This window comes from Aristolochia californica, unplaced genomic scaffold (assembly GCF_029961685.1).
Source record: "Aristolochia californica isolate CCGP_79_NKW_82.1479 unplaced genomic scaffold, dmAriCali1.0.hap1 SCAF_2, whole genome shotgun sequence".
NCBI lineage: Eukaryota > Viridiplantae > Streptophyta > Magnoliopsida > Piperales > Aristolochiaceae > Aristolochia > Aristolochia californica.
In genome coordinates, this window is record NW_027181881.1 from 39602393 (window position 1) to 39674481 (window position 72089).

Here is a 72089-nt window from a genome sequence, read left to right on the forward strand (position 1 = left end):
AGGTTGTGTTTAGTTCGCTATTGTAAATCTATGAGAGAGTAAGCTTATATAAGTTAACTGATATAGACAATTGAGTGGTGTAAGTTCCTATGTAGGCAACATTTTAATTGGCTTTACATACAATTTAATGTAAGTGTTGCTTGGCAACCCAAATATAGTAACTCCAAGGTGCAAAACATTTTAGGAATAGATTAATCATCCAATATTTTATCGGGTCTACTATAAAAAATTTGTGTGTGCCTTGTGGATTTGAATGTTGTGTATGAACCTCTAACTATGAATTTATTTAGTGTAGCCAATTGAAATTAAAATTGTGAACACACATAAGATTAAAAGTAAAAAGGAGTTGAATTTAGCAGTAAAAATAAATAAAGTTATTCACCCCCCCTCTAGGTTTGTTCCTCACACGAACTAACATTGATCTCGAGATTATTTTGTATTCTTCTCTGTTATTGTATACACCTCAAGTTGTTATTGAAATGCAAAGTTTTTTATTGCTCATCTTGTTATGTACTTGTTAGTTTAATTTTGAAATTGTAAGTAAGGTTGACGATTTTGACAGAGGGAGAATTTTCTCCCCATAGTTGAAGAAAAGATTGTAAGAAGGAGAAAATATAACCTAGAAAAAGTCCACACATCCTAGACAAGGGATGATGTTGAGAGCACCTTAAGAAGAATGAAAAATAACCTCTAAAGAAGCACCTAGCTACCCTAGCTAGAATGAATCCATTGCCAGCTCAAATAGAGTTAAACCCCAATCTTAAAAAAATTGTTTGAATGAATGAAAATGTATGATGCCTTGATTGAATGGAAAATTGAAACTGTGTATTGTCTCAAAATCCCTCAGAGGAAGGGTGTACACTGATTGCCAGTGGCACTTGTACATTGTTTGTGAATGCCTACATGAACAAAAATATGGAGGATATAAAGAAAGGGGGTGAGAAATCAATAGTCAAAATAAGAACATTAAAAGGGAAGCATATCTATGTTGACGTAGGTAAACCCTTGTCCCATATTTTGATGATAAAAAACTTAACCTATTTGAACTGATGATTGTAATTCAAGAATTTCATATTCATTTCCTTCAATAGACACACAATCAAGGTCTATGAGAAAGAATCAACAAAATAATTACAAGACCTTGTGCCAAATGAAATGACAAGTCATCTTGAAGAAGAACTTACAAATAAGTTTGAATATTTGCAAAACTAGAGTTAAAACAAATAGGAAAACCTCAAGAACTCTAGCTTTATAAGAGAATAGTCAACCGAATTTCAATCCTAAGGAATATGAGAGCATTGGAGCTTTAGGACATGCAATTTCTTCTAAAACCATGAATTATAAATACATGCAAATATTTTAAAAACTTTAATTCCATTAAGGAAGGCCTAAATTGATAGGAATTAAATGTCCTAATTCCAAACCAACGAGAACAATAATAATAATCACGGAAGAAAGGAAAAACAAGCATGAAAACAAACAACAAGATTTATATAGGTTTGCCTCAAGGTGAGACTACGTCCTATCTTCCGCCACTGCAGTAATCTAATATAAAGATGAAATAGTTTAGAAGAGAAATAGCACACTCATAGGCATTTCTCCTAACCTTTCGGGCTGCAACTCTAGATGCTCCTCAGATTAAGATGATGAAACCCTAATAGCGGCGCCCCTCAATTACAAAGAGAAAATTAGGGCAATCGCGATACAAGAGTGAAATTCCAAAACTAGCCTTAATGAAACAACAGTCAATATATCGTGGATCGGACAGGGGCTCTGCCCTTACACCCCTGGGAGGGGGGCTTCTTGCCCCCCTTCCAACCCCCACAACAACCTTACCGCGAAGATCAATCCGTGACCAACTTAGTGTAAGGCGTTAATTAGGCTCCACAACTTAACATAAATCATACTTTGAAATAATGTTTCTACACTAGCAGTAGGCTTGATCAATCATCCAAAATGCAACCTTAAAGATTTTATAAAGCTTGGTAGATCATCTTGCATAAGCCTAACCTATCATCTTGCATAGGCATGATCAATCATACAAAATATTGCAAGGAATGACTTATAAATCATGATCGATCATCCCAAAGGCATGATCAATCATACAAAATACTACAAGGAATGACTTATAAAACATGATCAATCATCCCAAAGGCATGATCAATCATACAGAACACTGCCTAGCAGTTTTATAAAAGGATAATCGATCAATCGATGAGGTATGATTGATCAATGTGTTTTTTAAAAGGTTACAAACTCATTGATTAGTACCTTGATTGATCATTTGACTTGGGGAACTCAAAAAATATAGTTGTTATACATGGTTGATCAATCATATCTTTTTGTTAATCAAATATTTTTTGAATTTTTTATGTAAATAGTCAGAAATGGTTGTTTTGGCTAGGAATCTTATAAATAGGCTCCCAAACTCTTTGGAGAGCAATTATTGAGCCTTTATTGGCATCCCAAAGCTTTCATATGTTGAAGGTCAAATATGGAAGAGTCTTACATGAATCTCACAATAAGAAGTCTTGCAGAGCCACAATTATTATGGAAAGAGGTCTCACATAAGAGTTCAATTTAAAGGTGTTTTAGTTATGTTAGTCTTCTACTTATGTTGAGTTATTTAATTATCCTAGGATTTGTCTTTAAGTGTTTGTGTTTGGGTGTAATTGGGACAATGGTAGTTTAATTGTAATTGGACTATACTACTTTCCTCAATTATAACTAAAAGTTCATGTACTCCGATTACAACAAGTCAATGAAGTTTTTCTCTTTTTCATAAATTCAACATGGTATCAGAGCAGGTTTTGTGAGTTGACTTGATCAACCCATAGAGATAATGTGATCCTTTTTTAATCTATTATCACTAGTAGTTTAGGTTCGTATTTATCTTTTTTCTCTCCTTTCAGTCCCTAAACCCATTATTTTATTTACATTTTAACCTCTATAATGAGTTTTTCATATTGCATATTATATATTTACGAAAAAATATTTGAGTCTAATTTCAAACAAAAAATGAATTTTGGAAATCAGAGGTTTCTACAAAGAGAAATCAATATTTGAAGTAGCAAATGTTAGATTACAAAAGAGGTTCGAGCAGCAACAGAAAGCTTCAACTTTCGAGCTATTTTATGCTATCAAGAACGAGACTTAATATGGAGAATTATATATAAAAAAAATATTTGTAAGTATATTTTATTACATATTCAACGATTTGAGTTTCTTATATAGAGATATTGATCTTGGAAGAGTCAATGGTTATGCAGGCAAAAGGAGAAAGAATACGTAGTTTGGCCACATTACAGAGACCAAAATCTGTCAGATTATTCATCTCAAAAGAAATATATTTTATAAAGAGAAGCTATATTTGGATAAAATGTATTTAAGTCTAGTTTCAGAAGGAGAAAATTTCATATCAATATGATCTATATTTAAGGATATATTCGCATTGAATGAATCAAAAGTCATGCTGGTATCCTGTTGCATTGAAAAAACCGAATTTAAGCCGAATTTTTTGCATCAATTTTTGAGTTATTGTTATTGATAAAAATATCAAGAAAATATCTCACTTATTTTTTGCCTCGGTTATACATGTTCTAAACATATTTCTTCTACGACTCAGCTAGCTTGGTATGATATCTGACTCAGTTCGACTCTATTCTCTATCTCCGACAGAATTATTATCTTGGATTATTACTCGATTCCAACATACTATTTGGTGCAACTTCCTTACATACTGATGGACTCGCTACAAACTATTTCATGTGTCTTTATTACTCTTAAGGACTTTCATTACTTACCGATTATCTACTGTTATACTACTGCAAATTTGGTACATGTTATTTGGGCATTGGCCCATTTCCACTATTGCTAATGCGTCTCTTTGATTGAGAAATTATTTCTGAAGAAGAATTCCTTAGTTGCTTGCCTTAGGTTCATTATTTGATGATTGTTATCAGTATTGTTCGTCTGATGCGGAATTTCAATTTCTTAGAAAAATAAAGCACATGGTGGCTTAAACATTTTATCTTCCTCTTTACCCATTATCCATTGGTTATTTGGCAATCTTTCTCTTACCATCCTTTATTTGGCTCTCATATACCACTTTTGGGCCAACCTCTTATGTATTGTTTCCGTTGGTTGACCTTTATATATATATATATATATATATATATGGGTTTTTTAAGTCCATTGAGACTTTTTATTTGTATTTGTGGGTCTTTTATCACCGTCTTGTGAATGATATGCATTACCCACTTTTCACCCATTTCTACCTTTGAGAGTCGGTGTCCTGGTTGGGACATCGTGATGGAGGAGCTTATTACTACATATATGTTATTTGGTTCAATCTGAGCTCACTGTCATTACCTCCCAGCTTGAGGGGAAGAAGTAGAAGAAGAAATACAAGAAATAGGTATTTTATTCTATATGTTGTGGTAAGTTTTATGTGGCCAAAATATTCAAGAAAGGGGGAGCATAAAAGATGAAGTTTTTGCATATATGAAGAAAATTTTGTAGCAAAGAAAATTGAAGACCAAGAATCATTTTCATTGCAAGTTGAAGTTATAAACTCCAACTTGAGGGGGAGTGTTGAAGAGCAAATATGGAACAGTCTTACATGACTCTCACAATAAGAAGTCTTATAGAGTCACAATTATTATGGAAGGAGGTCTTACATAAGAGTTTCAGTTTAAAGGTGTTTTAGTTATGTGAGTCTTCTATTTATGTTGAGTTATTTAATTATGCTAGAACTTATCTTTAAGTGTTTGAGTTTGGGTGTAATTGGGACAATGGTAGTTTAATTGTAATTGGACTCTACTACTTTCCTCTATTATAAATAGAGGTTCATGTGCTCTGATTACAACAAGTCAATAAAGTATTTCTCTTTTCTATAAATTCAACATCATAAAAGATTCTCGATTTTGAAATTCCAATTTTACCTTTTTTTAGAGAAAAAGGGTGAATCTACACAAATTCTTCAATTTCTCTTAATTCTCTTAGCATTCTTAGTCGAACCAAAGCTCCACATACTCCATTCACATGCTCTAAGGATTGGAAATTTGGACCTGTCTAGGAGAAGGTTGTCTCTCCAAAAAGAAAGTGTAAGTTTTTTATTTTCCTTTTGTATTTTCACTTTCTTTTGAAAGAGGTTTTCTAGAACCTTAAATCTAGAAAGGGAGTGACCACTAGAGCCAGAATCTAGTAGGAAGAAGATCTTCTTTGGGAGATATTTTGGGTTGTGTAATAGGGTATTAAACTTGTCTTAAAGAGAGTTGGAATCTCTTTATTTGGTGTGTGCCTTGTACTTAAGTCATTTAATTTACTTTGTGCACTCAACATTCAAATTTCTCTGAATTTCTATGTAGGGGTGTCATCGAGACGAGCCGAGCTTGAACTTGCCTATGTTCGAGCTGGACTTGATTTAAATATTTTGAACTCAAACTCAAGTAGAGCCCAGCCTCGAGCCTAAAATTGTAATCGAGCTCGAGCCCAATAATTTTAACCGAGTTCGAGCTCCAACTTACATTTAAAACTTTGTATAAAATACATGTCAAATAAACTATATATAAAATTATACATAAAATTGGGCATGATCTCTATACATAAGCCCTGCATAAAATTGTATATAGACTATATAAAATTGTTCATAAATACTGTATAATATTATGAATAAACTTTATTCAATAATCAACACACAAAAATTTAAATAAAATATCAATATAAATTTACAATCACCCAAGTAAAACTATAAATACTGTATAGATTTAAAATTATCAAGATGAGAAAAAAATAAAAAAGGTAGCATCGTCTCCACAGTCTGCTTCTCAGGCTATGATTAAACATTGAAAAGTTAGGATTATATGCTAATAAATGAAGATATGTTGCATTTGGTTGAACAGAAAAGAAAATAAATGAAGTAGTTCATTCATCTTGCTTGGCAAAGAGGATAAAATATCTGCTTTGGATGCACATAAAAACGGAAAAATCATCCTCTCTCTCTCTCTCTCTCTCTCTCTCTCTCTCTCTCTCTCACACACACACACACACACACGTTGCTATTTTGAATTGTTACCCTCAGCTTTTGCAATGTCTTAGGCATAATGATGGGTTCAAAAAAAAAAAACCATCATATATGTCCCGCATTTCTTTTGGAATTAGTGCCAGTTCATTGAGGTTTCAAAAACACCAAAATAAAGTCCAACAAAAACAAAATTGAAACTTCACAAAATCGAACCTTCAAGAGTTAAAAAAAATGTAAAAATCTACTACTTTTGTCATTTTCAAAATTGAAGAAGTAGACCTTGTTGTAGACTGAACCGCTAGTAACGAAGCAGCCTGCTTCAGCATCCTCCACCTGCTTCCATATCCCCGGATCTTCAATGGAAGAGCCAAGGGGTTTGCACCAAAAAATATTCCGCTGGCAGCCATGATTCCCAACGCAATCACGGGATACTTGATGACATTTTGTAGGACCATAATCACGACTCCACCTTTCTTCAGTCACGTAGTACTTCTCAACACAATGGCGAACCTGGTGGTGTCTTGTACAGCTTCCCGGTAGGTGAAAGCCTTGTCGGCATACCAATCGGCATCTTGGAGGACGAATTCCAACAAGGAAGGTTCGGCAATAGGAAGATTGGGTAATGTTTGCAAAAAATATGATCTTCTTGCACCATTGGTAATTGTGGAGATTTGAGGAGCCAAGGCGTGGTTTTTTAATGGGGAGGGGAGAGTTACGATCAAAAGAGATTTTTCGAGACTTTTCTTTTAGATTTCGAAAAACTTCAAAATCGAAATGAAAAGTTAAAACAAAGCCCTCCCATGATTGTCGAGTCCCGAAACTTGTAAGCTAAAAGAGGTTTATTAAGTAATTGAGTCGGCTCGCGAGCTCACGAACCAAACCGTGGCTCACTTAAGTTCGGATTGGTTACTTAAACAAGCACAAACCTTGCTTGAACTTGATTCGAAATGCTTTCGAATCGAGCCGGATCTGAGCCGAGTTCAAGCTATTCGCGAACCGGCTCAGTGCGAAGTCACCCCTACTTCTAAGGCTTTCACGACTACTCCAAATCCGCATTTACTTTGAAATTAAATTTGGAAACTGATTTGAATCTTCAAGAACACCCTAAGGAACTAAGTACTTTAGAGCTCATATTTTCAAATTAATATTTATTTGGCATCTTTTATACTAATTTTTTTGCTCTCATATCATATCATATATTCTACTATAGTGATTTATTTCAGCATTTGAAGGGGTTATTGCATAATATTAGAATTTGAGGGTTGTATTACAAAAATCCAAGTCTCAACATACTTTTATTTTGAAATATTTTAATTATACTTAGTGGAGTACACGCTTTTTCATTTTGAAATCATAAATTAAGTTCAGATTACTCCTCCTCATGGCTCGATACTTTGCAATCATTATTTTATATTAAGCTTCTTTAAGTGAGGGAGACTAATTTATTAACGGCGGAGTTTCATAACTCTTACAAAATGCATATAATATATGGTCGGCATTTTGTATTAAAAATATTAAATGTAAAAGTTGCTAAGGCATTAGCATTTTGAACGTGGGTAAGAGATACTTTCGAAGGCTCCGAAGCAGCCGTAGATTTTAGATAGGCGGAGAGCCAATAAGAATCTCGGCTTGAGCCACGTGGCCGAGGGTGCTGCTTGCGCTTGGAGAAGAGAGAAGGGAGGCGATAATGTTGGGCGATGCGCAGCGATTAGTGGTCGGTTGAGTGGCAGAGTGAAGAGGCGCCGTTGAGACAAGGGAAACAAAGACACAGGGGGCGTCAGCGTTTCCGTCTTCAGGCCATGGCAACGGCGTATGCAGGCGCTTCAGTGGCGGCCGTTTTGGGGGCACGCCTTCCCTCTTCCTCTCCCTCTCGCTTGCCTTATCTTCCTCCACGCCATTTGCTCTGTGTCTCTGCTTCGCCTCTTTCTAGCTCGCAACTCTCAGGTATAGTTCTTTTCCTTTTCTGACAAGTAATCGAATAGTTTGGTTTGTAATGCTTAAGTTGTTGAAGTAGGAAGTAATCTACTTAGTTGGATAATTAGTTTACTTTTTTAATGAGCGGTTGATATAGGAAATTCTTAAGTGATTAACTAACTATTGGAACTTTTCATTGGCTCAATCGTCAGCTGTTTTACTAATATAATCTAAGTTATTTTTTTTGAGTTGCGACTGGGTTTCCTGTGACGAGTGGCTAATTAAAGAGTGATCCTGGGATGATTTGTTCCTAAATGGAGGAGGAATACGATGCCTGTTGGGTAGATTCCGCAGTATGAGGAATCAATTTTCTGTGAGGGAATCATCGTTTGACAGAGAATATAATGTATAGGCCAAATGTTAGTGGGATTCAACAACACGGTTGGAAAAGAAAAAAAAATTAACATCATGCATTCAATTGAGTAGTTCGATATTGGAGTTTTGCTGCTGTTCTTTTGTTTTGTGAATTTGACAATGTTGCGGGATATGAAATGATTATCAGAAAGATGTTTGCTGTCAAAATCTGAACTCGCTTAGTCTCGGTTAGAGCTGAGACGAATGTGAAAAAGAGGTAGAAAAAAATCTACATCATTGGTTCACTAATTTGTCCCGCTACCTGTGACTACTTTTCAGTACACTAATGGTATGTCTGGATTTCCATGGGGAACAAACAATAGATGTCTTTTTGAAAAATGGTGATGATCTTTCTATAAAAACGGCTAAGCCTCTGCTGGTTCAGTACCACCCGAACTTCTTAAATCTTCATAGAGAGACTTATAGTTGTGCTAACTTGTGAATAGTAACTTCTTTTTATATCCCAATCTTCCTCTGCTTTTGCTTGATCTTTCTATTAACGTGAAGCAACTAGGCTTTACTATGCTGAAGAATTCACTGAGAAACAACATTTTTTTCACAGAATCCCGCAGGTTTTCTTCCCTACGTGTAAGAGCCACTGAAGAAACATCTGGTTCCGTTCAAGTTGAAGAGATCTTCTCAGATTTGAAGGAGAAGGTGATAAACTCCAGCGACTAATTCAGTAGAGTAGTTGTATGTTTTTCTTATTGCTAAACTCATTTCTCATCTATGATTTGACAGTGGGATGAACTTGAGAACAAGTCCACTGTAATTATCTATGGTGGTGGAGCAGTAGTTGCAGTCTGGTTGTCATCCGTTGTCGTTGGAGCAATCAATTCTGTCCCGCTGGTTTGTGATCTAAATCTTTTTTTTACGTTTTTTTTTTTTTTTTGGGGGGGTGGGGGACCTTTCAACACAGATAGGGCTGGACTAGAGATCACTACTTTCTGGTCCCTCCTTGGGATTCTACATGTACGCGAAAGGAAAATAAATCAGTCTTGGAAATCCTTTAAAAGATACTTAGAGTGTGATTTTATAGACAACATTTGATGATCTTTTTGTTGTTCTTGTATTTTCTCTGGCTTTCTTACTAGTGCTTGGTGTGCCTTGGTTCCTATTTTTGCATGATTAGCAATGTAAACATTCCTAGTCAGCTATGGGAAACAATTGATCCATTTTTTGTTCTTAAACTCTGCAGCTCCCGAAAATTATGGAATTAGTAGGGCTGGGGTACAGTGGATGGTTTGTATATCGATACCTACTCTTCAAGGTAAGTTGTGTTTTATGTTACATGTTTACTAAGTGATTTAGTCTTGATGTGATAAGTGATTGTTAAGTGAAAACAACTCCATTGACAAATACTCATTCTTCTCTTAGCAAAGCCGAAAAGAATTGGCTTCAGATATTGAAGCATTGAAGAAAAAGATTGCTGGAACCGGGGACTAGATGGGTGTCAGCTGCATGTGGTAGAAGTTTGTGTTTTGATTTAGTTATCTCAATTTGGATGTCATTCAAATGTTTCATCCAATATCCTGTAAAAGAGGCAACGGGATGCTATAATGTTTACGATTTCTCTTTTATTTCATGTACTTTTTGCTTAATGTAATAACAATATGAAATTTGTATGAGAAGTACTCTTCATCAAAATTTTGTTTATTAGTTTACCGTGCACTTTTTCCCTTAAGGGGGGATGGTGCACTTGAAAGCAGATCACCTAGGGAAAGAGAGTGAAAACGAACTCTAAGGTGATCCACTTTTCCTAGAAAATATTTTTTTTTGTGTTAGTGTGTGCATTAGAAAGTAAAGTAGAAACTTATTAATTAAATGTTCTAAACTAAGATAGATTTTGACTTTTCTAACTTAATAAATAATTAAAAAAATAAAATAAAATTATTTCAATAAGTAAATAAGTAAAAATAAAACGCTTAATCAAATGCTTGCTTTTATATTATCTAAGTGTTTAATCACATGCTTACTTTTATAATATTTAAACTCTCACTCTTAAGTTATTAATTAAATATAGTAATGAAAATCATGAAATCATATAAATAACAAAAACATACAATTTTATTATATAAAATTACCAAGAATAACCCCATGTTGAATTTCTAATTTAATGCTAATGTAATGTTTATATATTCTCTCTAAAAAATTTTAAACATAATATGAAAATAAGCAACCACATATATATAGAAAGAGCACAATTCATATATACATTGTTGAAGAAAGAGTCTTACATGACTTTCATATCAAGAAGTCTAATAGAGCCATAATTAATTTGGTGGGGTCTAAAAGGGATCTCATGGGAGGATGTCTCACTATTTAAAGGTGTTTTGATTATGTTAGTATTTTATTTATGTTCAGTTGTTTAATTGTGCTAAAACTTTTTATTTTGGTGAGTGTCCTACTAATAATTAAGCATAGTTTCAACTATGTCAATCATGAATTCAAGCCAATTGATATTCAGCTTCAGCATTATCTATATATATATATATATATGTACACACACACATATATATGCTACCATATTTTTTTGAGAATCTGTGTTCAACTGAGTACTTATCCTCGGGACAAGTTGATGGAAGAGATAATAAATACAGTTTTTTTTCAAGCTGGGATTACTCTAATATCTCCCAACTTGAGGGTGAGAATAGAAGGAGAAATGTGAAGGATTCTACATCTTGAACCAAGCTTGGTTACTTTCCTTACTCTATTGATTTGATGTGCTTCTTCTTATTTTCTATATGCGTAAGAACTTGATTTAGAAGTTGAGTGTTGTAGTGATTGTGCCTCCTTCTATTCTTTATATGTAAGAATTCCACTTGGAAGTTGAGTACTATAGTGGTTGTGCCTCATTCTGGCATTGAAGTATGTGTATTGATATAATTAGAAGAAACAATACAATCTACCATAAAGAATTTCACATGTTGTGATAATCAAATTTTATGTGGCCAGAATATCTACGTTAGGGAGAGTACAATATAAAGAAGTTCTTCTTAAAGACCAAGAACATTTTCCATTGCAAGTTGAAGTTATAAACTCCAACTTGAGGGGGAGTGTTGAAGAATGTTGAAGACATTCAAGTAGAATATCATGTAATTAAGAGAGTAAGTGGTATAGGTTGTAATTAGTAATAAGTTTAGAGTTGTTTTTTTACTTGCTTATATACTAGGGCATTCAAGCCCACTTATATAAGTAAAATAGTGGAGGGGAGAAGGCTCATTCGAGCTCCACTCTAAACCCTATCTTCACTCCAACTTGTGTCTCTCACTAGCTCTCTTCTCTTCATCTTCTCTCCTCTTCTTCTTTCCTTCTTCTTCTTCTCAAACCTAGTTCTTATGGATTAAACCCTGGAATTTAATATGGTATCAGATCTGTAAGTCTAGGTTTTAAATCAAAGTTAATCAAGTCATGCAAGTATAGAGGAAAGGAGTCTCAAACTCATTCTTCAAGCAAGACAAGGTTCGACCAACATGAAGAAAGGAAGAGGCTCAAGTCAATTCAGCATTTAATCAGCTAAGTTTCACCCTATATTTTACATTATGAGAGATCAAATTCATGTCTTTGAAAGTTAGAGATTTGTTCATGGTCAAGAGTAATATTGCTTCAACACCATAATTTTTCAACCCATGCAAAATAATATTGCTTCTAGCCCTTTTGCTTTTAGTTCGTTTAGATGTTTGAGGACTGGTTAATGTCCCAAATATTTCACAATCATGTCAAACGCCTAGCCAATACAACCCAAAAGACCGATCTGTTAAGTACGAAAAGCCAAATACCTAACCCATCAGTGGACCAGGGGTGGACGGAACCTAACGCAGGTGGACCGGAACCACCTAGCTTTGACACCCCCCGTTCCCGTTCCCTACCACTTCCGCCGGGATTCGAACGTGGAACGTGGTGCCCAGCTCTGATACCATGTCAAACGCCTAGCCAATACAACCCAAAAGATCGGTCTGTTAAGTGTGGAAAGCCAAGTGCCTAACCCATCAGTGGACAAGGGGTGGACGAAACCTAACCCAGGTGGACCGAAACTACCTAGCTCTGAAAAATCCAAGTTTTTTTTTTATATTTGTGGACGATTACACAAGAGTTACATGGTAATATTTGATGAACGACGGAGCTTAAGCATTTTCTATCTTCACCTCATTTTGTGTTATGATGGAAAATCAGTTCAACACTAGGGTAAAAATCTTTCAAACTAATAACACGAAAGAATATTTTTCCTCTATCTTTCAAATTTTTTGCACAAAAAAAGAGATCATTCACCAATCCTAATGTGTTTATACACCTCAACAAAATGGCGTCTCATAAAGAAAACATTGACATCTTATTGAGGTTAGCCACACTATTATGTTGTCTATCATTATTCCTCAGTTTTATCGGCCCTATATAGTCCTCACTGCGTGTTTTTTTAATAATCATATGCCATTAAGTATGCCATCGAGTGTGTTACAAGGTGCCACTCCCTTTTCAAAATTGTTTCTTGATTCTTGGGGTATTCAAAAATCCAAAAGGGCTATGTATATTATTCTCCATCCTTGAAGAAAATCTTTATCTCAACCTATGTTTCTTTTTCTGAGAATCAACCCTATTTCTTAGCTAGCTCTCCTCTTGGTTTTACTCAATTTGCAAGGATGTCCAAGCCACTTACTCCAGTAGATTATGATTTTCGGACTAAGGATTGGCCGTTCGAGAATTCTCTCTTCACCCATTGCCCAATCACCTATGGAATCTTCTGATGATCTCGAGGTATGTTCTTCTCCTTCCTCTTATCTGGTTTATGGCTCACTTTATGACACTCGGCCTATTGCTTTTTGCAACAAGCCCCACTCCACGGTTGTTAGGCCTCCATCCACTTACACCGTATCTCTCATAATATTTCCACTTATTGTTTATCTCTGACTTGTTTTTCTTTTTTATCTGCAATACCCTCTTCCACTATTCCTACCTATTATGAGGACGCTCTACATAATCTAAGGTGGAAATATGTCATGGATGAAGAAATACAGGCTATGTACAATAATTCCACTTGGAATTTGGTTCATCTTCCACTTGGAAATAAAGCAGTTGGGTGCAAATGGGTATTCTTGCTCAAGTATAATCCAAATGATTCAATTGCGGAATATAAAGCTCAAAAGATTGCTAAAGGTTATACACAATCTTATAGTATTGATTATGATCAAACACCAACAATCAAAGATGTAGATAGAAAAAAGAGATTTTTGAATAACATTAGAAGTTAGAGTGGAAAAAAACAAACATTAGATGAATTACTAGTGTGTGTCAAAGAAAAAACACAAATAGTGATTAGAGTTGAATACCTCGATTTGCTTGTGTGTGTAGAATGTAATGGAATGTATGTATATTAGATTAGCGCAATTGTAGGAAACTAATCGTTTCTATTAATCTGTGTTTCTATACCTTGATTTTAGGATTTAAATTGGACCTAAAATAAGGATGTAATGTCTTATAAATAGCCTCCTAAACGGAGAAGAATACATTGAAAAAATTCTTTGAAATCCTTCGATTTTACATGGAAATTCTTTGGTTTTACATGGTATCAGAGCGAGAGAATTATCTTCTCCTTTCCGTCGCCGAAGGTCAGAGCTAAGTGCTCCCATAGTCACCGAAGGAGGAAGCCAAAAAAAAATCATCGGGGAGTTGCAAAACTCTATTTTTTTCTTCAACTCCGTATCCCGGCCATCCCGTAGCCAAAAGAATGTCGACGACGACCGACGACGATCACTGAAGACCGAAGACTACCGCCGATGACCTCACCACGAGCCCGTTATTGCCACCGATCACCTCTATCACAGAAGGAAGCTGACTTGCAGAACTTTATTCTCTTTCTTCAATGATGGTCCCGTAGCCGAAATAGTGTCGCCGACGACTGCACCACCAGCCCTGTTGTTGCTGCCGATCACCGCATCGAAGGAAGCCCATCCTGTCATCTCCGAAGAAGAAAGGTGATAACTTTTTTTTTTTGTAACTTATGAATATTGTTCCTTTATTTATCTACAGGTCAACCCGTGAATAACGGGTCAACCTAGCGGATCCAAACCGGACCAAACTGAGCCGAACTGGACCGCATCAGAACCAGACCAGACTGAACTAGACCGAACCGAATTGGATCAGACCAAATCGGACCAAATTTCCATACCATACGAAGTTCTGATGGCCACCATTACAGGCGCATCAACCAAACTTATCCCATCACCACAGATTATCGTCCAGCAAGACAATTATGCATTTCCAATTGGAATCATCCTCGATGAGACCAATTATTCCTTATGGTCCCAACTCATGGAGATGCGAATTGGCGCTTGCAACAAAGTTGGATATCTCACCGGTGAAACGAGAAAACTTGCATCTGACGATCCCAATCTTGGAACATGGATTACTGAAAATCAAAGAGTCAAAAGTTGGCTTATTGACTCCATGAGTCCATTGCTAATGCAACGATTTATTCGCCTCTCCATTGCCAAGGAGATATGGGAAGCAATATAAAAAACGTTCTATGATAGATCAAATGAAACTTGTATATTTGAGCTAAACCAGAAATCTTTTTCTACCAAACAAAATGGTTGACCATTATCCATGTACTACAATGAATTGGTTGCTATTTTCCAGGAGATTGATCATGGAACTACATCTCAGAAAGGAACAGTCGAAGGGCTAATCCTGTTTCACTTTGCAATGGCTAGGTTTCGAGTTCATATTTTTCTCAGTGGGTTTGACTCTGAGTTTGACCAAGTTTGTAGAGATATCTTGCGAAAAGACGCCAAACTTGATTTGGAGAGTACATACGCATATGTCAGACGAGAATATCAACAGAGACAGATAATGGGGAGTTATCGTCCAATCTCAGAGAACTCGGCGATGTTGGTCAACCAAAACCGACGAGGATCATCAAACAATCAAAACACTTAATCCTCTAGAAAAGGTAACAACCGGGTATGCACTCACTATGGGGAAAAAGGACTTTCACAACAACGGTGTTATGAGATTATTGGCTATCCAGAGTGGTGGGAATTCTCTAAAAAAACCCGTAAAAAGATTGTTGGGGTGACATCCACAAAAGATAATCATCAGCCACCTATGGCAAATGTTGCCCATCCAGGTATTCTCGATAAAATATCAGTATTCTCTGTAAATTTTAAGAATAGAACTTGGATTATTGATACAGGTGCATCCAATCACATGACAAGGGATCCCAGTCAGTTACAATTTATCCTACCTTCTCCACAATCTATTATTTCAAAAGCCAATGGTAGTACCTCTCCTATTACTGGGGAAGGATTTGTTATATTATATAATAATCTTACATTAGAAACTGTCCTTGTGGTTCCATCTCTTGAATATAATCTTTTGTCTGTTAGCCAAATTACTTCCACTCTTGCTTGTACTGTAACCTTTTGGCCCTCATTTTGTGTCTTTTAGGACATTCTAACTCGGAAGACTCTTGGTTATGGTGTTAGACGGGGCAAACTCTACAATTTGGAGTTGATAGAGAATGGGGGATCGAAAATCAGTCGGACAAATCAAGCTAGCAGTGAAGATAATGCTCAAACAATTGTATGGTTATGGCACCGATGATTAGGCCATCTTTCCTTTGGTTATCTTAAGAAATTGCGACCACAACTTTTTTCAGGTTTGAATGATGTGCATTTTTATTGTGACACTTGTGAACTAGCTAAGAACCACCGTATTGCTTATTTACAGAGTTTGAATAAAAGTTTTGAACCTTTTGAGGTTATTCATTCCGATGTTTGGGGTCCAACCAAGGTTCCCTCTATTTCTAGAGCTCGTTACTTTGTGATATTTATTGATGAATGCACTTGAATGACTTGGGTATCTCTGCTTATAAAAAAGAGTGGTGTGTGTCTAGCATTTCAGAAATTTCACACAATGATATATACTCAATACCAAAAGCAGATTCGTGTTTTGCAATCTAACAATGGTATTGAGTTTGTCAATGCTTCTCTCGAGAATTTTCTGACCAATCATGGAATTCGTCATCAGACCTCTTGCACCTATACTCCCCAACAAAATGGATTGGCAGAAAGGAAGAATAGACAACTTTTGGAAGTAGTGCGTGCCTCTCTCTGTGGCATGAACATGTCTCAGTTTTATTGGGGTGAAGCTGTCAAATCTGTTGCCTACCTCATCAATCGAACACCTTCTAGAGTACTAGATTTTCAAACTCCTCAACGCAAGCTGCAATCCTTGATTTCAATTCCCCATCTTCCGAACCTTGAACCCTTAAGTTTTGGATGTACCGCATATGTTCATATCCCAAAAATCTTGCGAAATAAACTTGATCCATGTGCTAAGTGATGTGTATTTGTTGGCTACTCTAAATTTCAAAAAGAATATCGGTTCTATGATCCACACACCCAAAAGCTCCATGTGACACTAGATGTCTCCTTCTATGAATCATACCTTATTATTCAGGGGGAGAGTCAAGTGAAGAGAATATTCCACAAAAAAATAGTGGATGTGCTGAGTTTATTGAGTTATAAGTAGTGAATGAATTTTTCAAGTGTCATAATGTGCAACAAGACCGTGATTCAGTAATTTCTCCTGAAAAACCCTCAGAGTTGCCCCCGTCTGCACCAACAATTGAAGAATCAACCCAGAATGTTCCTCCTTAGGTAAATACGAATCATGTGTTTGATGAGTCTAATGAAACATGTCTTCCTACAGAAAATATACCCATTAGATATCCACAAAGATTGAATAGGGGAGTTCCAAAAAAACAGTATGAACCTGATCTTGAAGCCAAGACCAAATACTCAATCAACAACTATGTGTCCTCCCATAGATTGACTAAATCGTATGCATTTACTATTGATCAATTATCCAGGGTTTCTATTCTTAGTAATGTGCAAGATGCATTAGCTGATCCAAAATGGAAAAAAACGATGAACGAGGAGATGGAGGCTCTACAAAAGAATGTCACTTGGGAACTTGTTCCCCAACCTAAAGGAGTAAAGACAATTGGACGTTGATGGGTGTTCACATTGAGACTCAAACCGAATGGAAGTATCGACAGATATAATACTCGACTAGTTGCAAAGGGATGTACGCAAAGGTATGGGATAGACTATCAGGATACTTTTCACCAGTAGCTAAGATCAATACAATTCGCATTCATATGTCTGTAGCAGCAAATCGAGACTGGCCTCTGCAACAATTTAACGTTAAAAATGCTTTCCTTAATGGAGACTTAGAAGAAGAAATCTACATGGAGCTACCACTCGGAGTTAAAAGTGGTTCTTTGTGTCAAGGTGAAGTCTGTAAATTGAAGAAGTCATTGTACGGGCTGAAACAATCACCTAGAGCGTGGTTTGGGAGATTCTCGGCTACAATGAAGGTGTTTGGCTATAAACAAAGGAACTCAGATCATACTTTGTTTATCAATCACAAAGAAGGAAAAGTAACAACTTTAATTGTATATGTTGATGATATGGGCGTGACAGGAGATGACCCATGTGAAATGCAAGCTTTACATGAGGATTTATCTACTAAATTCGAAATGAAGGATCTCGGACAACTTAAATATTTTTTGGGAATTGAGGTTGCAAGATCGAAACATGGAGTCTTCCTTTCACAGCGAAAATATGTGTTGGATTTTCTAGCCGAAACCGGAATGCTTAACTGTAAACCAATAGAGACACCCATGGAAATGAATCATAACCTCGGAATTCTTCCAGATCAAATCCCAATAGACAAAGGGTGTTATCAGCGATTAGTTGGAAGATTAATCTACCTATCACACACAAGGCCCGATGTAGCATATGCAATGAGCGTGGTGAGTCAGTTCATGCATGCACCAAGTGAAGAACATATGGAAGTAGTCTATCGGATCTTGAGATACTTAAAGAGTGCTCCAGGAAAAGGTTTGTTATTCTAAAAAAATAGTACCTCTAATATTGAAGGAGATACAGATTCTGATTGGGCAGGTGATCAGACAACCAGAAGATCCACGTCGGGTTACTTTATTTTTGTATAAGGGAATCTTGTCACTTAGAAAAGCAAAAAACAGAAGTTAGTCTTAAGATCAAGTGCTGAAGCTGAATTTCGAGGCATGGCTCATGGTGTATACGAGTTGTTATGGATAAGGAATATACTGAGGGACTTAGGGATTGAGTACGACAAACCTATGAATCTCTATTGTGATAACAAGGCAACCATCACAATTGCACAAAATCTGGTTCAACATGATCGTACTAAACATATTGAAGTTGATCATTATTTCATCAAGGAGAACCTCGATGCAAAGATTATCCAATTCCCTTTTATTCAATCTAAGAGTCAACTGGCTGATATGCTCATGAAGACAGTATCAGGGAAGACATTTCATGGTATAATTGACAAATTGGGCATGAGTGATATCTATGCATCAACTTGAGGGGGAGTGTGTACAGACTGTAATGGAATACATGTAAATTTGATTAGCATACTTGTAGGAAACTAATCGTTTTCATTAATTTGTGAATTTATACCTTGATTTTAGGATTTAAATTGGACCTAAAATAAAGATGTAATGTCTTATAAATAACCTCATAAACGGAGGAGAATGCATAAAAAATTCTTTGAAATCCTTCGATTTTACATTGAAATCCTTCAATTTTATAGCTTGTGAAATAGGGGCTTAGGACGAGATGAGAGAGTTTCAGGAAGGCTTTGCACGTTGGTGAGAAGGGAAGAAATATGAAGTTAATAACAACGATAGGTTGAAGGATTATAAAGGAAGAATAGAGAAGGGCTTCTGATATGGGGGTTAGTACGGAGAGGGTTTTAGACAACTGCATTGCACACAAGTGGACAAGAAGAAAGATAGGTTTCAGAGGACAGCTTTGCACGTAGATGAAGATTTTAGAGGGGGGCAGAGAGAGCGGTGAAGAACAGAGCAGCAACCGAGAGGGCGAGAGGGCTTGACAAGCTGTGAGTGAGGGAAAGTAAAATCTTATGCTAAATGGAATTTCACTTTCCTTCGTTTTGATGGAGAATCCAAAAATCTTGATTCTCTAGGTAATGTGCTTTCCATCATTATTTTCCCTGTACACTAACATTTTCAAGTCACTTTCTATAGAAAAAGTGAATTCTCCCATCACTTTTCCTGCACATTAACAGGGGACATATGAACTTCTTCCTCACCGGTGCAAACTTTCATCTGAACCTGAAAGCCAGGTGACTGCGAATTACCTGGCTGATATCTACTGCTCATACTTCAAAAAGAAAATTTCTGCTATAATGCGCTGGTAAAAGGCTTCCAGTTAGAGCCCTTGCATCAGCCCTTGTTCACTTGTTAGAGGCCTACAAGCGCAAACCTTATCCGCGGGCCAACTGTGCCTTAGGCGAGGCCTATACACTACCGACCCACAACGGACTGGATATATATATATACGTGCGCATCGTAGCCGAGGATAACAGTATTGATGAGCTTGTTAGTCCTTCAGGTTAACTTGACAAATCTCCACCCAAAGAAAAACACATTATTCCCTTTAACTAGATTTGTTGAGAACATGTGCGAGCCAAATGGCAGTGAACTGCTGAGCATCTGCCGTTCTGCTCATACTGTACCAGTAACTTTTTTTTTTAATGAACTGAAGATACCAGTGAGTTACAGAAGAAGAGAATCAAAAGTCCGGCAGGGCCTACTACCCTGTAAGTAGTGCCAGCTCCCTACTTTGTCCATTTCTAATCGTGTCTAAATTTGATAATGAAGTGGGTCTTCACTCTGCTCCCTACTCGTCTTTTTTTTGGTAAGAGAAGGTGGGTTTCCCAGCTGTAGGGTTTTGTGCATGATAACGCAGTGCACGCGTCACAGACAATTGCCCATTTTCCCGAGTTTGAGAACTCAGAATCAGATACAGCAGAGACTAACCAGCTACTAGTTGCCGATGACTACCAAAGCCACTGAAACAATCGTCTTCGCATGGTGCTTTCTCCCTCCCTCCCTCTGGCTCAAGGCCACTGTGAGAGCCCTCACTTCTTATTTTTTCTTTTTTTAAAAAAATTCAGCATTGTCTTCACAGGGGTTCCGGCGAAGATGGTCAGCTCGGCCTTGGAAACAATGAAGAGAAAGATAGGGTATGTAGCATTAAAGCACTTGATGGTGAAAAGGTTACCTCTGTCGTTGCCGGAAGCAGGAACTCTCTGGCCATCTGCGAGAGTGGGAAGGTCTCACATCATGTCTCTAACTATATTTAACTTATAACGACCCATTGTACCCTTATCTTATATTCTTGTTATTTTATATTTTTTAGCTCTTTACCTGGGGCTGGAATCAGCGCGGCACATTGGGCCACCCACCTGAAACTAAAACAGAGAATGTGCCAAGCCAAGTAAAAGCTCTCGACAACGTCAAGATTATTCAGGTCTGATTTCTTCCGTAGATATATTGCTGTTTTTTTTTTTTTTTCTCCTTTTCCTTGAAATATTGAATCTTTGTCTTTGGAGGGAGCACGACGGGGTCTGAGTTACTTTAATCCCGCTCCCCCCTCCCCCCTCCCCCCTCCCCCCTGAAACAAAAGAAAAAGAAAAGGACATGTAGCACTTAAAGAGAAAATTCCAATGTGTATGATTAAAGATCTTTTAAACTAAATTTATCTGTTGATACTTTGCATTTTTAGGCAGCAATAGGCGGGTGGCACTGTCTGGCTGTAGATGATCAAGGCCGAGCATACGCTTGGGGTTAGTTTTCACTCTACCGTATGATTAATTTCTCATTGTGGTAAAGGAGTAATCTTTTACCTGAATATGGCATCTACAGGTGGAAATGAATATGGTCAGTGTGGGGAAGAACCGGAGCGAAAAGATGATAGCAGTAGGGCTTTGAGAAGGGACATTGTGAATCCTCAGAGATGCGCACCAAAATTATCTGTACGGCAGGTAATGAATTTTAGTTTAACTTCAATAAAATTGTGACTTTGATCTACTCCTGAACATGAAAAACATATTTTGTTTGGCGCTGGATGAATATATATGTGTTGGTTCAATGTGAACTTCTTTATTCTTATGCTTGATAGGTAGACATGCTTGAGGGGGTTACTATGTTGACATCAGTGGTGTATCTTAAATATACATATTTATGGTAGGTGTTGCCTTGTAGATGTAATACTTAGGATAAACCTCAGTCCTTCAGAAAGAGAGGCCTTTGCAACATTTGAGAATTATTGAATGGAGAAGGATCCTCTTTAGAATGTTATTGTAATTGTTTTTGTTGTCTTTGTATTTTACTAAGCTTGACTGCCATTGTGAATATCGGCTTGATGGTGGTCAAAGGAACTTGGAAAACAGATGGTTTTAACAGAAGTGTATGTTTTGCCCATGTTATTTGATTTGTCCTCTTGCTGCACTTGTATGGAGTTCATATTGATTTCCTTAAAGAAATCGTTTTTCTCAAACACTTTAACTGTGGATTGTGTGCGTCTATTTTGTTTCTGCATGGAAGAGATGTAAGAAATGTCTTCTAATGTTTAGGTAGCTGCTGGAGGTACACATTCTGTGGTGCTGACAAATGAAGGGCATGTATGGACATGGGGCCAACCATGGCCTCCTGGGGATATGTATGCATCTCCCTTTCTTCAAATTTAACTGTCTTACATCCTTCAAGTCACAGATATATTTGATTCTGCTTATCTTAATGTTTTCTTTTCTGGTCTTTTTCTTTACCTTTTCAGCAAACAAATATCTACTCCTGTACGAGTGCAAGGTCTTGAGAAAGTGAGGCTTATTTCAGTTGGTGCATTTCATAATTTGGCACTTCGAGAGGATGGGATGCTATGGGCGTGGGGAAATAATGAATATGGACAACTCGGGACTGGGGATACTCAACCAAGATCACAACCAATTCCTGTTCAAGGACTTGCTGGTCTTACTTTGGTTTGTAAACATGCTCATACCCTGAACGATTTGTTGAAACTAGTATCAAGAATTGGTTTTAAGAAAGCAAGGTGTGGAATATTGGACAAAATAGAATAGTTCAAATTGTATGCAATTGGATGTACTCAATGGGACAAAAGGTTTATTCACAGCATTTGTTTAAGAAATTCTCAAACTGGAGATGTGCGCTTGCCTACTGGAACTATTTTTGGTGTTCTAACCACATGCCATGTGCTGCTGATAGGGTAAAATTGATGCCACTACTTGATGGACATTCGTTTTGAATGCCTTAACTATGTAGGGTTAAATTTGTATAGGTCAAGTGCATGCATACTCCTGTAATATGCAAGAAATGCTACATATCCTTAGATTTCAAATTCATGCGTACTCTTGCATCGTAAAAAATATCTGCATATCTCTACTACTGAATGCTGTCAAATAGTTCTAATTATGGTATGACAAACCAAAAACGGTGTTTTTGCTCTGTTGGGCCCATGAGTTATACAATATGGGCTCTGTCAAGTGATGCAAGATCTAATAAATATTAGCTGCACAATGGATGTTTGGTGTTCCCATATCAATTGCGGGAGCTCATATTGAATAACCCAGGGGCTCAAAACGCAACAGAGTTACAGCTAACTGATGGAATTTCAAAGGCAGGGATCAGTAGATTACTTTGGTAATAAATGAGAAACATTTATCACCAAACACAATATCAATGTATGATCGCCTATTGCCACTGTCTTCCTTTATGCCTGAATCTGTTCAGTCCTATTTTTCAATAAGTCGGTAAAGCCCGCTGTACTTCCTTTATGCCTGAACCTGTTCAGTCCTATTTTTCCATAAGTTGGTAATGCCTTGCACTTGTAAAACTCTAGCTGTGAAGCAGCTACTAAACATGATTATGTGCTGCATTTGTTCTCTATATCTCACTCTTTTTTTCATGGATAAATGGCCTTTCTTCTCCAGGTCGATATTGCAGCAGGAGGGTGGCATTCCACTGCTTTGATGGATGATGGGGAGGTAATTGCTTCAGCACCTGGACTTACAGAGAAATATCAGTTTGAAAGAAGAGAATTGCTGCAGTACCTGGATGGATGAGTTATCAAATTACTACAGTCTCATTTCAATCTTTTATTTTTGAATGTTGATTACTGCTCCCCTCTTAACCCTAGTGAGACTTAAATTGTAGACTTCGTTCAATAAACTATTGGGCCAGCTAAAAGTTGAAAGTTTATTAAATGTGACATAGTTCTGAAAACATTTGAGTTCTATTGTCAACATTAGAGTTCACTATTTTGACATGTTTGTATTTATTGCGCACAGGTGTATGCTTGGGGAAGAGGTGAGCATGGGAGGCTTGGATTTGGTGATGACAAGAGTAGTAAGATGGTGCCCCAGAGAGTTCAACTCCTTGTTGGGGAGGATATTGTTCAGGTGCAGTACTGCAAATGCCAAAAAAAAAAAACACCTTTTCCATTTAAATGTTGTTTTCTTTTTTTAGTTGAAATTATTAACTAACTGACGTATGTAAGTAACATTGAGCTGATAAAATGAAAGTAGAAATAGTCATTCACAGTGTCAAAGCAAGAAGCATTAGCATGTGGAAATCAACATTTCTTTGTATGTTAAACATTTAGGTAAATGATAGGAACTTTTAAAAAATATTCTAGAAATGGTTATAAAAATAAATAGTAATGGCTCTTTTTCTGGAAATTGTAGTAAATGTTTGGAGTAAAAGACACTAAAAAAATCCTGTAATAAATACAAATTATAACTTTCCTTGAGGTAAATTGATAGTCTATAATCAGCAATCACAACCCCTCCCCTGGTTGTTGCCACAACTCCCTCTGTTAGCGAAATTTCTGCGCCGACTGAGATCTCCCCCCCTAAGTACACCTTTTCCCCTAGAATCCTTTATCAACCCCCAAAAATACACCCTCAAAACCTCAAAACAATCAACATCAGATCAACCCCTCCACCAGCCTCCGATACATCAAACCCTAAATCCCTTTCGATCTAAACCTTCAAGACCTTTCTCTTTAGTCCCCCCCCGAAAATGCTTCTAAACTTGAGATCATCTGAAAACCCCCATCATCAAACCCTATGTCTATTCAACCCTCATACCACAGCTAGCCCATCGTCCTCGATCTACGAATCCCATAATGTTAGCCTATTTGCTAGTTCCATAGAATTTTCAACCCCCCCCCCCCCCCCCCCCCCCCCAACTATGATAATCCAAAGCTTATATAATGGCACAACACCCCCCCAAACAACCAACTATCTTCCTACCATATGCCATACCCTACCATCCTTTGTCCAACTCCTTTGGCATCAATGAATCCAACTTCAAACAAGCCGTTGGTGGCCTCTGATGGAGAGTCCTCCAACAGATCCTCCATCATTCCTTTTCCCCTCACTTACTCTCGCAGAACGTCCAAAAAACCTCCCTCCCAATCCTTTACATTCACTTACTCTAGAAGAAAGAAGAAAAACAAAGAAAAAGAACCTGCCCAGCTCATAATCTCCTCTGCACTCCTTCCCCTCCAAGACCCCAATGGCTAGACAGGTTCCTTGGGATCTCCCACAGAGAACGTGCCGAAAATATGAAACAACACCTCCTGGTCCATGCAGACAAATTCTCTCCACATGAGATAGAGAAAATACTGGAGTTAACATGGGAATTCTCCAGATATTACCATGGCCTCTTCTGCTATTCGAAAGAGGATATTCTCACCCTCCCCCCGTGATGATAGTTCTTTCTTGGAATGTCAAGGGAATCAGCTTGCGCTCCAAGCGCTATGTCATCAAAGCAGCTATTTTTTTTACTGTAAACTTCACATTGTAATTCTTACTGAAACTAAGTTGCAAACTTTTGATATATAACTCGGACCCTGAATGGGCAACAGTAGATGCAGTTGGCCACTCCGGTGGCATTCTCATTGTGTGGAACCCAAATTCAGTCGAAGTCATCACCACAAAATCCACCCTCTTCTCTGTTGGCATCCGTTTTCGTGACATGACTTTGGGAACTCACTGGGCCCTTGTGGGCATATATGGTCCAACTCATCATAGTGACACACACACACACACAAATTCACTTGGTCCAATTCCTGGCGAACAATCATTGGCTTCATCTTTTTTCTAATACTTTGGGTCAAGTCCTCAACAAAGTTGGCTTTGACCACTGGCTAATCCAAATCAACACTCACCTTCCAGCTTGGGGACATTCTCCATTCCGCTTCGAAAACTCCTGGCTTCTCGATGAATCTTTTGTTCCCCAACTTACAGCTTGGTGACAATATCTTAACCATCACCCAAATCCTGGATGGTCCTTTCCTCTCAAGCTCAAGGCCCTAAAGTTCAAAATTCGCTCTTGGGCTCGAAGAACAAAGGATTCTTTTTGGCGCCCCATTTCTGAGTTTGATCTCCTTGAAGAACAAACGTCTCTCTCGTCCCCTGAACTTCTCCTTCGAAATCAATTAAATCTTGATCTTTCAAATCTTCTAAAACTGAAACCACTCATTGGAAACAGCGGGCCAGATTCCGCTGGCTGACTAACGAGGATGGGAATACAAAATTCTTCCTTGCCGTTGCCTCAACTTGTAGGAGAGCTAATCGTATCTCCTCTTTTCGCAATGGAGATGAGGAGATCATGGATAGCCTCTCCATATCTAACGTTCTTGTGAAGTTTTTTTTTTCAAATCTTTATACAAAAGAGTCTTTCAACAGGCCTATTCTTCATCAACTTCAGTTTAAGTGTATCTCAGCCTCAGAAGCTGAATTACTGGAGCATCCTTTCTCTCCTGAGGAAATAGATGTGGTTGCTCTTGGCCTGCCTAAGGACCGAGCCCCCGACCCAGATGGTTTTAATGGTGATTTCTATGACTAATTTTAGGGGACAATCAGGAATGATGTCCATGTTTTTGTTAACAACTTCCATTAAGTTGGCATCACCCACAAATCCATCGGGGCTTCTTTCATTGCCCTAATCCCAAAAAAAGCCAACTCAGCAATCCCTCAAGATTTCAGACCTATCAATCTTACCACCAACGCATATCCTGGACTCAGCAATGCCAACTCATGAATTGCTTGATTCCTTCAAAAAATCAAGTCAACCAAGAGTTGTTCTTAAACTTGACTTCGAAAAAGCCTTTGACCGTGTTAACTAGAAACTGATTGACCACCTTTTTGGCAAAATGGGTTTCGGCACCAGATGGAGATTCTGGATGAAGAATTGCATTTCCTCTGCATCTTATTCTGTTTTTGTCAACGGAAAGCCCTGTGGGTATTTCAATGGAACTAGGGGAATCAGGCACGGAGACCCGCTGTCACCTTTCATCTTCACCCTTAGTGCTGAGCATTTGTCGGCCATGGTTCGACTGGCAAAAATTTCGTGATGGCTCGACCCCATATCCTCAGATCTTGCTCAAGACATCGCCTTGTTACAATATGCAGATGACACCATTTTCTTCTGCGAAGGCTCTATGAAACAAAATTTTCACATCAAAGCCTTGCTCAATCTATTTGAAATCTCCTCCGGCCAGAAAGTCAGTTGGACAAAATCATTCATTACTGATTTTAACATTGAACCCAATCTGTTGAACTCCATGGTTAGCTACCTCGGATGTAAAACTGAGATAACTCCCTGCACTTACCTAGGCCTTCCCCTGACCCCTGGATTACCCTCTAAGTGCTCCTGACACCCTGTTATTGAGCGACTGAAGGGTCGTTTGGCTTCGTGGAGAGGGAAATTTCTCTCTAAAGCAGGTAAATTGGTTTTCATAAAATCTTGCCTTCATGGAATCCCTGGATACTTTCTATATCGTGGTTCCGGTGCCCCGCTTCAATTAGAGACAAAATTGATCTCATCAAAAGAAGATTTCTATGGGAAGGGCCAAATGGTGAAAAAAAGTATCACTTGGTGAAATGGGAAGAGGTTTGCAAACCTAAACACCTTGGCGGACTTGGTATCCGAGATACAACCACTACGAATTCTACTCTCCTCCTAAAATGGATCTGGATTCAATCTCTACCTTGATCTGATTTGGAGAGCTTTAATAGCCGCCAAGCCAACAAACATTTGGGTTGGTGAACTGGGGGGGGGGATGACACTACCGACTATCCCTTGTTTGGAAAAAAATAACGATGCTACTTCCTGATTTCAAGAAAGCTATTAAATGCTACGTTAGTAATGGGACCTCCACAAAATTTTGGTCCGATTGGTGGATTGGCCATTCCAGCCTCAACATTAGTTATGAGTCTATCTCAATCCTAACTAGAAATGTAGATGCCTCTATCTCTGATGTTTGGTCTGAAACCGGGGGCTGGAATTTAAACTTCCGAAGAGCTCTCTCTGATACTGAAGCCATTCTGGTATCTAATCTCCTCTCAAGAATCTCCATAGCTAAACCCCGGATTAACCCTGATACATTGATCTGGCCCCCTTGTACAAAAGGTACCTTCTCAACCGCTTCAGCTTACAACTTCCTCACTAACCCCAATTCAAATTAGTTCAATCACCCTGCGGCCTCCGCCTGGAACCTACTTGCCCCACCACGTGCAATTTTTTTTATCTAGAGCCCCTGTAGAAATAAAATCCTCACCTAAGATTCTTTAATTCGGCGTGGAACCATCGTCTAGGATCCCTCTTGTCCTTTTTGCCAAAATGCGCTAGAAACGGCCAATCATATACTCTTATCTTGCCATTATGCCCATACTATATGGACCACCCTCTTAAATAAAATTGGGTTTCAGTACTACGCCTCACAAAATTTGTCATCCACTATCCTCTCAATCACCAGTGCTAGTCTCCCAAAGCTTTGTAAGATGCTTCTCTCATGTTGCATGGGGCATATCCTATGGGGATAGTGGAAGGTAAGAAATAGGAAAAAATTAAACTTTAAATCTTCCCCTTTTGAAATATCGATTGATAACATTACGGGCCACGTAACAATCTGGCTACTGACCCGAAAAGAATTCAGAAGTTTCAACAGCTAGTTGCTGGACTGTCTCAGCTTTCCCGCCCCCCCGATAATGGCTATCTGGGCCCCTCCACCAACGGGTCACTTCAAGCTAAACTTCGATGGGAGCGCCCTTGGCTGCTCGGGTCCTACAGGCTATAGCGGAGTTATCCACAATGCAAACATCTATCTCCTCTTCTCCTTTGCGGGGCCGCTTTGAGTCTTCGACTCCACAACTGAACTCTGTGGATTGCTTAACGGAATTCAAGTATTTACAAGCCAGCTCATGGGCCCCCTCTGCATCGAAGGGGACTCAAAGACGGTCATTGGCTGGTGTGCAAGTCTATCAGACCTCCATGACGTCATTGGGATATGTATTCTGAGATTTGTAACTTAATTTCTTCTTTAAATTGTAATTGGAAACACATTCCATGTTCTGCCAATCATTTGGCAGACACTCAGGCTAAGGCTCTAATACCTTGTTGTGGAGGAAGGTCCGCCAAGCTAGGTTTGTTTGTACTTTACTCCTTTTAATAGCTTATACACCACATTTCAAAAAAATTGATAGTCTATAAAATATTCACTAAGTGATTTCAGCCACATTCTGTCTCTCTCTCTTTTTTTTGTTCTATGCAAAAATCTTCTTTGCTCTGAAGATACCCTTCTTAAGTCTTATTTGTATGAGAATGGACAAATTTATCAATGTTGCTTAGTCCTAATGCTACTGAGATGAACTATTTCCATCCAATCTGATTTGTAAGTAATTTTTTCTGAGTTATAAATGTTTGTCGCTTATTCTACAAATACAGATATACAAAGTATGTTGCTTTATGTTTCTGAATGAACAAGCTATGGTGAATTTATTGCCTTTAGTTTAAAGTTAATTGCGTATATATCCCGGCAATGTTGCATAGTTACGTACACCCCTCAAATTTGTATATATACAGATGTACAGCCTAGGAAAATCTTCAAGTTGGAAGTCATGCTTGTGCTGTCATCTGTTGTCTATCTGTTAATCAACTTTAACCATCTAAAAACTCAACAGTTACCCCTTAGGAATGCTATTATAGCTGTTAAAGTTATAAACCATTTTAAAAAAAGTTGATGAAATTGTGAACGCTGGGTACCTCGAAGAATGAGTAGACGTAGTGAGGAGTCATTATTCCAACTAATAACCATGTGATTTTTTTAATGAGTAGACGTAGTGAGGAGTCATTATTCCAACTAATAACCATATGATTTTTTTCTGATATTAACCATGTGGGTCTCACACTCTCCCCCACGTTTAGGACCATTCAAACAAACAACGGGCCTGGGACCTGAACAACACAATCCCAGTTCAGATTAGACCGGGTTCAAATTGTGTCCAGGAAGGTAGATGTCCTGCTTTAATATCATGTTAAAATTGGGTCCAGGTTCAACACAAAATAACTCGTCCAAGTCAGAGGCCTTTTTCTACAAATGACCATATGACTTTTCCTAATATTTACCAGTGTGGGATTATTCTCACTGATACTCCTCCTCATGTCTATGCCTACTCAAACAGACAACAAACTTGAGACGTAAACACCACAAACAGGGTACAAACTAAATGGGGAACAAACTGGGCTCAATAAGGTAGACGTCGTGCTTTGATACCATGTTAAAGTTTGGTTCAAGTCCATCCCAAAATAGCTAGTTGAAGTTGGAGGTTTTTTTTCCAAAATAACCATATCTTTTTTCCTTTTATTGACCCATGTGGGATTATTACTACTAACAACAAAAACTACTGTCTGGACGTCCCTCTTAAGCAAAATTGACCTCCAATATTGTGCCTCCGGAAACTTAGCAGACATCGTCTTCTCACTCTTCAGCTCAAAACTCCCAAAGTTAGGTCAAATGATTATATCTTGATGTATTGGTCATATAATCTGGGCTCTTTGGAAAGAACGTAATAGGAGGAAATTCAAATTCAAAACCTTCTTTATTGAGGTTCTGATCGAGCAAATCTCTAGCCAAGTTTCTGTCTGGCTCTTGAATAAAAAAGAATTCCGAAATTTCAGTGGTTCAAACTTCAAGGGTAACTGGCAAACTATCACTGGGCTATCTTTGCCCCCTCGCCCCCCAACTATGGCTATATGGGTCCCTCCTCCTCCTGGGAACTTAAAACTCAATTTTGATGGAAATAGTGCTCTCGGCTTCCCGGGTCCAGCAGGGTTTGGTGGTGTTATCCACAATGAAAAGGGTGACCTCCTCTTCTCCTATGTTTGCCCCCTCGGCAATTCAGACTCTACCACAGCAGAACTCTCGGGTCTGGTACACGTGCTCAAAATCTTCTCTAGCCACCTTTCTGGTCCCCCTTTGTATTGAAGGCGACTCAAAAGTGATCATCAATTGGTGTGCAAACCACGACCATCCCCCATGGCGTCATTGGGATATGTTCAATGAAATATGTAACTTATTTTCCCCTTTAAGCTGTAAGTGGAATCACATTCCACACTCTGCTAATCACCTGGCAGATTCCCAGGCCAAGGCGGGCATCTCTCTCGAACACTTTGTTGTGGAGTCAGGCCCCCGACATTAGGTTTGTATTTTTCTTTCTTTTTCTTATCAATATATGCACCATTCATAAAAAAACAGCAACAACAAAAGCTACTCTTCTACCATCTCCATTCAAAGAAAGTGGGCCCAGCAAAAGATGAGCAGGTCACATAAAAAGTAGTCTCCTTTACCCACATAATAGAAAGGATATTATAGCATTTCCACATAGTTATTCTTTGACTAAAGCTGATAGAATGAACTGCACTTAACTGTTAGGCCAGGAGTGAAGATTTGTATGCACTATTCTTGGTTGTTAATTTTTTTTTTTGAAATGATTCTTGGTTGTTAATTTAATAGTGAATAAGTAGCTTTAGTCATTTATCAAGTGCAGATGATATCACTTTAGTGTAAGAAATGTGAAATATGTAAGTTTTTGCACATAAGATTTTATTATTCGATGATCTTTTGTAAGGAAAATGTAAAAACTTGTGATTGTTTATAGATTGACTTCTTTTTTTTTGAAAAGAATATAGATTGGCTTCTTAAAGCTACAAAACTACTAAAATAAAGTTAAGGAACAAAATGCTGGAATATGAGCAGCCTGACCACAACTATAAAGAATTCCTGGTTTTTAACTTCCAAGTCGAATTTAAAGGCGTTGTTTTGTAGTTAGTAGTAGCTTACACAAGAGAAGAGAACATTAAGAAACTACTCTTGGGAAAAAAAAAACAAAGTTGGTAAAAAAAAGATTGAATTAACTCTCCAAAAACTGGTCCATGTTACAACACACCCCTCCTATTTATAGACTCTAAAACAACCATTGGCTTGCCAAAATGTAACATTACTATTGTTAAGGAATAGTCCCACATGGATTAGTGAGTACAAATATCTTGAGTTTATTAGTTTAGAAAGAGGCTTTCTAAGGTGGCTAGTCATTTTGGGATGGGCCTTGGACCTAACTTAACATGGTATCAGAGCAGGTACTCATATGTGGGCTTGCACGTAAACTATTTACTTGTAGAGCCACAAAAGAGAGCCTAAACCTAAACTATCTACTTATAGAACCACAAAAGAGGGCCTACACCTAAACTGCCTACTCCTAAATTATCCACTTATAGAACCACAAAAAAAGGGTCTACACGTGAGGGGGAGTGTTAAGGAATAGTCTCACATGGATTAGTGAGTACAAATATCTTGAGTTTATTAGTTCAGAAAGAGGCTTCCTAAGGTGGCTAGTCATTTTGGGATGGGCCTTGGACCCAACTTAACAGCTATAATAGTATTTTCCTGGGATTAAACTTTCTAATTACAACTAAAATGTGACTTGTTATTTAAAAAAAAGGCACTAAAGAAAGAATTCCTACAACTAATTTAGATGAAAACTGCCAATGCTAGATTTAATATCTTTAAGACTTTCTAATAAAAATTGATAAATAATGCAGAAGACTTTTTTTTTATGAAAAGCTACCGCCTACAAGGGTGGACGGAACCACTCTGACACCCACCCCGCCCATTCTTGACCGCCTCTCACAGGATTCGAACGCGGGACGTGGCGTGCCTAGCTCTGATACCATGACAACGGCTAGCCAATACTACCCAACAGATCGATTTGTTAGGTGCGGAAAGTTACCGCCTACAAGAGTGGACGGAACCACTCTGACAGTCTCTTTGTGATAGCAGTAAATAGTGTTACAATGTGGGACCCACCAGGATTGCACGAGCTGGTGGGACCCATCATGAGGACGTGAGCCAAGAGGAGTCATCACATGAGCTGGAATGAGTTGAAAGATTTGAAGATCAAGTGGGACCCACAAAGATACCATGAGCTGGAAAGATTTGGCAATCTTCCTTGATTGATTTATCTTCCCTTGATTGATGTAATTTGGCTAATCATGATTGATGTTATTAAGGATATTAGGGATCCTAATTGATTGAAGAGTTTCCCTAAATATGTAATGGAAATAGTATAAATAGGGGGTCTTGGTTGACGTCTTTCAATCAAGTCCTCTCCTTTTCTCACAATTCGTCCAAGTTCCTTTGCAAGCTTAAAGGCTCTTCTCTTCTTTCTCTTTCTCTCTTCTCTTCTCTAGCCGAGCTCTCTCTTTCCTTCTCTTCTCTTCTTCTTCTCTTCTCCTCTCACACTCTTCTTTGCTTGAGGTTCTAATCAAGGGATCCTAAATCCAACATGGTATCAGAGCATCAAATTTAGGATCCCCACGTCAAAAGGAATGCTCTAAGAAGGCATGATCAAAACCACTCAAAGAAGGGTCTTTTTGAAGGAAGATAGAAGCTCTTGAGATAAGATTCTTTATTATTATTACTATTAATTCATGCTACTGGTTTCCGAGTTTAGAAGATGATTTACGGATGGCTTTTATGATTGTCTTCATTTTATAAGTTTATGAAGATATATGCATCACGGATTAGAAAGGCAGTTTTATCGGTTTGAAGATATTTTGACCGAAACCAGTTTATGATGAGATTGATACATGAGAAGTTATAATTTTGTTGGAACAAGATTCCCTGACAAAAAAGATTGATAATGAGCATATTATGAGTGGTTATTTATGCATTGAATTTCAGAAATATGATTACTTAGCGTTTATGCCAAGTCTCTCCATTAACCGAGTTGATTGAAGAATATTACTTGGTTTCTTATATCATTATTTGTTGGAGAATTGTTTAAATTGATTTGCTGAGTATAGCTGAAGAAAATACGAGTAACAAGAGTGATATACTTAGAATTACTACTATACCCTTGCGAGGGTTATCAAATTTGATGAGCTGGTCCACATCGGTTAGAAGGTTTCTTATAACAAATGACTTACTTGGTCACCTCGCCAATCGCGGACCACCAATTGATGAAGAGGATATTTTTTTTATAACAAGTGGCTAAAAAATGATACTTTGGTGATTAGTTGGCTAATCAATAACATGGAAGAAGTCTCCAACAATGTTATTCATCTTGATACTGCTAAGCAAATTTGGGAGACATGTGCTAAGCTGTATTCTAGTCCCAATAATCTACGTAGGCCATATGATCTTCTCCAAAAGATGTTGAACACTAAACAAGGCGGGGATATCCATGAATACTTGGCCCACTTTAGAGGCTTTCTTCAAGAGTGGAAATTAGCTATGCCTACTACCACAGATGTCTCAGTACAAGACACGTAGAAAGAAGCATTAGTCACAGCTATTTGCCTTGCACATATTAAACCATATCTCGAGATTCCTGAGAGTCAACTTCTTAGCTCTTCTGCTGTTCCCACCTTTGATGATGTATGTGCCACACTTCTCCGTATTCCAGACGCTTCTTCCTCCAATACTGAAGTATCATCCGCTATGTACTTTGGACATAGGGGAGCATCATCTGACCGCGGCCGAGGTCGGGGCAGAAATTATAGGGGAGGACGAGGAAGAGGTGGAAGGAATGGTTTTGATAGACAAGATGGGAAAGAATGCACTCACTGTGGGAGATATGGCCACACTATAGACACATACTATTATTACAAGGAATGCTCCTACTGTGGAAAAGATGGTCACTCTAGAGAAACATGTTATAAAGCCAATGGCAAACCAGATTGGAATAAGGCTAATCAAGCCTTAGTGAGTGATACAAAAGAGGACCAGTCCACCACATCAACAGAAAAGAAAACCTTGCTTGATGAAGAGTATGAGTTTTTCCTGAAAATGAAAACAATGATGGGTTCTTCTCCAAGTGCTTCCTTGATTACCGTTGCCACCACCGTTTTAGGTATGCTATTTGCTTCCTCTTCATCCTGGATAATTGACTTAGGAGCCTCCAAGCATCTTACGGGTAACAAAAATTTATTACACTCAATTTCTCCGTGTCTTTCACCCAAATTTGTTACCATAGCTGACGGTTCTCAAACCAAAGTTCAAGGGAAATGATCCACTTCTGTTACACCATCACTTCCACTCACTGATATACTTTTTGTTCCTACCTTCCCTTTGAATCTTTTATCTGTTAGTCAGCTCACTAAATATTTTAATTGCTCTATCACCTTATCACCCACTTCATGTGTGTTTTCGGATTTTATAATGAAGCAGGTGATTGGTGGAGGCTGTGAACAAGGGGGGCTCTACTATCTGGATGTGCCGAAAATAAATATTGTTTCCACCAGTGAAACTGAGACAAGGTTATGGCACAACCTGTTGGGACATCTTTCCGCACAATCTCTTCATCATATTTTTCCAACACTTAAAGCAGGGTCAGAGTTTAATTATGAAGTATGTCAAATGAGTAAATATCAAAGGACTACATACTCACCTCGTCTAGAAGTTAAAAGTGTTACTCATTTTTTGTTAATTCATACCGATGTATGGGGATCCTTGAGTGTCTCCTATATTTCTCAAGTCAAATATTTTAACACCTTTATTGATGACTTCACTCGTACAACTTGGTTATTTATGTTTAAAGAGCGTTATGAAATACCATTGATTTTTAAATCTTTTCATGCTATGGTACTCACTTAGTTTGGTCAGAAAAAAAAAATACTCTGGTCTGATAATGCCAAAGAATACACTTCCAAAGAACTTGACTTCTTTTGTCAAAAAAATGGTATTATCCATCAAACATCATGTGCCTACACTCCTCAACCAAATGTAGCCGAACGGAAGAACTGTCATATTCTTGAGGTAGCTTGAGGTTTACTATATGCCATGAAAGTTCCATACTTTTATTGGCCGCATGCAATCCTTACCGCATGTTTTCTCATAAATTTCTACCCTCTTCCGTTCTTGGTAATAAAACCCCTTACTTTCTGTTGTTACCAAATGATGATCCTTTTTCACTACCTTTGAAAGTTTTCGGGTGTTAATATTTTGTTCATATTTCCTCCCCAAAACACAGAAACTTGATCCCAAATCTATCAAGTGTATCTTCTTAGGATACTCTCGCACACAAAAGGGCTATGTTTTCTATAATCCCACTCTTGAATGTTTACTTGTGTCCAGGATGTCACATTTTTTGAAGACTCTTCATTCTATTCTGACAATGCTCCTCCAAGCCTTTATTCAGTACCAGGTTCTCCTCAATCGGTTGTCCCGTGCTATAGAAACTACCCAACCCCTAGAGACACTAGCTGACACTACAGCTGCTGAGTTTACGGATCCCACCGAGGTAAGTCCATCATCTCCAGTTTTTTTTGGCCCTCAATATAACACTTGTCCTATTGCCGTGAGAAAAGAACCCAAATCATGCACTAGACCCTCTACTTCTCATCCCATTTCAAATTGTGTCTCATCATCGTCTATCCCCTCTATGTTGTCAATTTCTTTCCTCTATCTCCTCTAAATCTGTTCCACAATCCTATCAGGAGGCTCTCAAACATCCAGGGTGGAAGGTGGCGATGGATGAAGAAATGCAGGCACTTTATGAAAATCAGACATGGTCTCTAGTTCCCCTTCCATCATATAAGAAACCCATCGGTTGCAAATGGGTTTTTACTGTAGAACACAATTCGGATGGGTCCGTTGCATCGTTGAAGGCTCGCCTCGTTGCTAAAGGTTATTCACGATGTTATGGTATTGATTATGAGGAAACCTTCTCTCCAGTGGCAAAAATGAACTCAGTATGTGTAATATTATCTCTGGCGGCTAATTATTCTTGGCAGGTATATCAACTTGATGTAAAAAATGCCTTTCTGAATGGGGACATCAAAGAAGAAATTTATATGCAGCAACCACCTGGGTATGTGGTTGAGGGGGAATCGGTATGTCGACTAAAGAAATCTCTGTATGGTCTAAAACAGTCTCCTCGTGCATGGTTTGAAAAGTTTAGCCAAACCCTTATACGGGCTGGATTTCACAGATGCTCTGGAGATCACTCAGTATTTATTAAAGACACACTTAAAGGCAAGGTAATTTTGGCAGTATATGTTGATGATATTATTATAACTGGTAGTGATCCTGAGGGCATCCAGAAAACAAAAGAAAGGATATGTGCTGAATTCAAGATAAAGGATCTTGGACTATTCAAATTTTTTCTGAGGATTGAAGTACTACAATCCAGACATGGAATTGTACTATCCCAAAGGAAGTATGTTCTTGACCTACTGGTGGAGACAGGAATGATGGGATGTAGACCAGTAGAAACTCCTATGGACTCGAATACAAAATTATGTGCAAGTAGTGGAGAAGAGGTAGATATCGAAAAATATCAAAGGTTAGTGAGAAAACTTATTTACCTTTGTGTAACAAGGCTAGATATTTCATATGCAGTAAGTGTGGTAAGTCAATATATGCACAAACCACAACTCAATCATTGGCAAGCACTAGAAAGGTGTTATGGTCTTGGGGTTAAGTACCTATACCTTCCGCTCCTAACAGGCCGGTTTTTTGGGTAGTATTGGCTAGGTGCTTAACATTTGGTATCAGAGTTGGCGCTACGTCCCGAGTTCGACTCCCACTCGGGGCGTCTGTGTGTATTAATCCCGAGCGTCTTGATAGCTGCGTGTGATTAATCCCAGCCGGCGGCTGCGTGTGTTAATCCCGACCGCCGTGCTCGTCAGCTTGTGAAGGTGGGTGTACTGTTATGGTCCTGGGGGTTAAGTACCTATGCCTTCCGCTCCTAAGAGGCCGGTCTTTTGGGTAGTATTGGCTAGATGCTTAACAAAAGGATATTGCGATATCTGAAAGGAGCTCCAAGAAGAGGGCTTCTCTATAAAAACCATGGTCACTTCATCATCGAAGGATTCTCAGATGCAGATTGGGCCGGATCCCTAGATGACAAAAAATCTACTTCGGGATATTGTACGATGGTTGGAGGGAACTTGGTTACACGGAGAAGCAAGAAATAGAATGTAGTTGCAGAGTCTAGTGCAGAATCAGAATACAAAGCCATGACACACACAGTTAGTGAACTCCTATGGATCAGATCTCTTTTCACTGAACTGGAAATCTACAAAGAAGCTCCTATGGATTTATATTGTGATAATCAGGTAACAATACATATCACATAAAATCTAGTCTTCCATGAGAGAACAAAGCATATTGAAGTAGACTGACACTTCATAAGAGAAAAATTCCAAACAGGCATCTTATCTTTCAAACGTATATCTTCACAGAGCCAAGTTGCAGACATCCTCACCAAACCAGTCACTCATAAAATTTTGTCCACCATTTGCAACAAGCTGGGTATTTACGATGCTTTCTCACCCACAACTTGAGGGGGAGTGTTACAATGTGGGACCCACCATGGTTGCACGAGCTGGTGGGACCCATCATGAAGACGTGAGCCAAGAGGAGTCATCACATGAGCTGGAATGAGTTGGAATATTTGAAGATCAAGTAGGACTCACAAAGATACCACGAGCTAGTATCCTTACCAACATGAGCTGGAAAGATTTGGCAATCTTCCTTGATTGATTTATCTTTCATTGATTGATGTAATTTGGTTAATCATGATTGATGTTAGTAAGGATATTAGTGGTCCTAATTGATTGAGGAGTTTCCCTAAATATGTAATGAAAATAGTATAAATAGGGGGTTTTGGTTGACGTCTTTCAATCAAGTCCTCTCCTCTTCTCTCAATTCGTCCAAGTTCCTTTGCAAGCCTAAAGGCTCTTCTCTTCTTTCTCTTTCTCTCTCTTATTTTCTAGAGCCTTTAGGCTTGCAAACGAACTTGGACGAATTGAGAGAAGAGGAGTTAACATTTTTGTAGTTAATGACCATTCGTGCTTTTCCATGTTTGATCTCTACATGATTCCTAACCAGGAAAGCAGGAGATGTATGTGGAGAATAACTTGCTCGTATTAATCCTAATGTGAGCAAATCATTTATCTGAGTTGAGAATTCCTCAACATCTAATGGGGTGTAAACCATAGGTTTTTCTCAAATTTCTTTGTCAGGATCAAGAAGTTTGAGGTCAGCATGCGGTTTCTGTTTATTCCACCATTCTAAAGGCTTTTCTGAACAGGTGGATTCTAGAAGCTGTTGGACTTTTGTATCGCGGGATTTTGCGAGGAGAGATTCCAGGGGGGGAACCTCATCACCACGCTTGCTGTGTTTTTTGAAAAAACTCAACGGTCCTTCTCACAACACAATGTTAAAAACTGGACAAACGCATGTTTGTCCAATAATAGGCTATCCACATGGATGACATGACAAAGAAAATCCAATATTAAATAATATAATGGATTTAATAGGTGATATCTATCACAACTTCTTTATGAAATTTATGAAAACTTGTTGTGAAAGATACACTGCAGAATACGTAGCTTTCGTTTGTCTAGGAATAGAAAGTGAATTAAATGAAAAGGTAAAACCACCTTGAAAAATTAAAAGGAACATTTACCCAACCAACGGTAAATCTCCTTAATGATCTACAAATTTTTGTAAATAATGAATTTGAACATTGTCGAATATTAGAACCTATTCGAGAAATGAAAACTAAGGTAGTAAATTCAAAACCTACCAGAAAAGAATTACAATCGGTTATCCTCAAAATAGCTGAAGTAAAATCTCACCAGTGTAGACAGATTTTGTCTTAAAACAGATATCTGCACTCTAACAAATAAAGATGAACTAAGAGAACTTGTAGTACAACATGCCTCTCCGTTCATAATAGTATACCGATTGGAATGTCTACTTCAGGTATTGTTCCAAAAATTAGAGGAGACAACGTCTCAACTAAAATTCCTAAATGTTTGAACCCATAGGAATTGAATGTACTTCTCTCCCTCAAAGTGTTCATGTTCACCATGAAACACAAGGAGAATACGAAGAACATCCTAACCTTATGCAGGATGAACAAAAGTGGACGATCAGTATCCCAAGGATTACTGATGTCTATAATAGAGACTAGATTGAGTTCCAGAAAAAATCCTTCGTCTTTCAGAAGGAACTTTCTGTAGAAATAGAGGATACCGATTCTGGTACCTTCTGCTACAGACTATTAAGTGAATTAGACTTAGCCAAGCTAAAAAGATTCAAATACGTCCACTATGGACTAGTTCGTATTGGATTAGATCCCCTAATATGAATCAACCAAAATTTACCCTTCATAACAACTATCGTAGATAACTCAGTGAAGAATAATTTTGAAAAAGCCCTACTTGGAGGAGTTAGAGAGCAAACTTAGGTCTTGGCTCAGTATCCTTTACCCCCTGGCCCAACCTAAAAATAGATCTAGACGACAAGCATATCTAGGATACCTTGTCCCTAAAAAACTACATAGACAACTGGTAAAAAATGGCATTCAACCAGGTAGAAGAGTGATGCTTATACTAATATGAGTAGTAGCTAGAGGAATCAACACTGGAAAGGTTCCAGTCAAAGATTTAAAGAAAATAACGGAATTATCCTAAAATATTGGATATTTTGAAAACTTGACCATGTAAGAACTTGACCCACGAGAGTTAACATGGCCAATAGAATGGGTAGTCCAACCTCTGGCACCCAGACACCTTCCCTTCTGCAGAAAAAAACCCATTAAGGAGATAGAAGGTAAACTAGTGATAACTAACGCTAAAACCAGCTTTTCCCTTGAACAGGATAGGCCCTCATCCAGTAGAGCCTCAACCAGTTCCCGACTTGAAGGAATAGGAAACCCAAGGCCCAATGCCTATGTTCCACTTCACATCGATGATGGATCATAGTCCTTATAGAGCCTTAGGCCTGGCCCAAGGAAATAGTGACTTACAGAAAATAGTCACTTATTCCAACCAAACCTTGAGTCTTACGGAAAGATCCTTAATAGGTTAGAAAATGGTGTAGAAAATTTATAGCATAAAGTAAACTTTCTCTTCAATGAACATCGACACAAAGAAATTACAAAACGTCAAACCATATTAGAAAGTATTCTAGAAAAGATTGACCAAGGAAATGGTCCTGTTTTCTTTAGAGAATTAACAGAACTAAAACAAAGTTTAGAAAATCTAAACGAAGATAAAATGCAAGATATCCTAACAGAAATCTTAGCATTAAAAGAACACTTAGGTTCTTCATCTTTCCCCTCACCTTTTACACCTTGGACACTAGAAAATGAATGAGTTTTCTATTTGACAGATATGGAAACACCATTACTGTTAGGCCTTCCTGACATCACCGGATGACTTAAAAAATTAGTGAGCATAGCACCTTGCATTGCACCAAGAAGAAATAATCCTAAACCCTTGGATTTTAGGATCTCTTCCAAAGTATCATCATCCACTGATGATGAAGTTTTCGCAGAATATAATGCTTTTAGCAAACAACCGATATATTATGTTTAGGAGGAAAAACCATCCTCCAGTAACAAAAGAAGCAACTAGATAGTGAACCAGAGGCATGGGACTCTGACGAAGTTGCTATAGAAATTACCAATAAAAATGACTACCCTGCTAAAGACAAAATGGCAGATGATCTTGGTAAAAGATTCAAAATACTTTGAGGAAATAATAACGAAGCTGAATCATGAAGAGCAAGAGAAACTGTCTTCGAAGATAACTCTCAAGACAGAGAAAGATACTCTCACTCTTAAGGTCTCTCTATGAGGCCAAAGATATTCAACAAAATACTATCCAGCAAATACTGCCAAAGGACATAGTTCTATTGATAGTATAAACCCCTTTGAATTTTATCTCAATTTGGACTATCCCAAAGATGGAGAAAAAGTCCTAAAAGACTGGGAAATAAGTATGAGCAATGCTGCTAATATGTACAGATCTTGGGATAAAGATTCAACATTTAACTTTTTTACCATGCCTTACAGGGTAATGTAGCAAATTGGTGGGACAACCTTCCCGAAGACCAAAAGGCTGCTACATCCACATCTATAGCCTCAATTCTAAAAGGAATAGTTGCTAAGATATTAAAGGAATTTCTAGGAATACATCCTACCCTACAAGCCCAAAACGAGAATTCAAAACAAAGAAAACGTTTAGAAATTCTTCAAAATCTAAACAAGTTACAAATCTGTAATATTTGTTTCTATGAGAAATATTACTGCGAGTTTGCAAGTTATTTCTATAAATTACAAAAAGATGATCAGAAACTCTTATCTGCCCGTCTTTTATTCAAAATTGCCTGAACCATTTGCTATTGCCTGTGAAAAGGATTATATAGCAAAGTATTGGCAAAATAACCCAGAGTTCCCAGTCTTAACCATGGATAACTTCCTACAAATGGATATTCTTGGAAGAAGACACAGGTTTGTACAAGACATGTTGGCAAACCTTTGCGAAACACAAAGACTACAAAATAAAAGTAGTCGGGCGTACAAACAAATATTATGCTGTTCTAACCAGAACAAAAAATGTAGGAGCTTATGGTTGCAAGAACCACAACCAGAAGCTTAAAAAAAAAATCCTAAAAAATTTTCAAAGAAAATATTTAGGATATAAATAGTTCACAAACTAAATATGCTCCTCGAAAGAGATATTTTAGAAAAAGAACTAATTCTGGCTCCAAGACATCAAGTTCAGGGTCAAATGCATATTGCCCAAAAGGAAAATCCCCAAGCAAATGCAAATGTTGGATTTGCCAGACCCATTTAAGGTAATTTTCAACATTAAGGCTCCCATTAAATTCAGTAACCTCGATTTTAATTCCAATCACCTATTGGTTGTTTTATATTCTTGGAGGAAACTCTTCAAAATCTTTCATGAGACTCTCCATGCTGGTCTTTAGGATCAGAGAGTTGTTTAGGTATTAGCCTTGATCAGACACTAGCATTGACTCCAAATAAAGCTGCAAAACTCTCAAAATATTGTCGAGTGAGAAGGCTAGAATATTAGCAACCCAGCCACAACTAAATCAACTAAGGATTCCCCGTATTCAAGTTCAAAATTGAATTCTTTTAAAAAAAGTTTAAAATTGAATTTACACGTTATCTTGTAGCTAATAGTAGCTGGCACAAGAAGACAAAGTACTAATAAACTATAGAAAAGAGAAAAAGAAACAAATGTGTTCCAACAACTGAAAAGAAAAATTATATTAGCTCTTCAAAAACTGATCTAAAGCTATGTATGTAGTTTTAAGCAACCATGGAATTGCTAAAATAAGTCACATAGCATGATGAATATGAGACTCATGTCATGACTTGGCCCAACAATTTGGTATGACTTGCCCAACAATATCTTGATTTGTGATAAGTATGAGACTCATGTTAGAAGCTTTACTTTTTTTTTAATGATGAAACTACTCGCTGGAACCTTGAACTGTTATGAACTTCTCTAGCTGAAATATGCTAAATGTGTGGTGTATTTAATGCTTCTCGCTTGAACTTGTCTTCATGAATCCATATCTTCTCATAAAAATGTGTAAGACTGCTAAACTCAAGACTACTATAAACTGCTACCACAAAAAAAATTAAATTTTTTTGTTGACATGGACTGTGTAAACTCATATAATCCAAATTTATGACTGGAAGTTGATCATATAAATGATTTAAGCTCTAACTTAGTTTACTACAATGCCGATTATACAGACATGATTGGAGAAAAGTTTTGTTTATTTTTCCTTTTTACATTTTCAGTTACTCTCCAGAACTTTTTAGGCATTGTTAGAGATGAAGCAGATTTATACCAGTGAAAATTTTCAATTCTTTTGGGAAATGATGGAAACCTTCCCATTTCCTAGATATTATTTCTTAACTGATTTAATTTTTTCCTTCAGATTTCTTGTGGAGGGACACATTCTGTTGCATGTACACGAGATGGTCGAATGTTCTCTGTAAGTGCTCTCATATCTGACTATAATTTGACCAATCTTTTACATCTGGGCATAGCTAAAGCTTCCTGGAAAATGGAGTCCCCTTAAACGCAGTACAATTAGAGTGGGTTAATTGACTTTTCATGAGATTGTTTACTAATGATTTCACTTAAAAATCTTCTGTTTTCCCCGGCTAGCCTGGGTGTGAGAGTAAGCAATTGTTGTTTTGGCAGTTTGGACGGGGAGACCACGGGCGGCTGGGTTATGGACGGAAAGTGACAACCGGTCACCCAATGGAGGTGCCAATAAATCTACCTCCACTAAGAAATCTGAACAATGCAGTAGGCCATTGGTGTGCTAAACTTGTTGCTTGTGGAGGTCGACATACTCTAGCAGTTGCGAGATGGGTTGAAGAAGAGGAATAGTTTGTATCAAGTTAGATTTCTTTTGTATCTGTGTTGCTTGTGGAGGTCGACATACTCTAGCAGTTGCGAGATGGGTTGAAGAAGAGGAATAGTTTGTATCAAGTTACATTTGTTTTGTATCTGTGTACAATTTGAGTTACTTTCACACCAACAGGGTTGTCATCCCGGATGAAACCTATAAAAATTACAACATCGTTGTATTGAATAATTAGAGTTGTATCTACATAAATAATTGGACTCAAAAGTTACGTTCAAATTGAATGATTGTGTTGGCTCAACTCTCAGACATGTAGTGACTCTTCAGAGCGGTTTTCAAGCCTATGATTCATCACTTCTCTGGCTCGTGCACTTCTGTGCTGTAGCCTTTGATGGAGAGCCTCAGATATTTGATTGAAGAATTCAGCATCCCATCTGTGAATGAGAGAAGGATCTTCTGCATAGCAAATGTATATAGAAGTTACGGCGCTTTCCACCACCGCCATAGCCAGACCCACCTGAAAATCAGTTCCATGGATGCTGTCACAACCCCAAATTGCAGTCTTACGCGAATGAAGTTGGATTTCAATCAAGATTCTATTGTGGATATTGAGAATTTGATTATTATTATTCCTTAAAATAGTTAGTTTATTTTCTTTTCCATGGGGTTCCAAACAAACCCGTAAAGATAACTATTGAGAATTTGACCATTATTATTCCCCAAATTGGTTAGTCTATTTTCTTTTCCATGGGGTTCCAAACAAACCTTTGAGGATGAGAAGCACAGAAACTAATCAGGAAACTCACCAATATCATTCCTATCAACATAGCACTAAAGCCAACCATAATCACTCTGTCCTTTGCCCTGTGCCATGCCCAAACTCCTGTGCAGGTCCCAGTAATAAGCCCTCCAAAGATAGTTCCCATTAGGAGAACAGCACCAGAACAATCATAGGCAACAAGCGCTTCAATTCCAGTTGATTGGAATAGCTCCCAGGCGTCCCTTGCAGAATTATTGAAGCCTTTACCGTAAACTGCTATCTGTAAAAGCAAGCAATATTCATCTATAAATTATGGAGTTTTCACCACAAGAAAAAATAGTTCCATCACTAATTTCTTCCATTCGATTGGTCGATATGGTTGGGTTAGTCATTCTTGTATTATTTCAGGTTTGCAGCTGGGAAATAATCATAGTTTCCTTCTATTTACAGCCCAAACATAAGAGGGTAGCCGGTTAATCATGAGCACCAGAAGGGTAAAATGAAGGTAAGACAGGATAGATAACAATCAAACAGACGGTTCTGTACAGTCCAACATAGGGCTAGCAAGTTCACCATAAATACTAGAAGAGCAAAATGAAGCTACGAAGTTATAGGTGACAATCATGTCTCTTTAAATACATAATGATGTTTGAACAATTAGTGACAAAGAAAGAGCACAAAACATAATAAAGCAATAACAACAAAACACTAACTAAATTATTTGTCAAAGATATTCGGATTTTGATCATCAGCTTAATTTCAAATTTCTTAATGCAAGTTCTCTCGAATTTCAAAGAATGATGATAGAAAATAGAATTGAACTGTACCTGGACATAGGCATATTTATTGAAAAATCGAACAAGATATTCCACAAGGTGGAAGAAGAAATCAACACAACAGAGTAAGCACTCATTGTTGCCAATCTTTGACCGTAGCCCCCTGATCTGGAGATTACAGTATACAGATGCAAGAGTTATATATCAAATGTTTTTAGAAGTAGAAGAAACACAATCAGAATAAATACTACATAATGAAACAAATATCCAGTGCATATGAAGCAAAAACCGAAGAGTATTTTAAAGGAAAAGTTTCTGAGTTCTTGGTTCAGTCTGACATAATGGACCTAAACCAGTGACAAAGACTTCTAAAAGATAGATATACCGTGCTTGACAGAGAAAGGAAAAAAAAAACAAGGTGAAAGCATTTGAAAGTACCAAGACACATTACGATCTGAAAATATCAACCCACTCACAACTAGAGGCACTAAAATGGGGAGTCAATAACAAAAAACAACTATCGTTATTAAAATAACAACCCTGATCAGAAGGCAACATCTGTTCCAGTTATTGAAGTGCATAATAATCTAACTGCATGTTTTTGGATAGTTAAGTGCTTCTAGCTCTTATATGCCTTCAATATAGAAAGGAAGTCCTTCAATTTGCAGGTTTAGTTACCCATCCCATTTTTTAGGTCATTTAAAAATATCAAATATAATAATACCTCCCACCGCATTGTTCGGATGACAGCTGTAAAAAGTGAACCATAGCAGATGCTCCCAAACGAAGTTGTTAGAGCATGCCTGAACGACTTCAATAATGGCCGTGAAGGCATGGTTGCTGCTCCCCGATCACCATGTATTAGAACAAGACACACCATACCAGACACTACCACATGAACTGTGTTACAGAGGACAGCACCAGTCCAAAATAAACTTACAGATAGTGCCTGCCAGTACAAGTGAAACAGCATATATGTGTCATTGACCTGGTTCACTACTATTTGCAAGCAGTAAATACCAGTAATACATAAGTATTTGAAGATCAAAACTTGCCAGCTCACCCCAAGAAGCCACCAGCGTCCACCATCACCAATGCTTGAGGCAATAACACCTGCTGCTCCAAAGGACCATATTGCAATCCACAGAAGCATAAACAGCATAAATGCATAAGCCACTCTGATAACCTCAGGAAGCTTCCAAACCATCTGTACAGCCTTCTGTAGAACCAACATTGTAAAAGGAAACCTACATGAAGAATAATAAGCGCATCAGGCAGAGCTGGGAACACTTTTAAATTTGACGAGTAAAGTGTATTTTTCTCTCTTTTTTATTATTTTATTTTTTCCATATAGATTCAGATGCACCCAAAATGCCCCACAAACTCAGTGAAACTTGAATCCAAGACCTTAGATGTGGCCATTGAGCTAAAGGTTCTATTCATAATATCTTAACCAAACTCCCAAAGTATGCCAGGACATTGTGGGGCACAGTGAGGATAAGCATGATCTAACATGCACATCATTGTGGGAATGCAACGCATTAACATGCTCATCTATTTTGAGGTCTCTCATTAAATTAAAAGTTGAAGGCGAAGTACATTTTTTTTTTTTGAAAATGATAAGAGATATTGAAATCATTCTCTTACTCTGAAAATTTTCAAAAAAAAAAAAAAAAACGCATCTGATTTAGAGTAAACTCACAAACCAGGTTTAGGTCCAGAGAGTAATGCATACCTGTCGATAACTGAAATCACATATAAAAACTGCAGAAGTGCAGCAATGGCAAATGCAATCCCCCAAAGAATTTGCCTACCCCAAAAACAAAGAACACTTATGACTGCAAGGTAAGTCATCAACCCATGGACTGAGACCTTCATCATCTGATTTGCTCGAGAACCCAACAAGGATAACCAAGCCCATCCAAGTACTACCCCAATACCAGCAGCAAGACCATAAAGTGGCCAATAAGTCTCTGTTAATCCACGTTGGTTCTCAATAAATTTATATGTATACCTGTCAATCTTAAGCCTATCGGGATGTCTAAATCTATTGAGTCCGAGAGCTGTAAGAAATAAACCTAATACAATTAGATGAAAGGTGAAGATGCAAAGCCAAAATACATCCCTCCAATGCCTAGAAGGTTCTGAGACCCTAACCAAAGAAGGAGAATTGCTTCCCTCATTGCTTTGGCTGACATGACCGTCCTGTGACAGAAAACAAATAACAAAAATCCAGGTAAGACAAACAAAACCATAGGTGTGCATACTCAATCAGAAGCACCAGAAATGACTGAGTACTACAACGAAATTGTAGGAACAGAAAACACAAATTTGCATCTTCCATAAAAGGAGCAGAGAAGAAGAGAAATATAGGAGCTATGTAAAAGTGATCAATTTTTTTGGCAAGTCACAGAAACTCATATAAAGTTGAAAGTTTAAGTTCTCGACCTAAAAAATATAGGAAAAAGTTAAAAATTCAAAACAAACACTCAACTCTACTGGTTATAGAGGCTGTCCCCAACTCCACCTGGTGGGCACAAGAGAGAAAAAAAACTCTAATCGTCTTGAAAGTTAGGGATTTTAAATTGAAAATGAGAGATAGTAAGAAGAGGAAGAGAAAGTGTTTAATCAAACTGAAAATTCGAGAAGCTGGAAAGGAAATTGACAAGACAGGCAACACAACTACGTAAGCATTATATGTAATTTGTTAACACCTGTGGGAAGATCGAGAAATACCAGACACGTTCAACACCGGAGCAACAGTCAGTAATCAGAGGCCATGAAATAATAGAGAAGATTTATATAAATCTGAAAATCCCCATTTTGTGAAGACAAACTGAGATAGAACTGTGGAAGAAAACACAAATAGGGGAGAAAAATAAGACGAAAAAAATAACAAAACCTTAACAAGCGTCACTGATTCACACCGAAGCAACAAACGACACACTTCTGATCTACTCTGCTGTGACCGCTCTACATTCAAATTGTACACAAGGACAACAACCAAAACGTTTAAAGAGATAAAAGAATTGGGAACGAATTGAATTTCAAACAAGTTCTCATATCTAAAAATAGCCGGATGAGCACGGAGTCTGAAGTAGAAATGAAAAAAGTTCAACAGAAAATACAAGACATAAAAAAAAAGGGCTTTGAGAGAAGGATAAAAAGAGAACCTCGTCACGAGTAGTGACGGAGGCGACATCACTGTCGGAAGAAGGGCTCCCCGCAACTCCTCTCATGCTCAGTTGGAGACGATCCCACAAAAGCGCATAACAAGAGCCTCGGCCCCTATGGACTCACGCCGCAATGGATGTAATTGAAACGTAAAGAAGCTCACAAGGAGAGACAGAGAAAAGAGACGAGAATAATTTATTTATAACGAAGTTCAACGGCTAGAGCGAGGGGGGGAGGGGAAGTGCCCGTCTCGGATTTCAAGTTTTTTAATGCCAGCACAAAATACGAAAGCCCATTGGTGGATTTTAAATTTGGAGTTTGTCGGGATAGCAGGCAATCCTGCAGATTTCATTAATTCATAATTTCCATGAAACAGATGACAGAAAAGAAGTGAGAGATGATGCGAGTCTGATGCTCTTTCTCATTTTAATTACGGTCGTGGAACAGAGAACAGCAGTCAACTAATTATCTTTTAAACATGGATGATTTTTTTCTTATACTGAATCTTGGTTGTTAAGTTTCTGTGATCATCTTCCTTTTGTTGTCTGTGACGGGTTTTTTTGTTTCACAAATCGTATAAATAATATTTATATCGTAGTTTAAGGATAAGTGGCAGATTTGGGCTGTGGGTTCGGAAGAGGGTGATGGGCGCCATTGAAGGACCTCACTCAGGTTATACGTGGCCGACATGACAGATATCCAGAGCCAATGGTAAATGAGAGTAGTGTAATGGCGTTGTGGAGCAACAACTCTTGGTTGCATTGCCTTTCGCTATCATTTCACAAAATGGCAATCACTATGCCTCTTCTCCAACATCTCTTGCCACCTTAATCACTACTGTTCTAAGTGTAAATTGAGGAATATAATTACCCCAGGGTGCTTTCCACATGCTTCGAGAGTTTATAACATAAAAGCCATTACCAAATAGGGGTGATAATTTTATCAGATTATTTGTTTTACTTTCTCAATCATAAATAAATATGGTGTTTAGACCCTATAATTAGACTTGCGGCTTGGTTGGGTCGACTTTCTAGACATAAAAATTTAATCATCAAAATCAGGATCCTGATCAACAATCAAGATTAAACAGGGCCTGATAGCCAGTTGTTCAACAGTTAAGGTCAAAGTTGTCGACAATCAAAACATGAAGGTTTATTCAAACAATCGAACAATAGTCAAAATTATTGTTTTTATTAAAATTAAAATTGATTATTGAGGTGAAAGCTCAATCGATGGTCAAGATAAAGCCGATTGTAACAAGGCCACAACTAAGATTAAATCAAAAGAGAAGACCACCTAAGCATCACATAAGTGAAAGAATTAGCATATTGATGACATGTAATGTTGCAAGAAAGTTCCACCTAAGCAAGGGAAGTGACTAATGGGCGACACGTGGAGTCATAGGAAAGTTCCACCTAAAAGAAAAAGGTGATATTATTTTAAATGGGTAAGGTAAGGTGCCACACCTTCAAGGAAAAGAGATTAAATTATGACACTGGGTCTTTTTCCCCTAGTGTGTGTACTTAGTTAAAGAGAGAAAGGAGAAGAGAAAATGAGAGAAAAGGTGGGTGGTTCCACTTCCTTATAAATAGATGTATCCCTGGAGAAGCGTTGGGGAAAAAACTTTTAGAGTGGAGAAAAGGTTTGAGAAATCTACCAGAGCTTCAAATCCTAGAAATCACCAAAAGCTCTACCATAATTGTCATCCTCTTAATACATCAAATATCAAATTGGCCAAAATATTTGCCAAATTTCTGTAGTAAAAGTAATAACAAGCAATTATCTTTGTTGCTATCTTGCCACCATCTTTAAAGTTGTTGTCGTAAAACGAGTCTAATTTTTTTTTATCAAACACCAAGTGGAGACTAATTGTAAAATTAAAGTTAGTCAACCAAGAAAAGTAGTAGTTCACACGACAACTTAATTCAAGACTTAAATCAAGTTCTTGTTTGGAGATCAAATCAGATGACTAAATTGACTGTTGGACCTTACATCACTTGATATATTATAATTTTCTTTGTTGTTGTACTTATGGTCATGCCATCTCACATACTAGACCCCTTTGTATGTCGACAAACTTAGTTTTAGAAGGGTAGGGCGGACCTCGCCCCTTTTATTCTATACGAGTCCTTGTCGACTCGCTTCAAGTCTTCTTGAGTTCAAAGACGAGACCCAACTCAGACTCTGGTAATTTCACTTTCTTTTCACATTTTTTAGTTGTCTCTTATGTGAGAATACCATGGTTATAAAAGCATATGGAGTAAAAATCTTTACTCATGAAAGGATTCTCCACTGTTTATTAAAAGGAAGGAAAGTAGGCGAAAGTTATTTCATATCTGAAAATAGTTCAATTTAATTAATTTTATGTTTAACTAACATTTTGTTTGATTTTGTGATATTTCAAAGATTTTCTTTTAAGCTTTTTATAATTTTATCATACTTTTACGTATTATATTTGAAAACTTCTATTTACTTGTTTACCCGATTACCTATAGGTATAGGAGTAAATTTCGAGTAACTGAAACGAGTAAACAAGAATTCCTTAAACCGTTTCCATCCTTATTAGTAAGAGATGAAGGTCATGGGACTCTATCTAATATGAGAAAATGGTTCCTTGTCATGGGACTCTAATATATACTGAACTTTCGACACATTTTTTTCCGAAAAATCTAAAAAATAGACTAGGTTTAATTTCTTCATTCTTAAGGAAAAATGGTATAAATACTTTCAGTATCCAGGTTTTAAATTTCAATATTGTATGCCCTTATAATATCATCGAAGTTATCAACATAACTTACATTATTACATTTATGAGTTAGCTCTAGCTTTGGACAGTGGTAGTATCCAAAAGATTGCAAAACCCACTGAAATGGTATCTGGTCAAGACGTTTTAAGTGGAGAGGTTTTAGAGTGTGGACAGACTAGGGTCACACCCCTCTAATACTATACGGGTGGGAAATTGTTTGGTTTTAGTCAAGCCAAGTTGTGTTAAATAGGTTGGCCCAAATTAGATTGTTTATTAATTAGATCATAAATATAGACCTGAACATAGAACCCTTTAAATTTTTGGGTTGGTCCAATCTGAAGACACTTAGGGTTTGTTTGAAACCCCTAAAAAAGAAAAAAAAAGAGATAAAAAGAAAAGAAAATAGGTTTCTTTTCTCTTGTTTGGATGCCAATGGAAAATAAGAAAGGAAACAAAAAAGAAACATGGTTTCTCTTGTTTGGAAGCACAAGGAAAAGGGAAAATAAAAGAAAATTAAATTTTTATTCAATTCAACCAAGTTGAAAAAGTATTTGGTCAAACTCATGATAGATAATTATTTAATCATATGTAACTTATTTCCGATAGAGATAAGGATAAGATTTGACATATAAGTTCGAGATAGACTCAAACTCAAACTCTGAAGAGTTGTAACCACCTATAGTCTTTGTTGTAATTCTATAAATAGTGTACATTTGACCAATGATAATCATGACAAATATTATTCTCCATTCCTAAATTCAATATGGTATTAGAGCTTTGATCGATTAATCAAAACCAGCTCGTCATCGCTGGAAATTGCCATCTATTGTCATCATCTCCGTATCTCTCAATCTCTCCCATAATTTCGTTCCTTGCTAGAAGAATTTTTCTTGTACCCATCATCGCTGAGCCATCACCCCTGAGCCATTCCCGCGCTCAATGCCACACACCTGTGCCGTGCCGTGCAGGATTTCCCCTCAGTCATCTCTCCAACTCCTCTTGTACATGCCGAGGCATCACCACCGCCTTTTGTCTCGCCAGTGCCAACCTAGAAAACTTCTCCTTTCTCTATTTCGACTTTCCCTCAAGCCATCACCCCCATTAGCCAAAGTTTCCACCCATCACTCTTCTCCTGTTGCCGATTTCCCACAGAAATCCCTCCACCTTGTTGCCGCTAGTTGCTAGCCGTCACATAGTCGTCGACTACCACAACCACTTCTCACAACCTCGTTGTACCTCATCTAGAGCAGTTGATCCGAACCCTCTCCAGTCACCGTCGCTCCGCTGCCACCATCTGCTCTACTGGCAACCTCCCTTGTCACCATCACATCAAACCTACGTCATCTCGGTAGCAAACGTGATACCTAAGTTCAAGGGGATATTTTTGGCCTCAATGCCCTATCTTGTGCATGTACATGTGTAGCATTTAGAAAAAAAAACCTTACTACAAATCCTCTTCTCCCCATCCAAATGATATGATTCCATCCGCCCCTATTGCTACTAGTACCACTGCTCTTTCACCGGACAATGCAATTCCATCAGGCCCAACCGCTACCAGTGTTGCTGATCTTCCACCGAAGGATGCGATTGTATCTGCTCTAGCCACTACCAGTGTCGTTGCTCTTCCCAGCTACTACCCTCAATTGCTCTCACCAAACTACTTCCGATAACAAGATTCCTCTTTTTGAAGTTCAAGATTGGACTCTCCTCTCGAAACTCCATGTTGAGTAGGCATGATAGAGATAAGGATAAAAATCGACATATAAGTTCGAGATAGACTCAAACTCTGAAGAGTTGTAATCACCTAAAGTCTCTATTTTAATTCTATAAATAGTGTAAACCTGATCAATGATAATTACGGTAAATATTATTCTCGATTCCTAAATTCAATAATTTCTTGCCACCCAAAGGGATCGACCAATTTGTCTAGGGACCCACTGTTACTTGAATTTTAATCCTTTTTTTAATTTTGTGATACATCCTAGTTATGGATAGTGTATCCAAAATTTAACATTTATCTAATGTAGTTTCCTCTTAATGCACGTCCAAGGAAGAAGCATGCAACTCTCCCCCATCGACATCCACACCACTTACAGGGCCGTCGCCACTACTTGACCAATTTAGAAAGAAGTATTCAAAAAATAAATTCAGGAATAAGGGAGGTTTTAGGACACTAAGATTTGGAATTTATAATAAGCAAACATGGTTTCCTAATTCTAAATTATAAAAAAAAGAAAGTAAACTCATAATGGGAAAGATTTCTTCTCTTAAGGAAACTAATGTAATATGAGATCAAATAAAAGAAAATTTTAAGGGAAGATACTCAAGTTGGTAAGATCTTGAGTAGATTTTGAAAAAAAAAAGGAAACTTAACCAACATAAGAAACTCAAAAAGTGATGCAAAAAAATTGGCTTAAATTTGGATATTTGCATGCAAAAGGATACTAGCATGACCTTTGATTCTTCTAATGTGGATATCTCTCTCTTGAAAAATCAAATGAAGAAAATGTTTATTGGGATAGAAAGTAGACTCACATATATTTTATTTGAGATACATTCTTAATATAAATCCTCTGTAACGTTGGTACAAACTGTTAAGAAAGCTAAGGTATTCTGTTGCTACTACAAAATTTTCTTTTGCTTGCCCGTTGCTGTTTCAAATGTCGATTTCTCTTAAAATAAAATTTTGATTTCAAATATTCTTTTTGACTTGGAAACTAGACTCAAATATATTTCCTAAGGTATACAATTTTTTATATATAAAATATGTTAAGAGAGTGAAATATCGAATAAAAAAGAGGAATTGGGAAGAAGACTAAAGGACAAACAAGAAGCTGCCCTTTTTTATTTTTCTTTTTCTTTTTCTTCTTCTTCTTCTTCTTCTTCTTCTTCTTCTTCTTCTTCTTCCTCCACTTCTTCTCCATATTCTTCTCCATATTTTTCTCCTTTTCCATCTAAGGTATTTTCCTGCTCTAATACTAAGTTGATTTCTAGGGACAACACATAAACTCAAGAGATCTCATGGGAAGGAGAGAAGAGAGGAACCCTAAGTCTTGGGAGAGAGGAGACAAGAAACCATGGGAAAGAGAAGAGGAAAAGGGAGAGAGGTATAAAGACGAATTTGAGCCAAGAGGAAGAGACTTGAATTCTCGACCCCATGCCTTGAGGCTGTATTTATAGTTGTGTGAAGGTGTTTGCAACGAGTACAATGCCCTTAAGGCTACATGCTTCAAAAGGAAAAGTTCATGAGAGGACATACACCAACTTGTATAATTACAATTATATGCCATCTCTATAAAATTTTTCCTTATTTACTAGCCATGCCACCCCTACACAAATGGGTCTCTCTTTAAAAACGTTTTCTAAGAGCTCCAAAGCCTTAATCCTCCCTTCCATGTTGATTTTCACGTGATTCCCACTCAAGTCCAAGGCTAAAACCCTCTCTTCACCCGATTTTCATCAAAACCAAACTTTCTACAATGGCGAGCACAAAATTTATGGCAAGGAAGTGTACCCCATTCAAGGAACCAGAAATATGAGAGGAAATGCCCAATTGGAGGGAGCATTTCCGCACAAGACTTCAACGGGGTAAGTACTTCAAGAGCTTCATCTTCAAAACTATTGTTGAACCTTATAAAATCGATCTTATATTTTAAAAAAGAAAATTACATGACTTTGAGAGGCTATTTAGGCCATACATGGGTCTCTTGGTATGTGAGTAAGGCGTTTAACCACTCTTGGTAAAAGTCTTTTACACAAACCTTGAGGTAGTGGAAGTCACCCCATGCACCTTGAGGCTCATGGGTTATGTGAAAAAGACCTCTATCTCTCTTGAGACTAGTAGCTCAATGCCATCCTTGGAACGACGTCTAGAAGATTCACCAAGTTTCTCTTGAGACTACAACCCGACGACCTCTCATTTTCTCAAGAGATTACAACCATCCTATGGAGTAGACTTGTTAGATGAGGAATTCGTGGACATTACCAAGAACATGTCCATAAGGGAAATGAAGGTTGGGAAATTTGGCTTCACCAAATAGCGGGGTCAATGGGTTCAAAATGATACGATTAAGAGAGAAGCCCCCTAGCGAGTCAGATTTGGTGATGAGTTGAGTTCGGATCCTCAAGTGGAATAATACGAGTTCACAAAGAGGAGGAGAACTAAAGAACCTACATCTTCATCTATGGATTGACTATCAGCACTTGAGGATGCTACGTTTTAGCCGACGATTTTTTCTACGCAAGAATAGTTAAAGGCTGGACAGATCAAGCTGTAAGAGAGTCAGTAGAGGATTGAGAGTTTACTCAAGAACATCTTCAGTTGTGTATCATCTCCTGCTTTGATACCTCTCTCTAGTCGTTAAGACCATACCTCTTTTGCCTCCCTTTTACTTATGCATTCTCATATACTTGTATTTTTTGAAGCATTTATAATTAAGTATAATTTTTTTAAAGATTTGAATATCCATACATGAAAAGGCCTTGAGCCAACCTTTTTTATTACTCCTATGTCTAATTTAGCAATCTTTTTAGTATGAAAAAAGGGGGATAAAATGATGGAAAAACCTAAAACTCATTAGCCACTCTAAAAATAAAAAATTGAAAATAAAATGACTAAAAAGAACTATTCAAAGGTAAATTAGGAGCCTATTCCAAAATTGCATAATTAACTTAGCTCTGAACCTAGGGATTGTGTGTATTTTAAAATTTCCAAGTTAGGTTTCATCATCATAAAAAAGAAGAAGATTGTTGACCATAGGTTGATTCTCTTATTGATTTTGATGATAATAAAACTTAATAGAGTTGATACTTTACAAACTAAGTATTTTCGATACTTTACCTTCAAGAGATATGCATCTCAAGGTATAAAATCTCAAAATGATCGAGTCTACTCAAGACCTCAAGCATCATTGAAAGACATCTCTTGAAGAAGAACCCTGGAAGAGGAAGAAAATGTGAAGACTAGAGTTTAGGAGTCATTGTATCAAAACTCAGTCAATATGTAAGAGAGCCTTCCAAACTACTTCTCTTAAGGTACAACCCTAAACATGGAGCTTTAATGTGCATAGGATAAATTTATAAAACATGATCAATCAATCGACTTCAACCTTAGTCGATTGATCGATCATCCAAAATATAGTTATTTCATGTTATAAAGCATGATCAATCATCCCAATTAGATTGATCGATCAATACTGTCAAGACGAATAAAAATATGATGGAATGATCGACCATCCCTCATGATTGATTGATCAGACAAAATCTTGCCAATCAGGGGCATAAAGCATTATCAATCATAGGAAATTCATTGATCGACCCTACTTGCATTGTACTTCTAGAGGGATCTCTGATTGATCGATCATTCTTAACTTTTCCAGACCAACTATAACATATTGATCGATCAACCCATCGATCAAAAGTCACATCCTGATTGAAAAAGAATCATTATACGTGATTGATCGATCAACCAATATACTGATTTTTGTAAACAACTAGTTTGGTTTAGAGAAGTTAATGAACCTTTATTGCTTTTATTCTCAAAATCTTGCAGATCTTCTCTAAAGTGTTCTTGAGTGAAAGAGAGTCATTTCTTTGCAAAATGCCCTACTTTTTCCTTGCATTTCATTTAGACAAGCTCTCTTACTCTACATTGTGCTGTAAAAGAAGTGGATGTTTGGATCTCTCAAGGAGAAGGTACTCTCCAAGTACTAGGTGTAAGTGATTTTTTATTTTCCTTATTATTATTTTGTGAAAGATTCATCTAGAACCTATTTAATCTAGATAGAAAGGGCCAGCTCGATCTAGAATCTAGCCAATTTCCTGGGGAGATTGTAATTGTAAAAAGCGTGTATTTGAACTACATGTGGATTAAAGAGAGTTGGAATCTCTGTGTAATTCCGGCTATTTGAGCTTTGAAATAGTAAAATTTTCATGCAAGGGTTCTTGGGTGGTGACTACCAATAGGAAAACATTGATAACAAAAATTCTTTCTCCTATGATGTGTGTTTGTTTATTTAAATTGAATTCAATATGGTCATCAGATGGAACCCATACAATACCCAACCACCCCTACATCTTATAGCTTCTATACAAAACAGGTCGAAAACTAAAATTTCAATAGCGTAGGTCATCAAGGCAATCCTCCTTTTGCTTCTCTACGTCATTCCGTGTTTCCCTGATACACAACAATCATAATTTCACTTTGACATGGGCAGCACCAGTAGGGAAGCTTCATCCCCGAGTTCATAGCGGCTGAAGTGCTTCACTCTAAATTTCCACTCCCCTTTCATAGGGTCATTAGAAACAAACTTAGCACCCTGGTCCTCGACTTTCTTTTTCAACATTTCCTTGTTGTTTTCCACATTTGGGCCGTCTGTGTATTCTTGGTCAGTTTTATTATTAAAGCATTTGATGTTGAGAAGGGTGACCTTTGCAGGATAGTTAAGGCCCCGACCCACTGGAGGCTTCTTGATTTCATCCATGTAAACTACAAACCTCTTTGTTGTTGAATTGCACGAGGCCCTCTAAGTCAAGCACTTCGACATTGGTGTGAACACGGCTCATGCTTTTGGCTCTATGTCAACTCAAACATTTGGTAGCATAGGCTCTGTGTTTGGGTCATCAAACACACTGGTGTTTGCTTCCTCAGCTACCCCTGCTTTGGTGCATCTAGTACTCCTATTTTTGGATCTTCTAGTGCCACTACCTTTGGTTCATCGAGTTCTCCTGCATTTGGAGCTTCCTCTACACAAGATTTTGGTGCTTCAAGCACCCCATCTTTTGGCTTTGGATCTGCACTTGGTTTTGCCCAATCATGTTCCACATTTGGGAGCAGTCCATTTGGAGCGATGCTTTCTCTGTTTGGTGCCTAGAATTCTTATTTTGGAGCCCAACCAAAAGCAATAAGGAGAGTTTCACCATATACACCAACAACTGAGGTGGATGGTAGCAGTGGAACACAACCAACTAGAAAAATTGAATCTATAACAGATATGCTTACTTACAAAGATAAGAGTCACGAAGAATTATGGTGGGAAGACTATCAACTAGGAGACAAAGGTGAGGCAAATCTGGCCTGTCAGCCTACTAGTGAAATTGCTGTCTTTGAAGAAAAGGGGTTGGTTGAAGAAGTGCTGGAGAAGGGGTTTGCACTTGTTTGACCAAACAAGCTTGTTGTGCCTATATGGTTTGAGTGTACAACTGCACTAAAACCAACTCCACTTGCAGGCTGACTGGCAGGATTTGGTCCACCTTTTTCTCCTTGTTGATAGTCTTCCCATCGTAATTCTTCATGATTCTTGTCTTTGTAAAAAGGCATAGCTGATATAGACTCTAGTTTGCCAGTTGGTTGTGTTCCACTGCCGCCAACCACCTCAGCTATTGGTGTAGATTGGTGCAACTCTGCTCCCACCACCCTGACTCCCAAAATCATAATAGCCAAAACCAAGACTACCAAAAGTGGTTGTTGTTGGTTGGGCACCAAAGGGAGTAGGCACGGTGCCGAATGGAGTGCTCCCTAATGTGGAACTTGATTGGGCAAAAGAAGGTGCAGAGCCAAAGCTAAAAGATGGGGTGCTTGAAGCACCTAAAACTGGTGTAGAAGAAGCTCCATAAGCAGGAGTACTCGATGAGCCAAAGGTAGTGGCACTAGAAGATCCAAAAATAGGAGTACTAGATGCACCAAAAGCAGGGGTAGTTGAGGAAGCAAACACTGGTGTGCTTGATTACCCAAACACAGAACCTTTGCTACCAAATGTTGAAGTTGATGTAGAGCCAAAAGCATGAGCCGTGTTCACAGCAAAAGTCGGAATGCTTGACTTAGAGGCCATTGTGAAATTCAACAATACAGAGGTTATAGTGTACATGGATGAAAGAAAGAAGCATCCTATGGTCTAGGGCCTTAACAAGCCTGTAGAGGTGACCCTTCTCAACATAATATGCTTTAATAAGAAAACTGGCTAACAATACAAAGACAACTCAAAGGTGGAAAAGTACAAGGAAATGTTGAAGAAGAAAGCTGGGGACGAGGGTGTTGTGTTAGTTTCTTATGACCCTATGAAAGGGGCGTGGAAATTTAGAGTCAACCACCTCAGCGGCTATGAACTCAGGGATGAAGCTTCCCTGCTGGTGCTGCCCGTGTTAATGTGAAATTATAATTGTTGTGTATCATGCAAACGTGGATTGATGTAGAGAAGAAAAGGTAGGATTGCCTCGGTGACCTACAATGTTGGTACAAACCATTCAGAAAGATGAGGCTTTCTGTTGCTACTAGAAATTTTTCTTCTGCTTGACCTTTGCTGCTTCAAATGTCAATTTCTCTTTCTAGAAAAATCTGATTTCAAATATTCTTTTTGACATGGAAACTAGACTCAAATATATTTCCAAAGGTATATAATTTCTATATGTTAAATATGTTAAGAGAGTGAAATATTGAATAAAAAAGCAATATTTTGAAGAAGACTAAAAGAAAAACAAGAAGCTACCCTTTTTTCTTTTTCTTCTTTTTCTTCTTCCCTTTCTTTTCCATCTTCTTATCCTTTTCCATCTCAGATATTTTCCTGCTCTAATACTATGTTGATTTCTAGGGACAACACATAAACTCAAAAGGAGAGATGAGAGGAACTCTAAGTCTTGGGAGAAAGGAGACAAGAAACCATAGGAAAGAGAAGAGGAAAAGAGAGAGAGGTATATGGACGAATTTGAACCAAGAGGAAGAGACTTGAATTCTAGACCCCATGCCTTGAGGCTGTATTTATAGTAGTGTGACGGTGTTTGCAATGAATTCAATGCCCTTAGGGCCACATGCTTCAAAAAGAAAAATACATGAGAGGATATACACCAGCTTGCATAATTACAATTATATGCCATCTCTATAAAGGTTCTCCTTCTTGACTAGCCATGCCACCCCTACACACATGGGTCTCTCTTAAAAGAAACGTTTTCTATGAGCTCCAAAGCCCTAATCCTCTCCTCCATCTTGATTTTTGAGCCTAAAACCCTCTCTTAACCCACTTTTCATCAAAACCGAACTTTCTACAATGGTGAGGACAAAATTTATGGCAAGGAAGTCTATCCCATCCAAAGAACCTGAAATATACGAGGAAATGCCCAATTGGAGGGAGAATTTCTGCACAAGACTTCAATGGGGTATGTACTTCAAGAACTTCATATCCAAAAGTATTGTTGAACCTTATAAAATCGATCTTACATTTTTCAAAAGAGAGATACACGACTTTGAGAGGCTATTTAGGCCTTACATGGGTCTCTTGGTATATGAGTAAGGTGTTTAACCACTCTTTATATAAGTCTTATTCAAAAACCTTGAGGTAGTGGAAGTCACCCCATGCACCTTGAGGCTAACGAGTTGCGTGAAGATGATCTCTATCTCTCTTGAGACTAGTGAGCTCAATGCCATCATTGGAACAACATGTACAAGATTTGCCAAGTTTCTCATGAGACTACAAGCTGACGACCTCTCATTTGCTCAAGAAATTACAACCATCCTATGCCACTGTGGAGTAGACTTGTTGGATGGGGAATTTGTGGACTTTTCCAAGAAATTGTCCTTAGGGAAAATAAAATTTGGGAAATTTGGCTTCGCCAAATGGCGTGGTCAATGGGTTCAAAAGGATACAATTTAGAGAGAAGCCCCCTAGTGAGTCAAATTCAGCGATGAGTTGAGTCCAAAGCCTCAAGTGGAACAATACGAGTTCACAAAGAGAAGGAGAACTGAAGAAGCTACATCTTCATCTACCGACTGAGTATCAGCACCTGAGGATGCTATGTATTAGGCGACACAAGAACAATTGAAGGCTGGACAGAGAAAGCAACAAGAGAGCCATCAGAGGATTGAGAGTTTACTCAAGACCATCTTCAGGCGTTTACCACCTCCTACCTAGTTATCTCTTCCTAGTCCTTAGGACCATACCTCCTTCGCCTCCCTTGTACTTATGCATGCTCATTTACTTGTATTTTTTAAGCTTTTATAATCTAGTATAAATTTTGTAAAGATTTGAATATCCATATATGAAAAGGCCTTGAGCCAATCTTTTTATTACCCCTATGTCTGATTTTGCAATTTTTTTTAGTATGAAAAAGGGGGATAAAAAGATGGAGAAACTAGATCTGAAACTCATCAGGTACTCTAGAAATCAAAAATTTAAAATCGAATGACAAAAAAGAACTATGCAGAGGTAAAGTAGGAGCCTATTCCAAAATTACATAAGTCACTTGGCTCTGAACCTAGGGATTGTGAGTATTTTAATTTTTCCAAGTTAGGTTTCATCATCATAAAAAAGAGGAGATTTTTTACTATTGGTTGCTTCTCTTATTGATTTTGATGATAATAAAACTTAATAGAGCTGATACTTTACAAATTAAGTATTTCATATACATTACCTTCAAGAGACATACATCTCAAGGTATAAAATCTCAAAATGATCGAGCATACTCAAGACCTCAAGCATCATTGAAAGATAACTGTTGAAGAAGGACAAGAAGAAAAAAAATGTGAAGACTAGAGTTTAGCAGTCATTGATGTACATCAAAACTCAGTCATTATGAAAGAGAGCCTTCCAAACTCCTTCTCTTAATGTACAACGCTAAACATGGAGCTTTATGGCATACAATTCATTTACACATATTTTAAAAAATCATACACATATTTTCAAACATGATAGAGCACTTAGATTCAATAATTCTCATGCTATAAAAGTTAACTTAATTGAATTGGCACATGAATGATCAATCATCGAAAAGTGCATAGGATAAATTTATAAAGTATGATCGATCAATCGACTTCAACCAAAGCCGATTGATCAATCATCCAAAATATGGTGATTTCATGTTATAAAGCATGATCAATCATCCCATTTAGATTGATCGATCAATACTGTCCAGACAAGTAAAAATGACATGGAATGTTCGACCATCCCTCATGATTGATCGATCAAACAAAATCTTGCCTATTAGGGATATAAAGCATTATCAATCATAGGAAGTTCATTGATCGATCATACTTGCATTGTACTTCTAGAGGGATCTCTGATTGAATGGTCATTCTTAACTTTTCCAGACCAATGGTAACATATTGATCGATCAATCCATTGAACAAAAGTCACATCTTGATGGAAAAAGAATCATTATATGTGATTGATCGATAAATCAATATACTGATTTTTGCATACGGCTAGTTTGCCTTAGAGAAGTTAATGAACCTTTATTGCCTTTATTCTCAAAATCTTGCATATCTTCTCTAAAGTGTTTTGGAGTGAAAGAGAGTCATTTCTTTGCAAAACCCCCTACTCTTTCCTCTACCTTTCCTAGAATTTCATGTAGACAAGCTCTCTTACTCTACATTGTGTTGTAAAAGAAGTGGATGTTTGGATCTCTCACGGAGATGGTACTCTCCAAGTACTAGGTGTAAGTGATTTTTTCTTTTCCTTGTTGTTATTTTGTGAAAGATTCATCTAGAACCTATTTTATCTAGACAGAAAGGGCCAGCTAGATCTAGAATCTAACCAATTTGTTGGGAAGATTGTAACTGTAAAAAGCATGCATTTGAGATACACGTGGATTAAAAAGAGTTGGAATCTCAGTATAATTTCAGTTATTTGAGCTTTGAAATAGAAAAATTTTCACGCAAGGGTTCTTGGATGGTGAATACCAATACGAAAACATCGATAAAAAAATATTTCTCCTATGGAGTGTGATTGTTTATTTAAATTGAATTCAATATCGACATCAGATGGAACCCATACAATACCCAAGCACACCTACATCCTATAGCTTCTATACAAGATGACAGACAACCAAAATTTCAACAGTGTAGGTCACCGAGGCAATCCTCCCTTTGCTTCCCAACATCAATCTGTGTTTTTCTGATAAAAACAATCATAATTTCACTTTGACATGGGCAGCACCAATAGGGATACTTCATCCTCGAGATCATTGCAATTGAAGTGCTTCACTCTAAATTTCCACCCGCCTTTCATAGGGTCATAAGAAAAAAACTTAGCACCTTGGTCTTCAACTTTCTTCTTCAACATTTCCTTGTACTTTTCCACCTTTGGGTCGTCTGTGTATTGTTGGCCAGTTTTCTTGTTAAGGCATTTGATGTTGAGTTGAGTGACCTTTGCAGGCTTGTTAAAGCCCTAGCCCACTGGAGGTGTCTTGCTTTCATCTATGTAAACTATAACCTCTTTGTTGTTGAATTGCACAAGGCCTTCTAAGTCAAGCACTCTGGCATTGGTGTGAACATGGCTCATGCTTTTGGCTCTACGTCAGCTCCAACATTTGGTAGCACAAGCTTTGTGTTTCGGTCATCAAGCACACCAATGTTTGCTTCCTCAGCTACCCCTGCTTTTGGTGCATCTAGTACTTCTATTTTTGGATCTACTAGTGCCACTGCCCTTGACTCATCGAGTACACTTGCATTTGGAGCTTCTTCTACACCACCTTTTGGTGCTTCAAGTACCCCTTCTTTTAGCTTTGGCTCTACACCAGCTTTTGGTTGTTCAAGCACCCCATCATTTCTATTTGGCTTTGCACCTGCATTTCCCAAATCAAGTTCCACATTTGGGAGCACTCCATTTGGCACGATGCCTTCTCCCTTTGATGCCCAAAATTCTCTTTTTGGAGCCCAGCCAACAAAAACTACTTTTGGTAGTCCTGGTTTTGGCCAGTCTACCTTTGGGAGTTAGCATGGTAGAAGCAGAATTGCACCATATACACTAACAACTAAGGGTGATGGCGGTAGTGGAACACAATCAACTGGCAAACTTGAGTCTATATCATATATGCCTGTTTACAAAGACAAGAGTCATGAAAAATTATGATGGGAAGACTAGCAACTAGGAGACAAAGGTGGGAAAAATCATGCCGATCAGCCTACAAGTGGAGTTGGTTTTAGTGCACCTGGGAAAACTAGCTTGAGTGTGCAGGTGCTCTAAAACACCCTCCAATTGCAGGCCAACTAGCAGGATTTGGTCCACCTTTGTCTCCTAGTTGATAGTCTTCCCATCGTAATTCTTCATGACTCTTGTGATTGTAAAAAGGCATAGTTGATATAGACTTCAGTTTTCCAGTTGGATGTGTTCTATTGCACCCACCCACCTCAGTTATTGATGTATATTGATGCAACTCTGCTTCCACCACCCTGACTCCCAAAGGTAGAATGGCCAAAACCAGGACTACCAAAAGTGGTTGTTGTTGGCTGGGCACAAAAAAGGATATTTTTGGGCTCCAAAGGGAGAAAGCATCGTGCCAAATGGAGTGCTCCCAAATGTGGAACTTGATTGGGAAAAAATAGGTGCAAAGCCAAAGCTAAAAGATGGGGTGCTTGAAGCACCAAATGCTTGTGTAGAAGAAGCTCCAAATGCAGGAGTACTCAATGAACCAAAGGCAGTGGCACTAGAAGATCCAAAAATAGAAGTACTAGATGCTCCAAAAGCAAGGGTAGCTGAGGAAGCAAACACTGGTGTGCTTGATGACCCAAACATAGAGCCTGTGCTACATAATGTTGAACTTTAAGTAGAGCCAAAAGCATGAGCCGTGTTCACACCAAAAGACGGAGTGCTTGACTTAGAGGCCCTTGTGAAATTCAACAACAAAGAGGTTATAGTGTTCATGGAAGCAAGAAGCCTCCAGTGGGCCAGGGCCTTAGCAAGCCTACAGAGGTCACCCTTCTCAACATCAAATGCTTTAAGAAGAAAACTGACTAACAATACACAAACGACCCAAAGGTGGAAAAGTACAAGGAAATGCTGAACAAGAAAGTTGAGGACAAGGGTGCTGAATTTGTTTCTTATGACCCTATGAAAGGGGAGTGGAAATTTAGAGTGAACCAGTTCATCCACTATGAACTCGGGGATGAAGCTTCCCTACTGTTGCAGCCTGTGTCAATGTGAAATTATGATTGTTGTGTATAAGGAAAACATGGATTGAAGTAGAGAAGCAAAGGGAGGATTGCTTCGGTGACCTACAATGTTGGTACAAACCATTCAGAAAGTTGAGGCTTTCTGTTGCTACTAGAAAATTTTCTTCTGCTTGACTTTTGCTGCTTCAAATGTCGATTTCTTTTTCTAAAAAAATCTGATTTATATATATATCTGAGTTTTACGTGGAAACTAGGCTCTAATATATTTCCAAAGGTATATTCTTTTTTATATGTAAAATATGTAAAGAGAGATATATCGAATAAAAAAGGGGAATTGGGAAGAAGACTAAAGGAAAAACGAGAAGCTGCCCCCTTTTTTATTTTTCTTCTTCTTCTTCTTCTTCCACCCCTTCTTTTCCATCTTCCTCTCCTTTTACATCTCAAATATTTTTCCTGCTCTAATACTATGTTGATTTCTAGGGACAACACATAAACTCAAGAGATCTCAAGGGAAACAGAGACGAGAGGAACTCTAAGTCTTGGGAGAGAGGAGACAAGCAACCATGGGAAAGAGAAGAGGAAAAGAGAGACAGGTATAAGGACGAATTTGAGCCAAGAGGAAGGGGCTTGAATTCTCGACCCCATGCCTTGAGGCTGTATTTATGGTAGTGTGAAGTGTTAGCAATGACTACAATGCCCTTAGGGCTACATGCTTTGAAAGAAAAAATACATGAGAGGACATCACAAGCTTGCTTAATTACAATTATATGTCATCTCTATAAAATGTCTCCTTATTTACTAGCCATGCCACCCCTACACACATGAGTCTCTCTTAAAAAACGTTTTCTAAAAGCTCCAAAGCCCTAATCCTCTCTTCCATCTTGATTTTTGAGTGATTCCCACTCAAAGTCCAAGGCTAAAATCCTCTCTTCTCCCACTTTTCATCAAAGCTGAACTTTCTACAATGGTGAGGACAAAATTTAAGGCAAGGAAGTCTAACCCATCCAAGGAACCAGAAATATGAGAGGAAATGCCCAATCAGAGGGAGCATTTCCGCACAAGACTTCAATGGGGTAAGTACTTCAAGACCTTCATCACCAAAAGTATTGTTTAACCTTACAAAATCGATCTTATATTTTGCAAAAGAGAGATACACGACTTTATGAGGCTATTTAGGCGTTACATGGGTCTCTTGGTATATAAGTAAGGCATTTAACCACTCTTGGTAAAAGTCTTTTACACAAAACTTGAGGCAGTGGAAGTCATTCCATGCACCTTGAGGTTAACGAGTTACATCATCCTTGGAACAATGTCTACAAGAAAGAGGGGCAGACAACCAAAATTTCAACAGTGTAGGTCACCTAGGCAATCCTCCCTTTGCTTCTCTACATCAATCCATGTTTTCCTCTTACACAACAATCATAATTTCACTTTGACACAGGCAACACTAGAATGGAAGCTTCATCCCCGGGATCATAGCGGTTGAAGTGCTTCACTCTAAATTTCCTCTCCCCTTTCATGGGTCATAAGAAACAAACTCAGCATCCTGGTCCTCAGCTTTCTTCTTCAGAATTTCCTTGTACTTTTCCAGCTTTGGGCCTTCTGTGTATTGTTGACCACTTTTCTTTTCTTATTAAAGCATTTGTTGTAGAGAAGGGTGATATTTGGAGGCTTCTTTCTTTCTTCCATGTAAACTCCATTTAAACTATAACCTCTTTGTTGTTGAATTGCACGAGGCCCTCTAAGTCAAGCACTCCAACATTGGTGTGAACACGGTTCATGCTTGTAGCTCTACGTCAACTCGAACATTTGGTGGCACATGTTGTGTGTTTGGGTCATCAAGCACACCGGTGTTATCTTCCTCAACTATCCTTGCTTTTTGTTCATCTAGTTCTCCTGTTTTTGGATCTTCTAGTGCCACTGCCTTTGGCTCATCCAGTACTCTTGCATTTGGAGCTTCATTTACACCAGATTTTGGTGCTTCATGCACCCCATATTTTCGCTTTGGCTTTGCACCTGCTTGTAGGCAATCAAGTTCCACATTTGAGAGATCTCCATTTGTTGTGTATTAGGAAAACATGGATTGATGTATAGAAGCAAAGGCTGGATTGCCTTGGTGACCTACAATGTTGGTACAAAGCGTTTTGAAAGTTGAGGCTTTCTGTTACTTCAAGAAAATTTTCTTATGCTCAAGCTTTAGTGGGTCAATTGTCAATTTCTCTTTCTAGAAAAGTCTGATTTCAAATATTCTTTTTGCCTAGGAAACTAAACTCAAATATATTTCCAAAGGTATATAATTTCTATATGTAAAATATGTTAAGAGAGTGAAATATCGAATAAAAAAGAGGACTTGGGAAGAAGACTAAAGGAAAAATGAGAAACTGCCCTTTTTGCCTTTTCTTTTTCTTCTTCTTCTTCTTCTTCCTCCCTTTCTTCTCCATCTTCTTCTCCTTTTCTATCTCAGATATTTTTCTGCTCTAATACTTTGTTGATTTCTAGGGACAACACATAAACTCAAGAGATTTTATGGGAAGGAGAGACGAGAGGAACTTTAAGTCTTGGGAGAGAGGAGACAAGAAACCATAAGAAAGAGAAGAAAAATAGAGAGAGAGAGGTATCAGGATGAATTTGAGCAAAGAGGAAGAGCCTAGAATTCTATACCCCCCTTACCTTGAGGTTGTATTTATAGTAGTGTGGAGGTGTTTGCAATGACGTCAATGCCCTTAAGGTTACATGCTTAAAAAAAATTCATGATAGGACATACACCAACTTGCATAATTACAATTGTATGCCATCTCTAGAAAAGTGCTACTTATTTACTAGCCATGCCACCACTACTACACACATGGGTCTCTCTTAAAAAACGTATTATAAGAGGTCCAAAACCTTAATCCTCCCTTTCATCTTGATTTTTTAGGGATTCCCACTCAAGTTCAAGGCTAAAACCCTCTCTTCACCTGCTTTTCATCAAAACCGAACTTTGTACAATGGTGATGACAAAATTTATGGCAAAGAAGTCTACCCATCCAAGGAACTAGAAATATGAGAGGAAATGCCCAATTGGAGGGAGAATTTCTCCTAAAGACTTCAACAAGGTGAGTACTTCAAGAGCTTCATCTCCAAAAGTATTGTTGAACCTTGCAAAATCAATCTTACATTTTCCAAAAGAGAGAAACACATATTTGAGAGGCTATTTAGGCCTTACATGGGTCTCTTGGTATATGAGTAAGGCGTTTAACTACTCTTGATAAAAAACTTTTACACAAACCTTAAGGTAGTGGAAGCCACCCCAGGCACCATGAGGCAAACGAGTTACGTCATCCTTGGAACAAGGTCTACATGATTTGCCAAGTTTCTCTTGAAACTACAAGCTAGACGGATAGACAACCTAAATTTCAACAGTGTAGGTCACCGAGGCAATCCTCCCTTTGCTTCTTTATATCAATCCGTGTTTTCCTATTACACAACAATCATAATTTCACTTTGACATGAGCAGCACCAGCAAGGAAGCTTCATCCCCAGGATCATAGCGGCTGAAGTGCTTCACTCTAAATTTCCACTCCCCTTTCATAGGGTCATCAAAAACAAACTCAGCACCCTAGTCGTCAACTTTCTTCTTCATCATTTCCATATACTTTTCCACCTTTGGGTCGTCTTTGTATTGTTGGCCAGTTTTCTTATTAAAGCATTTGATGTTGAGAAGGGTTACCTTTCCAGGCTTGTTAAGGATTTTGCCCACTAGAGACTTCTTGCTTTCCTCCATGTAAACTATAACCTCTTTGTTGTTGAATTGCATAAGGTCTTCTAACATGGCTCATGCTTTTGGTTCTACATCAACTCCAACATTTGGTAGCACATGCTCTGTATTTGGGTCATCAAGCACACTGGTGTTTGCTTCCTCAACTACCCCCTTCTTTTGGTGCATCTAGTATTCCTATTTTTGGATCGTCTAGTGCCACTGCCTATGGCTCACCGAGTACTCCTGCATTTGAAGCTTCTTCCACACCAGCTTTTGAGAAGCCCATCTTTTAGCATTGGCTCTGCACCTAATTTTGACCAATCAAGTTCCACATTTGGGAGTACTCCATATGGCAATATGCCTTCTCCCTTTGGTGCCCAGAATTCTCTTTTTGGAGCCCAACCAACAAAAACCTCTTTAGGCAGTCCTGGTTATTGCTAGTCTGCGTTTGGGAGTCAGCATGGCTGAAAGAGTGTTGCACCATATACAGAAATAGCTGAGGTGGATGGCGGCTGTGGAACACAACCAACTGGCAAACTTGAGTCTATATCTGATATGCCTGTTTACGAAGAAAAGAGTCATGAAGAATTATGATGGGAAGACTATCAACTAGGAGACAAAGGTGGGCCAAATCCTGCCATTCAGCCTTCAAGTGGAATTGCAGTCATTGAAGAAAAGGGGTTGGTTGAAGAAGTGCAGGAGAAGGGGTTTGCACTTGTTTGACCAAACATGCTTGTTGTGAAAAAATGGCTTTACTATGCTTGTGCACTAAAACCAATTCCACTTGAATGGGCTGACTGGCAGGATTTGGTCCACCTTTGTCTCCTCGTTGATAGTCTTCCCATTGTAATTCTTCACGAGTCTTGTCTTTTTAAAAAGGCATAGCTGATATAGACTCTAGTTTTCCAGTTGGATGTATCCCACTGCCCCCAACCACTTCAGCTATTGGTGTATATTGGTGCAACTCTCCTTCCACCACGCTGACTCCCAAAGGCAGAATTTCCAAAACCAGTACTACCAAAGGTGGTTGTTGTTGGCTGGGCACCAAAAGGAGAATATTTGGCACCAAAGGGAGAAGGCATTGTGCCTAATGGAGTGGTCCCAAATGTGGAACTTGATTTGGAAAAAGCAGGTGCAGAGTCAAAGCTAAAAGATGGGGTGCTTGATGTAGAATTTAGGACCCCTTGAGAATCACTTTAGGTTAACGTGAAAGAAGAAGGAGAGAAGAGAGAGAAGAGAAAGAAAGGAGAAGGACGTTAGAGAGGCGAGTTTGGATTAAGGGAAGGAGAGAATGCGTCCAGGGAGAAGAGAGGGTTGCTGGACAATTTCTCAAAGAGAGGAGAAGGTTTGAATGCCTTAACTCTTAGCCAATGCTCTTATTTTTAGTGTTACAAAGCCCTTAGGGTTACAACTCAATGGATTAAAAGACATACTAAGACAACGTATTTACATCTTTATGCTATCCTTAATAACCACTTTGCCACTCCTTTGATATGTGGGCTTATAGCCTTGAGCTTGTGGGTCTGAGCCCATCTTCCAACACTCCCCCTCAATCTGGAGGTGAAAATAAGTCATAAATACCCAGTTTGCCACCTATATAAAATAGGATTTTGGATGTAACTAGTTTGGTGAGGATATCAGCTAATTGCTCTTGAGATGAAACGCACTTAAGAGAAATTATTCCTATTTGAAACTTTTCCCGTATAAAATGACAATCCACTTCAATATGTTTAGTTCTTTCATGGAAGACTGGATTTGACGTAATGTGAATAACTGCTTGATTATCACATTGTAGGCCCATAGAGCCTCCTTTATAAAATCCCAATTCGTTAAGAAGAGTCTTTATCCATAAAAGTTCACTTACAATGTGGGCCATAGCTCAGCGTCAACACTAGATCTTGCAACCATGTTTTGCTTTTTGCTTTTCCATGTGACCAACTTCTCCCCAACAAGGGTACAATACCCAGACATAGATTTTCTATCATTGAGTGATCCAACCCAACTTTCATATGAGAAGTCTTCTCTATTGAAGTGACCATGTTTTTTATATAGCAATCTTCTTCCTAGAGCACCTTTTAAGTATCGTAGTATTCTCTCCAACACTTTCCAGTGAGTAATTTGTGGTTTGTGCATGAATTGACTTACCACGCTCACAACATATGATATATCTGGCCTGGTTACCATGAGATAGATCAATTTTCCCACAAGTCTTTGATATTTTCTAGTGTTAACATCTTCTCTAGTTGTGGCACATAATTTTTAATTTGCATCCATAGGTGCATCAACTGGTCTACAACCCTTCATTCCTGTTTCTTCAAGAAGATCCAAGTCGTAATTTCTTTGAGACAATACTATTCCATGGTTTGACTGAAAGACTTCTATACCCAGAAAATATTCGAGCTTACCCAAATCTTTAGTCTTGAACTCTTGACATGTCATATTCTTCACTTCTTGTATACTATTAACAATATTCCCAGTCAAGATCATATCATCAACATACACGGACAATAATATCTTCCCTTTGATAGTATCTTTAACATATATTGAGTGATCAACCGAGCACTTATGAAAGCCAAATCGTAGAAGCGTTTGACTGAATTTATCAAACTAGGCCCGAGGGGACTGTTTAAGCCCATATAAAGATTTCTTTAACCTACATACGGACTCCCCCTCAACCACATATCCTGGTGGTTGGCCCATATAAATTTCATCCCCTATATCACCATTTAAAAATGTATTTTTTACTCGAGCTGATATACTGGCCATGATGAGTTAGCAACAATAGAGAGGATGATACATACTGAGTTCAATTTTGAAACCGGAGAGAAAGTCTCTTCATAATCTATCCCATAACACTGAGAATAACCTTTTTCAATAAGGCGCGCTTTAAGGTGAGCAACCAACCCATCTGGGTTGTGTTTCACTAAAAGGACCCATCTGCAACCAATTGGTATTTTCCCTTTTGGGAGCGATGCTAATGTCCATGTTTGATTTTCATATAACGCATGACTTTCTTCATCCATAGCCGCTTTCCATCCTGGATGCTTCAGGACCTCCTAATAGGATTGTGGTATGGAAATAGACAAAAGAAAAGCAAGAAACTAAACACACTCAGAAGATAAGCAATGAGAAGACATAAAATTGGCAATTGGATGAGACGTAGTACAAGAATGAGTTTCCTTTCGTAACACAATAGGCCGAGTATCAAATTCAGGCCCAAACATAGGAGG

At 38.0% G+C, this 72089-nt stretch overlaps 3 protein-coding genes and 1 pseudogene across 4 annotated transcripts; 2 read left to right on the forward strand and 2 right to left on the reverse strand.

Moving 5' to 3' along the window:
• Nucleotides 1-7659: 7659 nt before the first annotated feature.
• Nucleotides 7660-10000, forward strand: LOC137956387 (protein CURVATURE THYLAKOID 1A, chloroplastic-like). 2 transcript variants are annotated; one of them, XM_068803872.1, is made up of 5 exons: nucleotides 7660-7969; nucleotides 8916-9010; nucleotides 9095-9202; nucleotides 9552-9623; nucleotides 9736-10000. In XM_068803872.1, exons 1-5 carry the CDS (start codon nucleotides 7825-7827, stop codon nucleotides 9760-9762), a joined length of 447 nt encoding a protein of 148 aa, XP_068659973.1. In that variant the 5' UTR covers nucleotides 7660-7824; the 3' UTR covers nucleotides 9763-10000. The 2 variants fall into 2 exon arrangements, with proteins under 2 accessions (XP_068659973.1, XP_068659972.1); XM_068803871.1 differs by having other exon boundaries at nucleotides 7678-7969; nucleotides 9731-10000.
• A 10107-nt stretch (nucleotides 10001-20107) lies between these two features.
• Nucleotides 20108-44072, forward strand: LOC137955772 (ultraviolet-B receptor UVR8-like). Its single transcript, XM_068802890.1, has 11 exons — nucleotides 20108-20303; nucleotides 20401-20545; nucleotides 20632-20742; nucleotides 20998-21058; nucleotides 21138-21256; nucleotides 21848-21933; nucleotides 22048-22249; nucleotides 23219-23272; nucleotides 23576-23686; nucleotides 43351-43407; nucleotides 43620-44072. Exons 1-11 carry the CDS (start codon nucleotides 20266-20268, stop codon nucleotides 43809-43811), a joined length of 1176 nt encoding a protein of 391 aa, XP_068658991.1. The 5' UTR covers nucleotides 20108-20265; the 3' UTR covers nucleotides 43812-44072.
• On the reverse strand, nucleotides 43983-48716 carry LOC137955771 (uncharacterized). The gene is made up of 7 exons (XM_068802889.1): nucleotides 48498-48716; nucleotides 47060-47529; nucleotides 46388-46571; nucleotides 46049-46273; nucleotides 45376-45492; nucleotides 44595-44828; nucleotides 43983-44305 (listed from the first exon to the last, which is right to left on the reverse strand). The coding sequence occupies exons 1-7, from the start codon at nucleotides 48561-48563 to the stop codon at nucleotides 44093-44095; spliced, it is 1509 nt and encodes a 502-aa protein (XP_068658990.1). The 5' UTR covers nucleotides 48564-48716; the 3' UTR covers nucleotides 43983-44092.
• Nucleotides 48717-69500: 20784 nt separating this feature from the next.
• LOC137955046 (nuclear pore complex protein NUP98A-like) overlaps nucleotides 69501-72089 on the reverse strand; it is a 6483-nt pseudogene continuing 3894 nt past the window's right edge.

Coding starts and splice junctions, on each gene's coding strand:
- LOC137956387 (XM_068803871.1), top strand. CDS start 7,825: ATGGCAACGGCGTATGCAGGCGCTTCAGTGGCGGCCGTTTTGGGGGCA. Junction 7,970..8,915: donor TTCTAGCTCGCAACTCTCAG/GTATAGTTCTTT, acceptor TTTTTTTCACAG/AATCCCGCAGGTTTTCTTCC. Junction 9,203..9,551: donor CAATCAATTCTGTCCCGCTG/GTTTGTGATCTA, acceptor TAAACTCTGCAG/CTCCCGAAAATTATGGAATT.
- LOC137955772 (XM_068802890.1), top strand. CDS start 20,266: ATGACTACCAAAGCCACTGAAACAATCGTCTTCGCATG. Junction 20,304..20,400: donor GAAACAATCGTCTTCGCATG/GTGCTTTCTCCC, acceptor TTGTCTTCACAG/GGGTTCCGGCGAAGATGGTC. Junction 23,687..43,350: donor TTGGGGAGGATATTGTTCAG/GTGCAGTACTGC, acceptor TTTTTCCTTCAG/ATTTCTTGTGGAGGGACACA.
- LOC137955771 (XM_068802889.1), bottom strand. CDS start 48,563: ATGAGAGGAGTTGCGGGGAGCCCTTCTTCCGACAGTGATGTCGCCTCC. Junction 47,530..48,497: donor CCGTCACTACTCGTGACGAG/GTTCTCTTTTTA, acceptor TTTCTGTCACAG/GACGGTCATGTCAGCCAAAG. Junction 46,572..47,059: donor GTGATTTCAGTTATCGACAG/GTATGCATTACT, acceptor TTCTTCATGTAG/GTTTCCTTTTACAATGTTGG.